Source organism: Nilaparvata lugens, chromosome 5 (assembly GCF_014356525.2).
Source record: "Nilaparvata lugens isolate BPH chromosome 5, ASM1435652v1, whole genome shotgun sequence".
NCBI lineage: Eukaryota > Metazoa > Arthropoda > Insecta > Hemiptera > Delphacidae > Nilaparvata > Nilaparvata lugens.
The window spans coordinates 24988763-25060851 of NC_052508.1; the positions used below are offsets into that span (position 1 = coordinate 24988763).

General features: G+C 33.8%; 1 protein-coding gene and 1 long non-coding RNA gene across 6 annotated transcripts; both read left to right on the plus strand.

Moving 5' to 3' along the window:
• The first annotated feature begins 5923 nt into the window (after positions 1-5923).
• Positions 5924-37154, plus strand: LOC111046681 (excitatory amino acid transporter 2). 5 transcript variants are annotated; one of them, XM_039428019.1, is made up of 10 exons: positions 13912-14278; positions 16221-16348; positions 22924-23094; positions 24575-24700; positions 25972-26179; positions 30214-30256; positions 32305-32438; positions 32873-33019; positions 35872-36105; positions 36935-37154. In XM_039428019.1, exons 3-10 carry the CDS (start codon positions 22938-22940, stop codon positions 37128-37130), a joined length of 1245 nt encoding a protein of 414 aa, XP_039283953.1. In that variant the 5' UTR covers positions 13912-14278; positions 16221-16348; positions 22924-22937; the 3' UTR covers positions 37131-37154. The 5 variants fall into 5 exon arrangements, with proteins under 5 accessions (XP_039283952.1, XP_039283949.1, XP_039283954.1 ...); XM_039428018.1 differs by lacking the exons at positions 13912-14278; positions 16221-16348 and adding an exon at positions 5924-6326; XM_039428015.1 differs by lacking the exons at positions 13912-14278; positions 16221-16348 and adding an exon at positions 12975-13136 and having other exon boundaries at positions 36935-37149.
• Positions 37155-39122: 1968 nt separating this feature from the next.
• LOC120351301 lies at positions 39123-47039 on the plus strand. The gene is made up of 2 exons (XR_005571299.1): positions 39123-39275; positions 43676-47039. It is a non-coding gene; the product is annotated as an uncharacterized LOC120351301 (long non-coding RNA).
• The last annotated feature ends 25050 nt before the right edge of the window (positions 47040-72089 follow it).

A 72089-nucleotide genomic window follows, 5' to 3' on the forward strand; every position in this document is an offset into this window, starting at 1 on the left:
TATATCCACAACAGTCTACAATTTATTGAAGGGTTCCCATACATATGACTCACTCTGTATATTAATATAGATAAAGTAATATCAAGGAAATCAAATGTTTACGATTGGACTTTCACTGTTTCATCCCCATTTCCCCCGTCATGTGTCGTTCTGAGGTCGGTTCTCGATTGGTCTGCTGCTTCCATGATGCCTCTCACTGACACGTCAGCTCGCTCGCCCTCAAGTAGGTATTTTTATTTCAATAATAGTAATAATGACACAGGTATGTTTCTAGCAAATAAGCTCCACTCTTTCAAAAAACTTTTCAAGTTTTCACCTTAACGTACAATCCCTCAGCTGCCACATTGATGAACTCAGAGCAATCTTCCGTTTTCAGGACTTCAATATAATCGGAATTTCCGAATCATTTTTAAAGCCTAGTATTTCATCAAATTTTGTTGCATTGCCTGGATATAATCTTTTCCGGAATGATAGATTAAATAAAGCTTGTGGGGGTGTAGCAATTTATGTGAAAGATGGTATCAAAACAAAAGTTTTAATCACATCTAAGCAAGAGTATTGTTCCAGACCAGAGTTTATGCTACTTGAATTATCCTTATCTAGTAATGATAAATTACTCGTTGGTATCTGTTATCGCCCACCAAAAATAGGTCATTTTACAGATTTCGAAAATGCCTTGCTTTCTCTTATGCCTTGTTATAACCGTATACTAGTTATGGGGGATATGAGCACCGACTTGAACATGACGAATCGTAACTTTGACTACTTTCAACTGACTACAATTTTCCAATGCCTAAACATGACTATTTTACCCCTCGATCCAACTCATCATACTAATGAATCAGACACACTCATTGACCTTCTCATTGTTAGTGATCCCAATGAGGTTGTTCAAGCAGGCCAAATCTCAGTCCCAGCTATTTCTAGACATGATTTGATCTACTGTGTACTTTCCCATAAGATACCCAAGCCAGAACAGAAAATTATCACTTATAGAGACTTCAAAAACTTTGATGAAGCCGCCTTCCTGACTGATGTGGCTCAGACTCCATGGCATCAAATTGAAGCATTACCCTCAGTTGATGACATGGTCAAGACTTTCGAGAATTGGACTTTGACTTTGTATGACAAACATGCACCTTATGTGACAAGGAGGATTAATAGAAAACGACGAGTACCGTGGATGACTGAAGACATACTTAAGATGATGGGACGTAGAGACAAAGCACATAGAAAATTTAAAAAGACATTTGACTTGGACAGTTTGATAGAGTATAGGAGCCTTAGAAATAGGGTTAAACAGGAATTACGGAACTCAAAGATTAGGTACTTGAATTCGTTTATGACAAACAATAGACAAGACTCTAAATCACTTTGGCAGGGAATAAAAGAATTCGGGCTTGGCAAACAGAAATCGAATCCACAAATTGACTTACCATTGAATAATATAAATGACCATTTCGTTTCACACTCTAACCAACGCGACGAAGTTGTCATTGCTAATCATATAGATGATCTTGAAGAGCAGGTTACAAACTTAGATTTACCAATCACTGATCAATTTCATTTCCATCCAATCTCAGAAGAAGACACTTTCAGAGCAATTCAACGTATTCATAGTAATGCTATGGGTGTAGACAAAATTCCTATTAAATTTATCAAGAAGATGTTATTTGCTGTTTTACCAACCATTACATACATTTTCAACAAGTCACTTGAAGAAGGCATTTTCCCTGAAAACTGGAAGTTTGCTCTGGTTCGCCCTCTAAATAAAGTTCCATCACCCAATAAAGTTGAGGATTTTAGACCAATCAGTATTTTACCTGCATTGTCCAAAGTGCTAGAAAGACTCATTCATGCTCAAGTTGTAAAATTTCTAGACAACAATAGTAAGCTTCATAACTTTCAATCAGGCTTTAGAAAATTCCATTCAACTGAGACAGCTCTGCTTCGTGTCACTGATGATATAAGGTTAGCTATGGACCAAAGAAAATGCACCATCCTCACCCTATTTGATTTTTCTAAAGCATTCGATACTGTTGATCATACAGTCCTTCTGAATAAGTTGGCTATTCTTGGTTTCAGTCACAACTCGTTAGTTTGGTTTAAATCCTATCTATTAGGTAGGAAACAATGTGTATCTGTCGGTGACAAAAAGTCAACTTGGAAAAACGTTATGCATGGAGTACCACAAGGTTCAATTTTAGGCCCTCTCCTCTTCACTTTGTATGCTAATGACCTTTCTTCCATTATCAAATTCTCCAGTTTCCATACTTATGCAGACGACCTTCAAATCTATTTAAGCTGTCCCATAACAAAAATTAATGAAACAGTTGGAATAATGAATCAGGATATCAATTCGATAGTGGAATGGACAAAGAAAAATGGCCTTAAGCTTAATCCCATCAAAACACAACCCATTATAATAGGATATTCTCGTCTTATAAACAATATTGACCTTGAATCGATTCACAAAATTAGTGTAGACGGTAATGACATTCCTTACTGTAGCTCAGTTAAAAATTTAGGCATTATTATGAATAATACTCTTGACTGGTCAGAACAAGTGAACAAAACTTGTAAAAAGGTATTCTCAGCCATGCATGCATTGAAGAAAATGCACGATATCCTCCCTAGAAACATTAAATTATTATTGGTTCAATCTCTCATCTTCCCACATTTAATGTATTGTAATTCTGTTCTTAACGATATGCAAGTCACTCTGAATGATAAACTACAGCGTTGCCAAAATTATTGTCTACGTTTCGTCTACTCTCTCCAACGCCATGATCATATCACCCCAGCCCACATTGCTAGTTCAACATTGAAGCTTCCCGATCAGAGGCTTTTTCGAATAGTCAAGCTTGTTAGAGATATCTTGAAATACGGTAATCCGAACTATTTTAAAGATGATTTCAAATTTGTCTCTGAAGGTAGGAGGATAGATGCTTCACATACTAGAACCGGAGAAAGTACTTTAAGGATACCCAATCATCGAACTACTATTTTCACAAAATCCTTCTTAGTCAGTGCCTGTCGTGCATGGAATACACTTCCTGTTTCTATCAGGTCTATCGAGAGCCGAGCGAGCTTCAACCTGACTTTAAAAAAACATATTTTGGAACAAATGACTGAAACTGTCCGGCCCTAGAACGATCACATGACAACCATCCCTCACCCATTCCACCAATATAAACCTTTAAACCATGTTATAGAACGAATTGTATATATATATATATTATATAAACTCATGTTATTTCAATTATCCACTGCATACTGCTGTATATTACTGAAATTTGATAACCCTGATCTACTTTCAGCCTACTTCATTTTATTAATCAATTATTTGATCTTATCTACCTATATAATTATTTTACTTTATCAATTTTTGTTTTTTTCTCTTCAATATTCATATTGATTAAAACTTTTACAATATTTCCATTAATGAATAAATCCTTAGTTTAAATAACGAAATTAACGTTTTGGTAGAGAGTTAGTGGGGAGGATATTTTTAATATTCTTCCCAAAGAATGGACATTGATATGTCCAAAGCTCCGCCAATTTATGTAGATGCATAACAATATGATTATTATCTATAGTTATTATATTACAAATTGCTTGAGACGAATTGGAGCAGGAAGATTGATTGATTTATTATTTGCCTTTAGTAGGGAGTTAGGACTCCAGTTCCTTTCTACAAACATAACCCTGAAGATAGGAGCTTATAAATTGATTCCCAGTTCTGGAGAGTAGATAGTAAGTAACTGTTATTCAACGTAGGCCTCAATTTATTACGACCTTTAGTTTTCAGTATTTTATAGTTAGTGAATCTTCTTGATGTGTATTTTTATTCATTCACAAATTTATTTTGCAATCACAACGTATCATTTCAAAACTGTTCACCTTCAGTATTGACAACAAAAATTTGTGTTTACAAGTAAAAATTTTGACATTATTTCTGGAATTTATTTCTAGCCAGGTGCTGTCTGAGCAATAAAATTAATTTGTAATGCCGCAGCACATAGCTTAGCTCACTTCACGCTGCCCCCATTGCTATTTTTGAAATACTGACTAGGAATTTGCAAACCATTACTGTCTGCGGAATTACGACTTTGTCTTCAAACCCTTGCACGCAATTTCGTTTGCTTATCGTATGTCTACTGAGTATCAGATATATTCCCAAAGATAATGTGGGTTCCGAAAGTTCTGTAAAGGGGATTTAGCAAAATTTGTGAAATTTGAAGACACTGAATAGGCCTACAGGATATGATAAACGATACGGTTCAATAATGGAGTCAATTTTTTTATAATATGGATATTATTAAGTGGATTTTTTCCTAAGATTATTGTCATCAGTTACTCAAATAATGTTCTAGAATTTGGAACGTAGATTGTAAAATCCGATTAGTAAACAGCGTGATTATGGTTATTGTGAAGCTCAAGTCTATCACCAATGTTCATCCTTATTTCAGTCTCACATTGAATGAGTATGATATGCTGTCAATCGCCATTCATTTACTATCAAAATAAACAAGAATATCACAATTGTTTTTGAGACTGAAGAGCTCTAATGTGTAGATGAGACCAAGTTTCTGAGTTCAACAGTTAATCTGTCTTAGGTTCCAGTTATTGATTCAGTTTTATTCGGAATATCTGGAATAGACTTTCTATTATTATATTTTTGTGTTTTATGCGTTCCATGTTTATGAAGTATTATGAATCCAATACTAGGCATGCTTTTGATATTGGAATAGTCTACCATTTTTCGCTTGAAATGGATGCCAGTAATCAATAACAGGGATGAATTTATCTGATATAGGCTATCCTAATTGAGACCTGATAACTATCTTTACCTCAACACATATCGTTTATAGTGAGGTATATATTTATTCATTGAATTATCTTTGCCTATTGAGAAACTATTGAATGCATGAAACTTCATTGTTCTAATTGTATCAATTGTTATAGTATTCTAATTTGTAATGTAATTGTTTTTGATGAATAAATTTTATTTGATTTTTATTTGATTTGGACTACTTGAACCGTTGAGGGAACCTTCAGATCTAAATGTTGATTGAATATGTGTAATATGAACGTTTCAGTGTCTCCTTATACATGAAAATCTATTGATATCAATCAATCCATGAATCTTCGGATTCAATGAAAAGTTTATTCTTGCATCTCATTTTAGTTTAGTGTTGTATACAGTATAGTGTTGGGGAAAACGTGTATCTGAGTTATTGTACTCAGCCTTGGAGACTTGATTCTCACCCATGAGACCCAGTAATATTGAAAATAATACTCTGCACAAGACAGTATTGTGGCTTTTGTGAGCACTGTTGATTCTATTCACTGAACCATTTCATCAAACATCGATCACCAATAAATAATTTCATCCAACTCTTTGTTTTGTACTTTGCAATATGAGCTAGTTGGATAAGAAAAGAAATTATCTTCTATTGTCTCAACTGACAAATTCAACACTCTCAACCTGTTCACAGTCAGTATGGGAGTATCTATTCTTGAAATTTGTTAAGATTAATTATACACGAGAACGAGTTTTAATGCTTTGTAATGAGGAACAGTAATTGAAGCATGTGCCTCACGCGTTTTTACTCTTGCAAATCTCACTTTCTGATTCTTATTTTCGTGCTTTATTTGCACAACTGGCATTGTGCTAAGGGCATGTTAAAAATAAGTTGCCAGCTGCCAGAGGCAACAAGAGGAAGACAGAAATCGCCATCTATACTTGGCATGTGATGACACTGAGAGAGGAGACGACTCTTGGCAGAAATTGAGTTGGTCTCATGCTCTCTCCACTGTTTGCTGCGTTGCACTGGGATCGAAAATTGGCAAACACTAGTTCCTCTTACCACCTTTCCTCTCTCTTCTCCTCTCTCCCTTTAGTCGCTACTCCTCCCTACAGAAGCTAAAAATTTCACTTTTGCTCTGCGACCGCACAGGGATTGAGAGTTCAAACTCTATTACCCACAGTAATGTTTCATGGATGGATCTCTCGTGTTTTTCGATGTTGCCTCTCCTGACCTACTCTGCTTGATCCTTGTGGAGCAATACGTGATACTCTCTCTCCTTTTTCTTTCACTTCCTGATAATGCGCTTCAGGACAATACCTTTACCTGAATCTAAAAGCGGTGGTGCGACGATTAGAAAATTATTCCAGTGCAATTTTAGAGTGTGAGTGGTTTGGTGTTCATAATATTTATTGTTCATCTGGATTATAACTTTGAGCTCGAAACGACAACATCGACAGCCGTCCAATACAAAGGATTAACTTTTTTCATCAGTTTTTCTTCGTTTAGGTTCACGTGAGTATTTTTCTTTATCAATTTCATTCTATTCTATGGCATTCAAATAATATATTATTCAACTACTCGTTAATTGCTGAATGTAACCTTTCAAAATCCAAGTCTTAAGAATGAATGGAATAATATAGATAGAGAAGCGAGGACTAAATCACTTTTGATCCAGTAGTTGATGGACTACATTCATAACCCACATAGACTGCAGTTTCTTTGATAGATAAAAACAGCCAAACATTATTTTTGTAAATTATGTTTTCTCATAAACGGTAAAATGGAATAATAGTCACGAATGATTTTCAGAAAATAATTTCGCAATATTTGGCTTTAAATAATATTCATTCATTCTCCATATCCATAATCATTGTATTTTCCAGCTTATTCTAGGTTATACTTCGAGCAGAGTATTTATCAATGAGGCAGATATGATTCATTACAGCTTCATACTCATTCAGAAATCAGAGATCTTCAATGATCAGAGATTTCAATCGAAGCTGAAACTGTAAACTCTTTCTTAGCAGATTGAATGAAGTCGATAACAACAATCATATCGTATGGTTAACGGTTAACCAGATCATTCTTCTGGTTAAATTTATTTCAATCTATACCTCAATATATGTGCTATTTTATAATTGCCATAGTGTCATTACAAGTATAGCTTATTCATGTGTTGATCGACCACGGAAAGCATAATCATTAACCATTTGACCAGTACAAATTTTAAACTGAGTCCATCCAATCGTGAAAAAATTACATAAATTTTTCAAAACCTTGTGGAAGAGAAGTTGGAACCCACTCCCACATAATATCTAGCTTCTGTAAACAGAATTCTATTTCGGTCAAGCATTAGTAAAAAATGAAAGTCTATTTCCGTTGAATATGGAATAGAATGTGATATCACCGAGCAGTGTGTGGCCCCAATCTATAACTCCTTCCAATCAATAAGATTATGCAAATGTCACATGGAATTTGAAAAATGTATGTTCGATACATTTGGGACAACTCACATTACCGTTCTATATATTCGCTGGTTTATTGTTCTTCTAATGTCAATCGAATTGCTTCAAGTCACGCTAGCCAAAGCTTGCCAAGATCTGTTCGGTCGTGAATTTGTAAAAATAATCAGAATTATGGTGGTTTTATTCGAAGGATTTCATATACAATATGAAAGCAGTTTCCACTCATGTTTAACAGAAAGTTACTGTATCTGGTTTACGAATTAGGATATAACGAATCATCTTGGACAAACATTACTTTTTCTAATCATAACAGTTTTTGAAACAAATAAGTTTTTAAAAGATTATTTGATAAATCTTATAATATTTTTTCTCCATTTTTAGGAATAGATGAATTCAATATTCTTATAGACTTCTCTCAACATAAATGATAGCGTATCATCTTCCACATTTGAAAGCGATTCAAACTCATAGTAAAGTTGTCAAATTGGAGCTTAAATTTGAGATATAAATTCAGTGGAAGTATATAACTACTTCTCAAATGGGGGATGATCATTGACAATATTGAATTACCAACTACCAACTACTGATAATGAAAACGCCAAAATATTTCCAATTGTGTATTTAATAATGCACATTCACCTTGAATACATTCATAATGTTGACATTGTCACATGAACAGTGTTACTAAGTATATTATTTCAAACCCTGATCTCGCAGGTACTCGCTCTCTATAATAGCATTATAGGAAAGGTGATAATAAAACTGAATTACAGAGGTGTTTCACGACTGACGCAACTCAAAGATTGAGGAGATAGTAGTAATACATGAGTAAATTTTAATTTTAGCTCCCTAAACTTCTATGTTGGCGAAATTGAATAATTGAAGTTCAAATGAAAGTGTTAGTTGAAGGGACCTAGTCATTTATTACTGCTGGTTTATCCGTCGTTTTGTTATGTTGTATCAGAAATTATTGTTATCAGGGATGAACGTGTGTTTTTTTAGATACTTTATTTTATTCATTCATGTTCATTCATACATTTATAAATACAATATCATTCTCAACTCATTATGAATGATTGATAAAGGAACAATAGGCTAGAAACCCAAAACTGTTCTTTTCTCATATTTTGATAGAAATGTTCAAAAATAGGTTTTGTTTATCACTCCATGTTGTGTCCAATTTTAAGTCCAAAAAATAATTATTATAAGTGAATCTTACAAGTCTTAAATAGAAATTCCTCATAGTAAAGTTGTCAAATTGGAGCTTAAATTTGAGATATAAATTCAGTGGAAGTATATAACTACTTCTCAAATGGGGGATGATCATTGACAATATTGAATTACCAACTACCAACTACTGATAATGAAAACGCCAAAATATTTCCAATTGTGTATTTAATAATGCACATTCACCTTGAATACATTCATAATGTTGACATTGTCACATGAACAGTGTTACTAAGTATATTATTTCAAACCCTGATCTCGCAGGTACTCGCTCTCTATAATAGCATTATAGGAAAGGTGATAATAAAACTGAATTACAGAGGTGTTTCACGACTGACGCAACTCAAAGATTGAGGAGATAGTAGTAATACATGAGTAAATTTTAATTTTAGCTCCCTAAACTTCTATGTTGGCGAAATTGAATAATTGAAGTTCAAATGAAAGTGTTAGTTGAAGGGATCTAGTCATTTATTACTGCTGGTTTATCCGTCGTTTTGTTATGTTGTATCAGAAATTATTTTTATCAGGGATGAACGTGTGTTTATTTAGATACTTTTATTCTATCCATTCATGTTCATTCATACAATTATAAACACAATATCATTCTCAACTCATTATGAATGATTGATAAAGGAACAATAGGCTAGAAACCCAAAACTGTTCTTCTCTCATATTTTGATAGAAATGTTCAAAAATAGGTTTTGTTTATCACTCCATGTTGTGTCCAATTTTAAGTCCAAAAAATAATTATTATAAGTGAATCTTACAAGTCTTAAATAGAAATTCCTCATACTGCAGTTTATAATGAATCGGCAATAATGCGATTGTTCAATAAATCTCTTATAAAGAGGTACACGTTACAATGGCAGTCATCTAAAAAGACTCGCTACTGTCATAGAAATTCCATGTTTATCCGTAATATAATAAATGAATTGCAATAAATTGCGTCATTCAAATTCGGATTGCGTCCCTCTTGAGACACCTGTACTACATCTACTAGATTTGAGTTGTAGGAAACACCTATGAAATTGAGATGAGATTGATAATGGAATAGTACCAGGATGGTTAAAATAGTCTTGCTTGCAGTCCGGGATAGTTGGTAGAGTCAGGCGCCAGTTCAAATCCCCTGGGCAATCTACCACGAAAAAGAAAATTTCCGTTTGAGAACAAGGGAATGTAATTTTTTCATGATAAATACGCATCTTCCAGGTAAAAATAATTATATATAATCACGAGAAGTATTCTTCCCAATTATTTCCTCCCATTACAACTCGAATGTTATCAACCAGCGAGTTGGATAGTTTCCTAGTTACTACCGTCAATATAGTCGGAGAGAAAAGTCATTAAAATAAGGCTCCACACACAGAGAAAAAGGATAGAATTATCAAAATATATCAATCATCCTGGAATATTGTATCAGTTTATACTAGCTCTTCATCTATTCTTGCAAATAAGTTAGAATTGGAGGAGAATGAAAATCACGCAATTAATAAGAAAGTACTCTTATTTTCAATAAATTTTCCCTTAACTCTGAAATCCTATTAATGAAGGTATCTGCACCAGATAGCTTTCAAGTCTAAAAGTCACTGCTATATTAATCAAATAGGAAAAACGACAGATTTCTTAGAGATGACCTTGTAATCTTTGTTCGTGTGACGTATCCCTTATCAAGGGTGGCGGTTGGTAAACTTGCTCCAGGACATGGAAATTCTCGCTGAGCACTATTTTTATTAGAGCCTTGTTTGTCATCCCATTGAGAGTATTGTTTGACAAGTCCTCACTCAACCCATTAACTATACATCTAATAATCATGTATATTTTATTGATAACTGGAGAATCTCATAACTGATGACTGGAGAATCACTGAAGCCGATAACTACTTCTTATTTATATAGTCCAGTCACTATATACATTGGTGCATGCAATTTATATTGTAGTTCTGATTTTTTAATATATTATTTGGTACATGAGAGAAGTCCAGAACCAATTTCTTCATGCAAAATTTCCTTGTGCTAGATACCGAGTGGCCCAAAAACCTCGTATTTTCGGCCCATTTTCCAGTTTTCAGCTATTTCTGTCAAATCTCATAATCGGACAGAAAAATTTGCTCTCGCCTCTTTTCTAGATTACAACATTCTGGATAAAATGAGATCATTCGGAACTCTCTACCTCCAATGAGTAGTGAGTTATTGATTTTTTCTTCACATTTTACTATTTTTTGAAAAATCAGTTTTGATGAATTTTAGATTCTGATCAACAATATCTTCCGATTGTTACCATTTAGATGTATAATTCAAAATTTCTCTGGGAGTATTTTTGTGTTCTACAATCTGAGATCAGGTAGAGCGCTCTATCCCATATAGATTTCCAGGTACACCTGACAACAATGCTCCTTGTATTGTGAAAAACACCAATTTCCAGCTTCAACCATCATCACCAACTACATTGCCCTCACATTGATATTTCGCACAATGATATAAGTTCATGAGATTACTATGAGAATAACATTTCCTACGAGAATAATCCGTTAGATACACTTCATTTCACTATTTTCTAGTGGAGAGGCGCACTTGAGGACACCTCAAGGATCAAAATTTCAAACCCTTATAACTTTTGAAAAAATGTTCAGATTCCATCGTACTACACTTCATTCTTCTCGGCTCGTCAAGGCGGTTCAAAATCATGCATAAGTCAAATTCGGTCAAGAAATGAAAAATTTATTGTTGAGTGTACTTAAGGCCATATTCCAATACACAAAAAATGGCCAATTTCTATATTCAAAGCTCGGTAACCCCTTATCATAAAAATCATAACTTGATCTTGAAAAGTACAATAGAATCTATTCTTTCATCTGCAATGAATAATACTTTCGATTCCAATACTATTCAAAAATTACATAGGATTTTAAAAATGGCGATTTCACTTTTTAAATTTTTTTCGTGATTTTACTGTTGATCAAGAGTTTCTTAAACGAGTCTGATACATCATAGAAACTCACGATCGATTTCAAATTGTAGATAAATTCATCCTCTACGAGCTCAGTTGCCTAAAATCCATCTTGAATCACTTTTCCCTATCATAGAACTGCCAAAATCGTTAATATGAGAAAAATATCTACAATTTCCGGATTTTTTTCAACAATCAAATCCCACTTTACGAACATATTTTTCCATAAATCATTTACAGCAGATGAAAGAGAAAGTTCTATTGTACATTTCAAGATCAAGTTATGATTTTTATCATTTTATTGATAAGGGGTTACCGTCATACCAGGTTTGAGTATAGAAATTGGCAATTTTTTGTGTATTGGAATACGGGCTTAAGTACACTCAACAATAAATTTCCCATTTTTCGACCGGATTCGACTTATGATGCATGATTTTGAACCGCCTTGACAAGCCAAGAAGAATGAAGTGTAGTACGATGAAATTTGAGCATTGTGTCAAAAGTTATAAGTGTTTGAAATTTTGATCCTTGAGGTGTCCTTAGCACAAGGAAATTTTGCATGAAGAAATTGGTTCTGGACTTCTCTTATGTACCTAAATAATATATTGGAAAATCAGAACTACAATATAAATTGCACACACACCCCTTTTTTATATCTGTATTGACTGGACTAAAAAGTCTTGTAGACTAATTATTGATCGATGATGTCTTTCAACTTGGCTGGAGTTTCAATGGAATGATCATTAAATTTCCATCTCATTTTATACGTTCGTCAATGGAGAGACAAGTTTTCATAGTTGCGATTGGCCCTCTTAATTTTCGCGTTCTATTGCACTTATAGGACCATAGTTTTAAATTAAATAAATCAGCAAGTTGTGGCTTGTACCTGGCAGTGTTAAAGTGCTGCTAAAACCTCGGCTTTGAAACTATCAGAAGATTATTTTAGTCAGCGCTGGCAATAATAGAAATAGCTTCTCAATCAATACGTCAGCTGTCACTTGAGCAGCTATTTCGCGCATTTTGGACAGATACCAACCATCCTGCCCCCTGCCGGCACCGGCATCCAACTGCTGCTTCCAAAGTTCGTTGCTTTTGTTGCATTTCTATTGGCCAAAAGGCATCACGTGACTACCGCTGACAACTTCGACATGAAGTACAGTACTTTACTTCTTGAGTGGATGTAAAAAATTTCAAGACAAATTTAAAACTGCTGTAGGAACGATAAATTTGCTACATGTCAGTTTTCAGTCAACTTATTTTTGTAATAATTATCATTTCATCGTAAATGTCAACTCAGAGATATTGATAGCATGAAAAATGTCAACTGAATTTGTTCATGTACAGTGGAGTTTAGTTCGTCACTTCTGATAACGTTGTAGACTGTTATCTGGTTAGCTAATTAGAACCTAAAATTGACGTGTTATGAAGGGAAAAAAGTTTCGAGGGTCTGGGACAAGCTAAGATGCACTAGATGCATTTCATATTCCGTTGAATGTTCAAGTAGGTTCAAAACGGTTCATTCAAATATTCCAAGAACAAGTATCTTAGTATTATATATGCTTATTCAATATTAATTATTTTGTCACTTGACTCAATATTTTATTCAAATAGCAAGTGTCAAAGAGAATTATGTTATACAACCGATATAACCGGCTCATGGTATACAACCGATATGGAACAACAGGTACGTACCAACTATGGTAAACATAGATTGTCCAAGTTACAAGGAAGTTTGGATTGTGTTTATTGAAAGCTCTCCTTTTTTAGATAGAGAGAGATATGTCAAATAAATTCTGCTTAATAGAGATAGTCCATAGAGTCATTCTAGAGAAAATCGAAAATTATTTTTCCTCAAAAAGGCTTGAATATTAGTAAAAGGAATGTAGGAATCCAAATCAATGATATCAATTCAAGCACACTCAATACAATCCACTTCTCACCCCCTTTCCAAATTGAGAATTTTCGTTTCCCTTTTCGTTTACGTAATAAAAATCCTAATCATCATAATGATATGTTAAGAGGTGTATTATTGATCCATCTTTGGATCTTTGGATATTTCTACTAGATTCTACTTGGGCTGTAATGGAATGGATAGGATACAGTAAATCAATTTATTAACTGATTTTAAGGTGGGTTTTCCGAGACAATCAGCCGTATTGGATGTGAATTTTTTGTCATTTGCAGCTTTAATATAAAAGATTACCGGCGTCGAAAATCAGTAACTTGAAACTTTAATTGAGGGCAATCACCCCATCACTGAGGAAAATGGAGAATTCAGATTCGATTTAGTCTATTATTGCATTATCTCCTGTCATATCTACTTGTTGGTCTGTGGATTACCACCCCCAGAACCCATCAATAATATCAGCGCAGTCAATGATGAGCTGAGTAGCGGTTGAGGAGGTAATTTTGGTCGGTTAGGTTGGTAGTAGCGATCAATACGACCTATTCCACACAGCTGATTAGTGGAGCGGGCACATGGTCGACAAGTTACAAGATTCTCCTACACGAAACACGACCTGCCTTCAGTTCATTCTTCATTCTACTTCCACTGAGATTGAGCAGGTCGCAGGTGTGATGCACATTGCACAGTGAAGAAAGTTGAAAGACCGCAAACGTCAGTGTACAACAATATTCATTATCACTCTGTCTTTCAATTTCTCTTGAGACCACCGGTCGTTGATATCACCAAGGCGTAACGACGTTATTTTGGAATATTAACAGGAGCACCTCTCTTGAATCTAGCAAGTGGTGTATCAACATTCCTTCCTGGGCCTATGCAAGATAAACAACCTGTTATCTCCAATTTCATCGCTCTTCTATCAGGTGACTGTGACGATTTTTATTCCTTTTGCTTACAATATGTTCAATCACTGATTTAGATTCAAGCTACCTTCTACTCATGTGCACAAATTAGTCGCTGAGGAAAGCTGTTATCAATAGTTGATAGATTTTCCCATGAAATAGGGGTGAATATACTATCGTGATCATTATTGAATATTCATCCCCCCTTGTTACTTCAATTACTATGTCGCTCCTGCGTAGGCCTAACGTGAGATACAAATAAAATTGTCACTCCCACGCAGAATCATTGAGACATAAATTGAGATTCTTCGTACATTATCATTTTTGATAAATCAATGTCTATTTTGGAAAATTGACATACTTATTCGTATATTATCAATTTAGTATGTTTAGAATTATGTATATTTTGAGTTTTATTTTCAAAAAGTGAACAAACGCCACTATTATCTATAGGCTAGGCCTACATTATCACGAGTCTTGAATTTAAATATTAGTCATGATTCGCATATTTACATAACAGTATTACAGTCACCGTAATAAATGTCGCATTATCTCTGTGGGTGGTGAAGAGCATGTATGGTATACTGTATTGATGATGAAACCTCAAAATAGGTTCACTCTTAATAATTTGAAATAATGGGTTGTCCTAGAATGATGAGAAGATCATCTGAACTTTTAAGCATTTCCAGTTGAAGAGAAGTTGAAATATTAATAATGAACAAAATGCTGCATTAATATTATTGGAAATATTTCTTATGTATATTGGAGACAATATACTGCGTTTTGTATCACCAATCAATGAAATTGAACAACGAAATTTGATGACTTCTCTATTCGATTAATAATGATAAACTTTACATTATAACTAGTAGTTCTGTGAACAGTAGACCTCACGCAGTATTCTCATCCACAAGTACCTGATTGAAACTATAGACCTTATGGAAATACAGCAATAGACTGGCTTCTCCACACATCCGTATAATCACTTGTCAGCTGATTTATGATGAATAAATCTATTCTATACTCTGATTTTTACGGTAATATTGGCGTATGAAGGAGGCTCCTTTTTCCTTTTATATTATCCTTGAAATGCAAAATTTTCAAAAACCTTGTATATACGTCGATGCGCAATTTAAAAAGGAACATACCACCTGTCAAATTTCATGAAAATCTATATCGCTTTTTGCCGTAAATGCGCAACTTAAAAACATAATTATAAACATTTAAACATTAAGAGAAATGCCAAAACGTCGACTTGAATCTTGGACCTCACTTCGCTCGGTCAATTATATTGCATTAAAACACATCACATTACATTATAACATGTACCTACTGAACATAACTGTCATTGATATTTGAACATGATAACATAACTACTGTACATTATAACATGATTTATTACCCCATTACCCTGGCGAAATTTATTGAGCTCATATTTTGACCAACATTTCGTAAACAAATAAATCCCAAGTCTTTTGAGAATAATTCTGTCCTGTACAGGATTATAAATAATATTATCCACGATAATACAAAATCTTATTCTTGAGCTAATGTTGAAAAAAGCCATGAGCGAGAATACTGAAAACCTTGTGACTAAGGTCATAAACTGTTATCGGTGTGCTATCACGCTTACCTGAGTCAATGAAGTATGACTTCAATAAAAACTGTCAACCTCCAAGATGAGTAGAACGTTCAAAAAACTCCATTCAATGCATCGAATCTAATGAATTTATTTGAAATATTCTGAACTTGACCTTTTCATTCGAGAATCATAATTCAATGCTCGGAATAGAATAATTTTATTCCACACATCCTCTTCTATCATGTTCATAACATCATGCTTTTAATCTTATGATATTCTGAGTTACAGAATTCATAGAAGACGATAGAGCTGTAAATAATTAAGATTTAGTTATAATCATATTCGTATTATAGAATTTTCATTATCTGATCACTTCCCAAGGTAAAAGAATGCCATTGGATGAATTGGATATGCTTATCTCATCAAATTAGAGAAAAACTGCATTCTGGACCGTGGATATTGTAGACATGAAAAATTCTTTACAAAATTAGAAAAATCAATACTAAAAAGTAAGTGGAGTTTTTCTAGAAGAGAGTGTTTCACATTCCCAATAAGTACTGTTGAGTTTTGCTTTACTAGAGTTCTTAACGCGACAAGACATGTTTTTCAAACTACAGTATACCTATAAACGTATTGGGCTTCATTAGTTAGTACAGAACGATTTGTCGTTATCATGCTTTCATGAAAAAATTCCATTCAAGAAAATAGTTTACAAATGTAGATTAGGCTTTTTTGAATAATTAGAATTGCTCTTGCTAAATGACACTCATAATATCAACCACTCAGTAAAGATAATCATGCTTTTAATTCATGTAATAATATTTCTAAGTTTCATAATCATTAATATTCTATCATCCAATTTTCAAAACCCTCTCGCCCGCCAAGCCTGTGGATGCACCCTCATTTATTCAAGAAAAACACTGTTGACCTTTCTTTAGACCCACCTCGAGATTAAATGTTTTGAGTCCTCCAAAAGGATCCCCTCTTTAGGCGCCCCTGATTATTGGAATGCTTTACAACATTTTGATAAAAAACGTTCCTGAAGATGCAGATATGTAGACTTATAGGAATAACAATATCCATTTTAGTTTTCATTAGAATTTTCTTCTTCAACTGGGCCCTTCTAGAGAAGCTTTCAATAACCAGTATAGCTTTCATCATAGAAATGTCAACCCATGAGCTCGATCGCGTGACTAACTCAAGAATGGATCGCTGAAGTTGGTTCACTCATCACTCTATACATTTAACGGTAGCTTCAAGTTGTGGACAAACAATAAACAGCTTACTGAACTGCCTTCTGTCTTATTTTCTTGTCATGCTGGAAAGAAATCAGTTTCTCCTTTTGTTCTCAAGCCAATTGATCAGTAAATTTATACGATTTCGAGTCATCAGGGGAGATTCTGCCGAGCGTTCACATACTGTACTGTCCATCTCAATCATTCAATCATTGCTTCAAGCTTGTCACTAAGACAATAATATAATAACACTATGCACTCATATATAAGTTACACATTTTTCAATTTTCTATCATTTAACACTCATTCTCCCCGATGACGCACCTCGCCTCCCCCCCCCCCCACTAAATATCCAGCCTTCAGATAAGCTTAAGTGCAAGCCTCACACAAAATAGGTCTTCAGTCGTTATTTTAAACACTGCTAACCTCTTCTTGGTACTTCCCAAGATTTTGTGTGCTCCTTACTATGATTCTAGACGTGATGGATTCATTCTAAAAATAATTTTCACATTGTCATTTTCTTTGCATTTGGACCCGCATTACTTCCATATGTGCTAGTGTGTAATTTGATAGTTCACCAACTTATTATCACATTCCGACTTACGTCATAGGAAAATTTGTTTTTGGTGCCTTAACTACAATATGAAGTATGCACATTGTGATGGATGCACTGTAATAATTGTGTAATGCACACTAATTTAGTTATATGAGTGCTTCTCTATTTCTCATCGAATGTCATTCAAGTTACTTTAATTAATGTACAAGGAAAAAAGGTTTTCTTTGCTACACTATGTTATAAGAAAATCATTGCTTGACAATCACATTTATATTTCAATGTACTATGGGAATATTTATCTGTTTTTATCACTTGTGGAATTGGCATATAGCACTACTTTATTCAGGGGTGAATAACATAGAAAAGTATAAATAACAGGGAGGATACCATACATCATAGGCTGAATCAAAGTAGTCTCATTCCTCTATACCTGATTGTATAAGTTTGTTTGGCCAACTTTCTTGGAAATATTCCGGTCATCTTGAGTGAAGCATTTCAATAAGCTCCATATTGATGTCATTGAGCGCTGGTGCTTCCGTTCTATTGGCTGATCCAATTGCAGCTTGCAGCTATCAGAGATGAACCAATATCATAATATAGTATCTTTGTTTTTCCATGCAGCTATTCTCTGCTCTGTTCTTACACCCCGAGTAACACTGTAGATTCACTGTAGGGTACTCTAGTAAAGCAATAAAATATTTACTTGATTAGCAAAATCTTTCATAATTCATTCAACAACCAGAATGGGTTTAGAGTGTATCGCAATATTTATTATGTATTATGGATTTATTTATTTATCATGTATCAATATTGATCATATTGGTAAAGATACCACCCGTTCAATCTCGTCATAGATAGAATCATTTTGAATCCTCTCCTCTGAATAAAAGCTGATATAGCAGAAATAGCTGAATAAAAGTATGGATGCTTGAGAAAAAGTTATAGTATTATCATGATGAGAGTTGCCAAACTCATTTTTAATTGAATATGTAACCTTGAAACCGGTTCTTGATGTAGCAAACTTTGTGTTCACATTTCATTTTCCTCATTTTCAACATTATCAACGTATTTTACAACTATTTGTTTTTGGATTAAATTCACCTGTACAAACGACTGGACATTGTAATCCTGAACAATAGGTACGGCAACGAATTCGTACATGGGAGTTATGAGGTGTTTTCATTGGTATGGAACCAGTCGTTCAAGTAGTAAAACTGCTCATACTTAATCAATAAGAATCGGTAGAGAAGTGTGGGGAATGAATTTCGTATCTGGCTAAATGAATACCACGACAGTTTTTATTGACAATCAAATGCATTATGCAATTCATTGATTGTTTCAACCGAGTAGGCTACGCCAATAGCCAATTGAGTCTTGAAGTATACTGATTTTATTCGAGAAATTGAATATGTAGAGAGTAGCCTATATTCCATCCCTTGGGTATGAAAATCAAAATTTGAAAATACACTTGCTGTACCTACACGTCGTTAGTGTTGCTGTAAGCCTACAACTGAATCTCTAATAGAGGAAATCAAATAAGAAATAGGGAAAGCTGATAAAGAAATTCAAAATTAATAACATTTTATACTTGTATAAGCTATAAATTTTAGATATAATATATTCCTCAAAACATTTAATTTTTTTGTAGAATGCTGTTGTGAGTCGGAACAGGCAAAAGCCTAATACATGAAGGCAAGAAGAAGAAGAAGACTATGCACTCATATATATTATAAGTTACACATTTTTCAATTTCCATCATTTAACACTCATTCTCCCCGATGACGCACCTCGCCCCCACCCCCACTAAATATCCAGCCTTCAGATAAGCTTAAAAGTACAAGCCTCAAACAAAATAGGTCTTCAGTCGTTATTTTAAACACTGCTAACCTCTTCTTGCTACTTCCCAAGATTTTGTGTGCTCCTTACTATGATTCTAGACGTGATGGATTCATTCTAAAAATAATTTTCACATTGTCATTTTCTTTGCATTTGGACCCGCATTACTTCCATATGTGCTAGTGTGTAATTTGATAGTTCACCAACTTATTACCACATTCCGACTTACGTCATAGGAAAATTTGTTCTTGGTGCCTTAACTACAATATGAAGTATGCACATTGTGATGGATGCACTGTAATAATTGTGTAATGCACACTAATTTAGTTATATGAGTGCTTCTCTATTCCTCATCGAATGTCATTCAAGTTACTTTAATTCTCTTCAATGTTCAAAGTGATTACTTTAATTAATGTACAAGGAAAAAAGGTTTTCTTTGCTACACTATGTTATAAGAAAATCATTACTTGACAATCACATTCATATTTCAATGTCCTATGGGAATATTTATCTGTTTCTATCACTTGTGGAATTGGCATATAGCACTACTTTATTCAGGGGTGAATAACATAGAAAAGTATAGGCCTAAATAACAGGGAGGATACCATACATCATAGGCTGAATCAAAGTAGTCTCATTCCTCTATACCTGATTGTATAAGTTTGTTTGGCCAACTTTCTTGGAAATATTCCGGTCATCTTGAGTGAAGCATTTCAAGCTCCATATTGATGTCATTGAGCGCTGGTGCTTCCGATCTATTGGCTGATCCAATTGCAGCTTGCAGCTATCAGAGATGAACCAATATCATAATATAGTATCTTTGTTTTTCCATGCAGCTATTCTCTGCTCTGTTCTTACATCCCGAGTAACTTATTCACTGTAGGGTACTCTAGTAAAGCAATAAAATATTTACTTGATTAGCAAAATCTTTCATAATTCATTCAACAACCAGAATGGGTTTAGAGTGTATCGCAATATGTATTATGGATTTATTTATTTATCATGTATCAATATTGATCATATTGGTAAAGATACCACCCGTTCAATCTCGTCATAGATACAATCATTTTGAATCCTCTGAATAAAAGCTGATATTGCAGAAACTGAATAAAAGTATGGATACTTGAGAATAAGTTATAATATTATCATGATGAGAGTTGCCAAACTCATTTTTAATTGAATATGTAACCTTGAAACCGGTTCTTGATGTAGCAAACTTTGTGTTCACATTTCATTTTCCTCATTTTCAACATTATCAACGTATTTTACAACTGTTTGTTTTTGGATTAAATTCACCTGTACAAACGACTGGACATTGTAATCTTGAACAATAGGTACGGCAAGGAATTCGTACAGGGGAGTTATGAGGTGTTTTCATTGGTATGGAACCAGTCGTTCAAGTAGTAAAACTGCTCATACACAATCAATAAGAATCGGTAGAGAAGTGTGAGGAATGAATTTCGTATCTGGCTAAATGAATACCACGACAGTTTTATTGACAATCAAATGCATTATGCAATTCATTGATTGTTTCAACCGAGTAGGCTACGCCAATAGCCAATTGAGTCTTGAAGTATACTGATTTTATTCGAGAAATTGAATATGTAGAGAGTAGCCTATATTCCCATTCCTTGGGTATGAAAATCAAAATTTGAAAATACACTTCCTGTACCTACACGTCGTTAGTGTTGCTGTAAGCCTACAACTGAATCTCTATTAGACGACATGATAAGATTATATCAAACCATAGTGTTTTGAATCAAAATTGTATCCGAGTTTTCAGCTCATCTTAATGGATGATATATAGCTCACATGCTTACAGTTACGATATCTATTCTATTGCCTTCATTTTGACGAGTTGTGATGGCCCAAATGACGTGGATTATATGGATTCCCACTTGAAAATCTCATACACTCGCCCATATAAATGGACAATGGACTCGCTCCTGGCCAACTCCTGGCTTATTATTATCCTCTGAAAAACACTCAAGGTCACGGAAGGGTCATCTATTTCCCACTCAACTTGCATATGCTATTCAAATCAATTCTAGCAACGATTATATCATTTGATATAACAATAACGATCATAAATTGGCATCCGCCGAACTAGCTGCAGGACCAATTGATCGAATTGCTTGGGAGTTGAAGCTGCTCTTGCTCTGCCGGATAGAAGAAGACAAAATAAAAGTCTAACGTGTTTCGCAAGCTGAAAGCTGCGAGACTTTCTTTGTCTTGTCTCCTTCGTCTTATCTTGTCTCTATTCATCATCTTCTCTGTTCTCCCCTTGTCAGTTATGCAGCTAGGACAAATCGCCAATCTTCTAGCGTAAGTAATTTTATCCGGAGGTCGAACATAATAACTCAATCAGGAATCAGGCCTTGCGCAATCTCTTCTGCTGATAAACTTGTCTTCTATTCTATGGGTGAGAGCTGAGAGCTCTGATATCTGCACAACTGCAGCGAGAGATCGTATATGAATAGAGAGCAATTATCACTGCCAATATTAGAAAGCTCTATAACACCTACCTTATCACTGAATGAATAGCGTTGGTGTACGCTTGCAAGGCCTTTACAAAGAATTCATGTTTCTGGTTCAAAACTACTATGTTAATGAGTATTAGGCCTAGCCTGATGTTGGCAGAAAGAGAGAAATAGTGAAAGTGCGATAGATACTGGTCAGAAAACTATGCAAATTATTAGTGAATGACATTCAGTAAATATTTACTATGATGCTCAACTAAACCATTGAGTTCTAATTATTGTCAATAGTCGAAATTTACTAGTGGTCGAAGGCTGATTGACTAATTTATAGTCAATTCGAAGACACCTTTCCAGTATCATAGACACAATCGAGTATCATATTCATCATCTTTATGCTACGTCACAATTACTATTTCTTTATAATTCTATACATTCAATGATTGATTGAAGAAAATTTCAAACTATTAGTCTAACACAGAGTTCAAATTGTTCAAATATATACTAGCCTACTTTTTACTACGATTTTCAACAAATATATGTAGCCCACATAATTATTCGACTCCATGATATGATAAGATATATTACTCCAATATAAAATTTAAGTTATGTAACGTGTAATTATTTTGATTTAGCTTAAATCTACTGTATTTTCATTTACGTGATTTTTTTCACACAGACGAAGTGTCGATCATTACCGGTATATGAAATGATTCCGTTATCACTATAATAATCACAGGACAGGGCATAGCTTTTTGGGGTTCATTACTTTCCAAGAAAAATTATCATTTTGATAATAAGGAATATTCATTTCTATTCAGCATTTTTCAATTTGTTCAAAATTCATACTACCTGACATGTTAGACTGATATTTTTTAAATAAAGCGCATTCTTTTCATATTATATGAGGGTTCTCAAGTCGTTCGTCGGTGTCGGGGTTTTTTACTCAATTACTCCATAGTGTACATGTATTGTTGCAGATCTAACATTTATAATGTGTGACAGAGTCGGGGGCTTCATCTTCACGAAGATGACATCAAGTGACGAAATTCAATTGGAAAAGCGGGGAGCCAGCGCTTGGAAAGCATGGCTGCAAGACAACTTGTTTCTCATGTACACTCTGTCTGGAGTGTTCATCGGCATTATTTTAGGTGAGTAGAAGCGATAAATCGGGAATCCAATTATCTGCTCAGATCATTTCATTCACTATTATTTTTGTGATAATAATGATCTTTATATTCCATTTCATATCGAATTCTCCATTCAGCAGTTCAAATATAACAGACTGAGTTGAGAACAGATTTTGATGGAGAATTCTGATTAGGCCTATAGGTTATACTCACAATTCTCTCGAATCCCTTGATAAAAAATATGCCTAATCCAGAAATGACTTGATACTTCAGTTATTCAGCTAAAGAAGCCCTGTAAATTAGGTTTTTGGGAAATTTATATAATTATTCATCCGTAATGAAGAACGAAAACTTGAGGCTACATTACAATCAAAGTAAAATTAGTACATTAATTACTGATTGAGTACCTACATTACAATGTAATAAAGGAAAGAACTGGCTTATACACGTACGGGATAGGAAATTCACGAAAGACGCATCATCATGTCTGAACTACTGGACTGTTTAACTTGGAATTTTGCATATAGATTCTCAATTTACCGAGGATCGTTATAGGCCTATTTTAAAATAATCAAGGTTTCAGCGGGTCAAGTTTTTAATGTGATCCTTGCGGAGCACGAGTAACCTGCTAGTTACTAAATAAAGTATTTGACTGCAATGAAGGATAATAACCTACCTAGTATATAGATATTGAGTGATGCAATTGTATTATTGAGCTTTTCTTCAATAGATGTTATGCGCTTTGAAGTGTCAGAAGCTGCTCGGCGAACTGTTTTTATCTCATTAGAAAGGAAGCCATTCAAGAGGTGAAGGCTGTATATCTCTACTCTAACAATTATAATTTACTCATCCTATCTGATAGTGGATACCACTTATCATGAAGGGTTGATAGGTTTTTCTTCCTCAATCACAACCTGTTATTTTTGGAGCCAGAAAAATGAAGCCAGACCATTTTGTCTCTTAGAAGAAAGAATGTTGGTCATGTAATAACTATGTGAGCCTACATGTTTAATTCAAATTTCGGAACAAAAAAGGAATTATTCAATTTGGTATTATCTCATCAGTACCTTCTATTCCTGGATAATTAGAGCAGAAATAATATGAATAAATACGATTCTGGAAAATGACATAAATAAATTTCAAATCCTGAAAAAAGTTTCATTCAAGGTCCAAGAAGGATCATTAGAAATCATTACACAGATTTTAGCATTCGCAATTAAATTAATTTCTGGAAATTCTACAGTCTCTCTTCTACCAATTATCTACTTTCCAAATGCAGAATGCCCACAATAAAACATGCATAATTAAACATATAGAATACTATAAAATTATGCTTCAATACAAATACCTAGGCTTAAAATACTTCTAGAAAGTCGCCTTTGTAGAATAATAAATAAATAATAATATAAAACATGCATTGATATCATAAAATTACAGTGTTTACAGAGAAATCAATACTATTTTAATAGGTTAATTGATGATGTTTTGTTCATGTTTGCAGGTTTTATTCTTCGTCCCATGAATCTAGGACCAGACGCCATACTTCTTATCTCATACCCCGGAGAAATTTTCATGAGAGTTTTGAAACTGATGATTCTTCCCTTCGTTATATCCTGTCTTATTACAGGTGAGCACACACGCACACACTTCAACAATTCCATAACTTAGCAAAATCAAAAAAAAGACTATTAACAGACTATTCCGTCTCTTGATAGAATCCATAGTATGATAATTCTATTGAACTAAATTGAAACGAAAGAGAAACCTTTTGATGTATTAACAAGGCTTTATCAAACACTAGCCGTCAGGCTCGCTTCGCTCGCCATATCCGTCTAGCCAAGGGGCTCCGACCCCTGGACCCCCGACTGGATCGTTCTAGAATGAGATCAGCAGGCTCGCTCCGCTCGCCAGCATTTTTCCGCGATAAATGCATTTAAATCTTCAACTTGGTGCCAACCTAACAAAGTCAACTCAACTTAATGCCAACCTGACAAAATTATTAATTTAGTTGCCAGTTAACAACTGTTTCGAAGAGGTACTCTATCTAGATTATAGTTCTATAGTAACATATGATATGGAAATTTCAATTATAATTAAGAGATAGGGAGAAGAAGAATATACATGCTAAAAGACGAACTTTAAACCCTTAAAAACAACCCTTACAGTTAAAATATTGCCAAAAGATTTCTTAGTGCGCCTCTAAAGGGCCAACTGAACATACCTACCAAATTTGAACGTTTTTGGTCCGGTAGATTTTTAGTTATGCGAGTGAGTGAGTGAGTGAGTGAGTCAGTCAGTCAGTCAGTCAGTCAGTGAGTGAGTGCCATTTCGCTTTTATATATATAGATTAATGACAACTTAAATAGAACATGCAATTGATTTTCCTAGAGCATAACCTAACATTGCCTAACTAGAGCATATGATTATAGATCATATGATCAATATCATCACATCTATTACATGGAATATAATCCTATGGAGAATCTATGGATAGTTCATTTCGATCAAATGAAGTTGTTCTGACTAATCATTCAATTCTCTGTATGATATAAAAATTATTCGATATGGATTTGGTAATCTGGTTCTCTATAAATTTTTGCTTTGGATAATATTGTATAATAAACTATTCAAATTATAGTGGTAGCTAAACCACTGATAGTTTATTGAAATTATTGGATTAAACTGTTATTTTCAAATCATTTAGGGCCTATATGATCACTTGAAAGCTAAATAAATATTTTTATTATTGTAACACAAAACATTGTGTAACATAACTTTGATTTTTTTTTCTTTTTCAATACCGGTACTTCATTTATCAGATATTTCAACACAAGAAAATGTTTCCTGTCCTCTAATAATTTTTTTGGTTCTGATATATTTGTTCCTTTCATTTTTCAGGGACTGCTACTTTGAATATTGGAAAAAATGGGCGAATAGCAGTTAGAACATTTTCCTACTTTGTGTCCACCTCAGCATTAAATGTATGTCTGGGAATGCTCCTTGTGCTGATAATCCATCCTGGAGATCCTGGTGTTAGACAGCAGACCACTCCAGTAATGGATGTGAAGAAGCTGAACATCATCGACGGGTTCCTCGACATGGGCAGGTTGGTTAAAACCCTTTCCTCCTCATTTAAAATAGTCTACTTCATCCATCATTCTATTCCTATTGTACTTTCATGACAGAGTTCAAAATATTTTCCTTATTTGGAGAATTACTTACCGGTATAAAAAGTGTTGGTAGCTATGTGAGTTGTAACATAAATATAAAAGTTCAACATAAATATTCATTACTATCGTATTTAATAAAACTTTTAAGTGAAAAAACACTCACCTTTTTTGATGTGGCGACGTCAACAACAAAAACAATATGCAAAACTCTGATGAATACAATACCGACAATCATACAGCATATGTCACTCTCACATACCACAACAATAAAACTTGCAAAATAGCAGGTTCATTAAAAAAAATGAAATACAAGGTTGCATACAGAACCAAAAACTCACTGAAGAAGCTCTTGTCCCCAAACAACACCCCTCAACATCAATACAATAGACCAGGAATTTATAAACTAAATTGTACAGATTGCAGCAAATTTTACAGCTAGAAATTTTAATATAAGATTTAAAGAACACACAAGAGCCATTACCCATCCTTCCTCTCATTCCACCTTTGCAGAACACATTATCTCCACTGACCACACACACCCTGACATAGACAACAACCTCGAAATACTCCACTATTCCCACAAAAGCAGAAAATTAAATGTACTAGAACAGTTTGAAATATACAAATATACCAAACAACAGCCAAACAATATTCTAAATGACCAAATCGACTTTTCCTCCCACACTCTGTTTGACAAACTCATTTAAATCCTCCTCCATTAACCGACAAAACTCCTCAACACCCCAACTCTGACCAAATTTCACCCTCATAACCTTAAATACTTCAGTCTCTGTTTGGCTTGTGAATGTGCAATACCAGCACGAAACGGACGTCACCACATCAAAAAATGTGAGTGTTTTTTCACTTAAAAGTTTTATTAAATACGATAGTAATAATAATAGTGGAAACAAGATGGATAACCAACAACGAATAAATATTCATATTACATACGGTAGTAGATCATTCAGGGAATTCTGCTGAAAATTATTATAGAAGTATCAACTTCATCAATAGTAGATCATTTAGGAAATTCTGTTGAAATTCATTATAGAAGTTTCAACTTCATCAATAAATTAGTAAAATAGGTTGTGAGAGGTCTGGGAAGGGCCTACAATGTTTTCGCTACAAAAATTCCGAGAAAGCTCACATTAAAAGTTTTGAAACAAAAATTCCTCAATGCTGAATTTTTGAAACCCTATACTGTGATTTTTGTAAATTTCAATTCCCACTGTATTGTCACATGGACATGAGAAATATAAGGTACGATGTATCATGCACCATAGTATTATTGTAACATCATGTAGCCTATGGTTTCCTAGATTGAAAAAAACAGATATTATTTTTACCAATTCTCAAGCATAGTGAAACTACATTCTTGGCTCTTCATTACTCCACAAATTAATAAAATAATAATCTTGCGTACCGAACCCGTTCAGGCTTCGTGTAGGCTTATTGAGCAGTTAATTACAATATTTCTAAACAATAAAAATACGATGAGTTAATAGGTGATTAAGAACATGATTCATTCAAGTTGACATCTGAAATGTTTATCTCTATTTTTTTCTGAAACTTGAAACTCAATTTAAAATATTGAAGCCTACTATTATTTCGTGATAAGCAACTGCATTTTCATTTTGGAGAGCATAGGGAGCCCATTTTTATAAATTCATGTCATGTGAGATTGTAAAGATTATTAGTCCCTATTTTTCATTTGAAGTAGGGTAAACCATCCCACGTTGGGACATTTCAAGTTGTGGGAGATTAGTGAGTGTTAGGCTGGCAACAACTGCGTTGTTTTATCAGCTGTTCATAGCTTTATTTACAGACATAATAATATCAACTGTAGTACCAGTCGTTATCAAGAAAAAATTGAAAACACATTTTTGTGAACTCAAAGTTTTTTTGGAGGAGAGGAATTTTATTTTTCACTCTAAAAATCCACCATTCAAGATAAGTCTCACAGCTAATACGCCTTCTGCATTATTTTATGAATATTTTGACTTAAAGAACATTATTATCCTCTCATTATACTCCCTCTCCAGTTATTCTGTCTAAAACAAAGCCATGACCATCTGCCCACTTTGGGACAACCCACATTGGGACACTTAAATCATAATGATAATAATTATGCTCCTATTATAATGATGCAAAGTTAGTAGACTGTCTACTAAAGTTGATAATGATAAATTATGATAATTATTCAAAGTAAGCCATGGCATTTCATCTGAATCTTATTCCACTCAAAGTTGTCTACATATCAATAAAATGAATTATAAATATGATATTATGATTATAACTTGTAATGTAGCTTCATAGGCATCGATTCAAACACACTTTGAGATTTTCAAATTAAAAAAAATCAAATAATGAAATATTTTCAATAAATATTTATAATGAAATGTAAATTCAAATATGTTTTTAATAAATTGACAAAAATAATGAATTGCTTATTTTTAATTCAATGTTCCAACCTGGGCAAGGGAACATCGTAGGCCGATCTTAAGCCCAGGTTGGGACACTCCCAAAAAAATGTTTTTGAAATAAAAAATCAATTGACGATCAATGCAGTTGCCATCCTCAAGGCTGAAAGTGTAAGCAAATAGAATAAATATAAAATTAAAAAATGAAGATTTTTTCATTTTTGTCCAAGTTATTAATATCTGTTTGAATTTTGGTGTCCCAACGTGGGCTAGTTTACCCTAAACCTTTTCTCGAATCTAATTTACTTAATATCCAGCTTCATTTTGTCCTCATTTGTAGTCATTCACATTTTAGACATAAAGTATTAGGTATTTTAACTGAAATTCAAAAGTAGCTCCTAGTTATAATATAACTTGGCCAATAATTTAGTTGTCACTCAATTCAGGATGAATGCTCCTCTTCTTCAATTAGGCTACGGTACTGTAAGACCGCCTCACACCTCTCGGTTTGAAAAGCATGTGGATTCAGTGTAGAACTATAGTCAATAGTTTAAAAACGAATATTATAGGTATTTAGTTTGAATAGAATGGGAACATTTTAATAAGAATTTGATCAATGATAGAATTAGATACGATTGATAGAAATTATAATAGAATTGAACCAATAATAATTAAAATTAAACAAACTTTAATTCTCATAATTTAAAACTATTTTGATATTTTGTAAAATAATACATGCATAATTACATATTATGCATAGTATAATGCATATTATACAGAAGGTTATCAATAATATGAAATCTGATATAAGCAGTGATTTCTAATAGATAGGCTATATATGATTCTTTAGTAGTATATTATTATAATATTTGCTACGATTCAGGTTTGAAAAGTTATGACAAGTTGTCAGTGGAATGTTATGTAAAATTATGAAAATTGAATTATAGATCGTGGTGGGTGGTGGATTACATCATTCACTCTTGTTTTCTTTCTAAAGACATCAATAACTTCTTAAAATAGTAGCCTATTGCTTCAAATTATCCTTTTGAAAGCAGCATTGTCAACGTTTTTCAAAATTGTGTTACCTGAATAACCCCAATAACATGGATAACTACCGTAATTCAATAAATTTTCCATGGTTCACATTTCCATTATAAAACCCTCTACTGTATTCCATACAGCTAAATTTACTTCAACTGGAACTCTAAGTTCATGTTATTGATAACCTGCTAATTAAAAATAAATATTTATTGTTAAATACTTTCTACTGATCATGACTGGTGGTAGAAAAGGATAGTGGACTCAATCTAATACTTTGACACTTGAACATTGGAAAATAATAATATATTCTTTTTGTTTTCACATTTATGAATTGTGAATTTAGTGAATTAGTTTTATATAATATTTCGAAAATAGTTGAATAAGTTGTACCTACTTCAATTCCAAATAGTCACTTGGTGACCGTTGATGAATTGCTTGAATTGAATGCTTGAAATCATAAAAGAGAGGCCATGCCTTTTTCTGGTGCATGTTAATGATGTCTGTTCCAGAAACCTTGTTCCTGACAATATATTCCAAGCAGCTTTTGAGCAGGTGAGCGGTCATCGGATATCATTCCTAACAAGAAAAGATCGATTCTGTTTAATGCAACCAATTATCAACATAGACTCTTATTCAAATTAAATTCAAGAGTATCATTCGCGAATATACTACATGAGTAGTAAATTACAACATTTTCCATGAAAGATATTAATATTTGTAGCGAATAATTCATTTTTGTACAATACCTATCCATCATTGAGACAAGCGATGAAGTATTTATTCTTAAATGCTCAGGCTCATCCTTAATGATTTAACGTGTATGGAAATTAAGATTAGCCTGCTGTCTTGTTTTGAAGCATGTTGGATTCTATAATAACAAGCATTTTCCTTAATATCTTATTATCTTATACCCCAGCACTGAAATCACGATAGTCCTGATTCCTGAAACTCATTTTGATTTGTAGGCCTATCAATCTAAATAACTATATAGGTCTGGCACTTATTTTTTTGGTTATAAAGATAAATATTTTTGGATTTTAGTAATACTTGAGAGATGATTTGATGTCTAATAATGCATTTTGTCTTATCTCTAGTCTCTAAAATATTGATTGCACTAATATTGATCTGAAATCAAATCATTATATGAATCTAGTATTTTGAAAATGTTGATGATCTTCCAATGACAACGACAAGATCAATATTTTAAAAAAATTGTGACAAATTATAGGAATCATTTTTTTTATTGCGGATGATACCCACATGAGCTTTTTCCTTGTGCGTGAGTGATGAAAAGTGCATTAGTGAATTGATGAAATGATCAAACGTCCTTTTAATGAGATGATCAGTGAAAGAGTTGATTAATAAAGTCTCTAATAAGTTATTTACTGGGCTAGAATATTCTTCCTTATTATATCAGATTGTCATTATAATGTGGAGTACGTGTATTATAATTGTACAATTTTTAAAGTACCTAATCTATGACAATGTCGATAAACAGTTTATTTCAATATCTGGGAATTGAAAGATTCTTTCGAATTGAACTCTTAGATTAATATTATGGGACTTGTTATCAACACGCTTTGCTCTTGCTGATGAAGATAATCTTCTTTAAAAGTCAATTAATATGCAATATTTTATTATTTCTTTTACAAAGGTACCATCCATCTCACTGTGAGAGAAGGCAGAATGTTTGGTTGATATGTAGGCTATATCGAGTGAAATAGTTACCCTCATATAACTTTTAGGTTAATAAGAATTTTTCCCCTTTTCTTGTGTAGTTGAGAAGTTGATATTGTGGTAATTATTCATATTAGATAAAAAGGAGACTAAGAAATTGTCAAAAACCAACGATTTTTTGGGGTTCCGAGATGTTTGTGTCTCTGAGTTTATCAGAGATTGACAATGGTGTAACAACTGAAACCGGTCTTTCTAACTATCAATAAATCTGTGGTTTTTGACAATTTGTCTCTTTTTTTATTTTATTAATTAGAATTAGTGCCTTGGAAATTTTGTATTTGAGAGGAATGATGAGATAAGCTAAGCACTTAATATTATCATTGAAATATATTTACAATAACTTGATTTTATACAAATTTGTTTAAAATTAACAAGATTCTGTTATCTCCCTCAAGATTGTAGTTTTTTCAAATATCTGGATTATAAGGTACTCCAAACATTAACAATATATTTATAACGAACAACGCTGAATTGTATATATTCAAAGCTTTTCCATTATTATTAATATATTTTAGGTACGGTAAGAAATATACAAGTTTATAAGTGTTAACATGAAAATTGAAATTGCTTGATTTAAAATTCTTATGTGAATCAAGTAGCCCTGAAAAAGAAAGTGAAGGCTCCGAATATATTCTCAATCATGTTACTAGATTGTTCTTGTTTGTTATTTGACACCAGTACCGTAATTCAAAAAAATAATAGATGGAATAGGTATCATGTTTAGAAATGGAAGCTACTGAGATATTGCAACTATTCAAATGCTAATGAATTAATAGCTATTATTGAACGAAAATCCAAATTGAATAATGTTTATCTGTTGTGAAAACAGTCTGCATTGGACATGTATTTGTTTACTGTTTCAGACATACACGGAGTATGTTCCTGTTGAACCACAGCCCAGTGAAATGGCTAGCAATGGGATTAGCAGTAAAAACTCCAGCAATCATACAGCTATTGATGATTCGGCTCCCAAGATGAAACGACAACTTCAATTTCGGTAAGAAGATTGTAGCTATCGCATTTTTTTGCATTCATCATGAAATAAAGTTTAAATTCTGATGTAATGTATGTTATGTGCATTAGGACGAATGACGCATATTATCATATCTGAACCTACTGAACTTATTATTAAATTTGAAATTTCGCATGAAGATTATTTATTCACCGGTGATCGGTATAAACTTATTTTCAGTTCCTCAAGATTTCAGTACGTCAAGTTTTCAGCTAGTCAATGTACCCAGTGCGAAGCACGGGTTACCTGCTACTATTAAATTAACGTACTAAGCTACTATTTGCAATTGGTATTTTTTCATATTCCTGTTTCTACTGATCAAGTACGGAAGGTACGGTAACTATTATGTTGACTTTTTTATATTGTCGTTTCATAGATATAATGCAAGAGCTCATAAGTTTTTATATGATCGTTTTCAGATCAGGAACGAATACTCTGGGTATAATATTCTTCTGTATGATATTCGGCTCAGTGTTGGGAACTCTGGGTCCACAGAAGCATATCATTATTGACTTCTTCAGTGTTGTCTATCAAGTTTTATTAAAGATGCTGATGGGTGCAATTTGGTGAGTAAATTAAGTAAGGTACCGTAATTGAATAAGTAATTATTATAGAATCAGAATAGAGACAGTGGCGGCTCCAACTGGGGATCATAGGGGCCACGACCTGACACCTCACCTCCACACCCCCGAGGCTCATATCATTTTTAAATTTTATACTTCATTCTACCAGAATATATTCTGATTTTTAAAAAATATTCTTGATCAAATATCAGATAATCAATTGCATAGAATTATTTGTAGAACCAGAATTTATTTCTTCATGATAATTACCAGTCAAATCATCACTTACATATTCCACTACACGTTATTGACTCAGGACAAAAATCACAACTAATTGAATTTTCGAGCAAGGATTCAGGGATATTGAACGACTTCACAACAAGTGGGTCTTCAGTGCACCTCACTCGTGTTCGTGCTCGAGAACCCCAGAAACTAAGAGATTATGGTAGATAATCCAGTTAACCGAGATTTCAGTAAAATCAAAAAATCCAATCATCAGACAGACACAGAGCGAATGAGTTCTACCTTTTTCCAGTAAACTTTAAAAAAATTCTTCTTCAAGCCCATGTTTGAGAGAACAAACATTATACATTTTCAAGAACATGAATGCCAAAGCCCCTCCCTTGAGAAACAGTTTTTTTTAATGAGAATTCAATGTAACATATTTGTGTTGAAAATTTATTCATGATCAGATAACAGAAAAATCAAAGAATATTAGCAAAGTGAGGTAAAATCTAATCTAAGTCTATTCAGTTGACCCTCTGAACCTTGTGAGAGTCAAGAGGACTCAAAATTTATTCAGTGAATTTATTCATTCAAAAAGCCTCAAGATTGTGATTTTCTAATTACAGGGAAAACAACATATTTCGACTGTAACCACCACTTATTTCCCGGTATTCAATTTGAAATTTATTACTATAGGTTTCCGTTCTCTTGTCGTTACACCAAAATTTTCGTCGTATGCTCTAGCTTATCTTATAGAAGGGTCATGGAATTAGGACACACATGAGTTTCGTGGAAATAAGAACTTTCCCTGTAGCCAACTCTTCCAAGCTTGACGAGACGTTCTAAATGTTAGGTTTTAATGTATAATTTATTTGATTCTCATTTTTTTCTTAAGGCTCTTCAAACGTCATTCTCTCTCTACAAAAGATTCATATCTTCAATACTGCAATGACTAAACTATTTGGGGTGAAAATTCCTTTTTAGAACCATAAATTTTTGCATTTCAACAACAAATTTTAGTTCCAGTAGGGACTGCAATGATTATTGTAGCTGAAGTAAAGTAGGATCGTGTAACGATATAATCTATACCTTCCTGTTGATTTTTTTAATTTGGTTGATATTAGCACTGTTTGAAATTCAATTAATTTTTTAATGGTCAGGATATTTTATTATTTTTTCTTTTTTTTACTACCTAGTTGAAGAAGAATGTTCTGCCTATAATATTATTATTATTTTTGGATTTTCCCCGACTTCCCGGTTGGCGATTGTTCAATCAATAAGCCGTAAATGTGTTTTTATTAATCGACGAATGGAGGTTGTTATTTCAAATGAAGTCATTTTGAAGACTGTATGGAACAAAAATTGACATAGTACTGTTGATTGTTTCAATTCAACAATATTCAGAGAAGGCTACTCTTGTTTTAAGAAAATAAGTCTCTGTTAACGCATCCTATAAAAGGATCTCAGTTTTATACAGCAATCAGTCACCTTCAATCTTTTTTCATTTGAGAATTGAACAGTATGGTAATAAAATGAATAAAATATTTTTCATTCCAATCATAAAAAACCTTTGTATCTGAAAGATCATGAAATAAATAGAGTTCCTTTTATTTCAAGAATAAATAAAACCTTTGTATCTGAAAGAGCATTGATGAAAACGTGTGAATAAGAACTTGGGGGGGGGGAGTGTATGGAGGAAGGTTGAATAAAAATTCCGTAACTTTTTTCCATGGTGGTCCACCATTTTCAGCCTACAACCTTATTAATAGTCAGATATCAGGAAATTCTGAAGCAGTTGAGATGCTCTAAGACTTTCAGACTTTTTCCTCAAATTATTTCCCGTAATGATACTCTGTTCACTCAATGGTGTTGGGACATTGGAAATTTCACTTGAGTGTTTAATCATGAGAAAATATATAATTTACTATTCTAGTCTCTCCAGAGCACAGCAATACTGAAACTGAATTTGAAACCCTATTTAAAATATATCATCAAATGAAATTCGGTTGATTCATAAAACTATTGTTTTTCAAATATCTTGGGAAAAATTTAGAACTCGAGGTAGGGTGAGATTGAAGATCAATTATTGCTTTGAGCTGAGTACTTTGGTGAGAATTATTCACTGCAAGATATCATTTTTTTCATGAATACAAAAGATGTTATTGAGACTTACAAAATTATCAAAAATTAGAATCAGTTCTATATTCTTTATAACTATCACTATTTGTGAAATTTAATTTAACAAATTCCGAATTCAAGTCATTCAATGCAGGATTATCTACATACTAGGTCAAGAATAACACTTGCCCAATTTTTAATAACATTCCACTTTGAAAGTCAAATGAATCTTCCAATTTGTTCGATAGTAAATTATTTATAGCTTTTCTTATTCCAAAGTGAGCGTCGTATTTTCCTGTACAGTACAGTGTAGCGATTTATTTATTTACAAAAACACATAATCAATGTAGATTTTAATGGTTGATTATTTTCAATCATGCCTATTTATATGCTATTCAACATAATTTTATATAAATTCACTATTGTTACTGATATGATTCCCCTCACCTTGAAATGTGCCCAAATGATATTTCTGATTCGGTTTTTCTAATAATGTTTAATTTTATTTACAGGCTAACACCGTTAGGAGTGGGTAGTATTATATGTGCAAAGATAATAACAATTGTCAACCTCTCCCAAACATTACTTCAGTTGAGTTGGTTCATTTTCACTGTGGCATTGGGAGTACTCATATATCAATTCGTGATAATTCAATTGATATACTATTTAATAGTGAGGAAGAATCCTTATCAGTATTACTTGACGTTTGGTCCAAGTATCATCACAGCTTTTGCAACTGCCTCCAAGTGAGTATAATGCCGGTAGGCCTAATACTATTATTTGATCCAATCAATTCTTAATTCATGTATTCGTGCTTTACTCTGAAAATGGAGCTTCGTGATTGAAATAAATGTAACTTTGAGAGGAATGAGTAAGTTATTTGGCTCTTCCATTTTGATTTTGGTTCTCCTGAAGAATCCAAATCAAATTAAAAATTAATTAAATTGGCATTCTTAAATTTTAGCTTGCCACTGTAAAATCAAATTGCAAATTTACATAGGCAACACTCTTCCAAATCATTACCGTAACAAATAGAGTAGGCTATTATATTGCAATTTTGATTCACATGATAAAATATATTATTCATCTAATGTGAAGTTGGCATTGGAGTAGAGTTTATCAGCACTCTTAGCAACGCGCCATCACAGTAGGCCTACCGTAAAGCTAAGAGTGGACTCACTCTGAGTAAATTATTTATTAGAATGTAAGTTATTGAAGTGGATTGTCCAGTCTCAAGTACATCCACCATTATTCGCTCAATTCAAATGATTTTTGTGCTGAATAGATCATTTCATGTTTTAATTATATATCGATGGTAGTTTCCATGAAGAAATCCTTTTGAAATTGAATTACAGTTGAATTACCTAAGACATGTAAATCTCATTCCACATTAATAATAGGCTGCGCTGGTAAAATCTCAGGTGGAATGTATATGCAACTATTTGAAAAAAATAATTATTGATAGATTGAAAATCTGTTTCGAACAGTCATTTTGATTATTTTTTTATGATACCGATTTTTATTGTGATTCTTCCCATCCATGATTTCGATAAATCAAATCGATTCTGTTTGCAGGGCAGCTGCTCTCCCTTTGACCTTCCAGATAATGGATGAAAAAGTGAAAGCGAGTGAGAGGATAACAAGATTCGTTTTGCCAATTGGCACACTGAACATGGATGGGACTGCACTCTTCATAACGGTTGCAACTGCATTCTTAGCTCAAATAAATAACATTCCTCTTGGTGTGAATGAAATTCTAACTCTAGGGTAAGTTCAAGTCCAGTTTCATGGTTGAGTATTGAAAATAATAAAAATGAAAATATTGAAAATATTATATAATGAATTTAGCAACGTTTGACAGAACATGATAGTAGTGTGTAGTGAAGACTGATTTGGGCGTAATGCCTGTAGCAGTAAGTTATTCTTTGTTCTTGGGATGAATAGATGAAAGATGAGGATATTTATTATGGCTATTGGCTACGTTGATTCACTCTACCGTTGATCTACTTTTGGAATGAATAAATCATTGTGAACTACAGTTCTTATATTTGAGGTGTGGCATTTTATACGCATATTGCAGGGATTTAATAATTTGATTTAATTTAGAATGAATAGGCATATGGAGTACGTAACTCTATTCCCTTTATCTATAAATATTGAGAAATTAAATAAATTTCCTCTTAGAAATTTTGTTCATGTTGATTTTGTATAGGATGCAATATATCAATACTCAATGGATATTTGTAGATATGCTGAGAAGAAGAGACACTAGAATGTGCAATCATTCATTCGAGGTCATTTAAATTAATTTAAAATCTTCCAATTTAAAATATAATAATTTAATTTATTGATAATTCAAAATAAAATATTTTCAATCAATTAAAAATCAATTTAGCATATATTCTAATTCAATCATGTGAAGAATTGGTGAGCATTGGCAAATATTTGAATGGTGATGATAATTTAATAGTAATAGAAGGTAATTACTATCTGTTATCATATTCAGTAGCCTACTGGTTCATAGTTTCTTGAAACAATTCTGGATAGGATTTTTTTGAATAATTTATAAATGCTCTTAGAGTCAGTATTTTCTAACTTATCAGTATCAGAGTCTCTCAATATCATGGATGTGACTCTTCTTCATTATTACTATTCTTCAACATTTCCTTCAGTATTAATTTTTATTAATTCTGAAGTTCCCAATAATTCTTTTAATTTCCACTCAATAATGTGAACTTGAACAGTTACTGTCTATCTATAAAGAAAAATGGGTTAAGATTTCAAAAGCTTGTAAAACTATAATCTTTTTATATCCTGCCCAAATCAATCAGACAACAATTATAGTAATTTATGCTCCGTTCAATTCAGCAAGCTAGGATGGTGGGAGAGTCCATTTATGAATGCTTATGAAGTATGGTCATAGTAAAACTTGACCATTGGTCATGCTTAATGCTCTGTGGTAGGGTAGTTCACATTGGAATATTTGCCTTCTCAGAGGTCTAGATGGTAATAATTTATAAGATAAGAGTCTATTTCTCATGCAGCATGACTCTTCCATCATGATAACTTGACTCAAGTCAACTCGCCTACTTAACAGCCAACACCTTACCAAATTTGTGGTGAAAAGGCATTTTGAACTTTGACATGGAATCTACTTTAGTGTTAAAAATGGCAAATCACTATTTTTTATTGAGATTTGATTCGTATTGGTAGATGCAATAAGCAGTTCATTTTACCACATAGATATAAAAATTATTGAATGGATCTGAATTATTATTGGAAAATAAATTGAATTATACCTGGATACAATAATATAGAGATTAGAAATATCATGCAAGCCAAAAAGTGGTTCATGAAATCGGTGTTGCAATAAGTTTTTTTAAAATCCTCTCAGTTTATGAATAAAATGTAAATAATTGTATCAGATGAGATTGTAGCCCAATAATTTATGAATATGAAACCTTCATTACCACATATGTGAAAGCTCGTAGAGAAGTTTCACTTAATCAATACATTTGATGAGACCATAATATGGTATTGTCTATTATAGTAGGCTATATCAATCAAAATCATTTTTCTCCTTCCGCCCTTGAGTTCATAAGAAGCAAGCTGAAAATAAACTTAATTAGTTTGTTTCAGAACTGAATAATGACATTTTAAATAAAAATGAGTAAATAAAACTCATTCGAACTGAAAAATCAATTCATATTTAAATAATACCTATTTATTTGTTTGTTTGAATAATCTTTTTTTTGAAGCTCGTACGGTATTGGTCAGTATTAAATTACTATGCCTGACTCTCTGTTTTTTCCACAGTGATCGATTACGAACAACAAACAATCTTCTTGGGGATGTATATGCGTGTGCTGTGATAGAAAAATTATCCAAACAGGACTTGGAGGCTGTGCAGCGCGATGTAAGTTTACATTGATTTTCATTGGTTTGACATTTTTTAACGAATTTATAATTTATGTTAGTAGTACCATTACTTATTACTGGTACATCTAGACTTCCACATGTTCTTTCTTCCATGAACTAATGAGCTTCAATTATTCACTTAGCCAGTTCATTTTATTTGGTTACTAATTGTATACAGAGGGCGCAGGTGGACGGGGAGAATTTTGGAAGTTACAGTCTGCAGCACTGTAGAGCCGACATATTCAAGGTCTATAAAATACAGGCATGGAAGTAAGAAAACCACTTTTTTAGGTTTTCTTACTTCCATGAATACAGGTCATGAGACAATCCCGTGATGCATTGCAAAATCGCCATTTTGTGGGGTTCTAGTTCACCAATTTTCAAATTTATTTTTAGCTGTTATCATTGTAGATTAAACATAGAATGATGTGTTATTGGTAATTGAAATTGTAAGAATAATACTTCGTAAAGAATCATAGTATTTAGCAAAATACTAGAAACTGAATTGATTTTCAGATTTAATTGATCGGGAACTTTAAACTCTTTTTGCAGTTGGCCTCGCATATTTCTGTGTTGTCCCAATGCCTTATGAATTATAATCCTTAGGTTACAAGAATAAGAACAATTTTTAATAATAAATGAATAATTAAAGCATTTATTTTTGAAATTTCATTATTAAAAAATTGAAAACCTGGATTCACATATTATCTGAACTAGAATATTGTTTTTGAAATGTATAATACATGATTTAGTTACAAGCAAATTGAATTAGATTGTATTTTCAAATGTACCACCATGTGTGCCGTGCTATGAATTTGGAAAGTTAATTTAGAATTTAGAAGCACACACAATATAACTCAATAAAAGGGATGCTTGATAAACATACCTAGTGTTAGAGAACGGGAAACCAGAAATGACGAGAGACAACGAAATAGAGAGAAGATATCAAATATATTGTCACCTCTTACAGTTAAATTCAACAGTTAATAAAACAAAATGAAGTTAAATCATGAGAACCGAAAATAAAATCACTAAATTTAGAAAATTATCTCCGATATAGCTAATTCGATAGTATTATACTCTGTCTGCTTTACATTTAAAACATCTTAGATTGAATCATGAGAAGCTTAAAGGACTCTAATTTCAGGAAGAAGAATTGATAGTAATTGAAAGATATTTCTCAGTAGTTGATCATAAATAACAATAAATATTTTAAAAGAAAGATCAACATAAGATTCATAAAATTCTTAGAACATTTAGAACACATATGGAAACTTTTAAAACATTATCAAATATTAATAATCCCCAATAATATCTATTCTGTATCTTTATATTATGAAAGCTGCAAAGACAAATATTCCTCAAGTATCACATCATGGAATTCTACATAGGAAGACTATTCAAAAATATGTGATATCAAAACAAATTTAGAAAAGCTAGGGTCCTTGAAACTTCTATTCGATCCTTTACAACTTTAAGACCAAAATTATTTTAAAACATTAATTTATCGATAAGGGACCTTTAAAGATTTCATATACTAATTCAACTTTTAGTAGTTTAGTAGATTATAAAATATAAATTTAAAGAAAACTGAAATTCCCAGCTGGATCCTCACAGGGAAAATATTGCCTCACATTTCAATGTAAAGATACAACCGAAAATCTATTACTCAAACCAAATTAATAAAATTTGTAAACTATCCATCCCCAATAATATCTCAAAGCTACGATTTAACAAAAAGTCTAATTCCGCACGTTTCAATTGATTCACGTTTTACACCCTTCCCTTTTGAAAGTCTATAGTCACTAAAACCCATTCTGTCACATCCGGAGTTCCTGGGACGTTTGTTTAATTTGGAAAAAGTTTTTACCTCAAAGCTGTTTCTTCAATTTGAATCTAGGCTCGGTGATCGAGCTCTACACGTCCAGATGGACAGGAGACAGCATACCCCAAGCTTCTAGGACTGCCATCGATTCAGAGGCATCTCATCAGTGGCTTAAAGAAACACATTCATGAACCCGTAAATGATGGACTCGTACATTGATGGACCCATACTTTGATGGACCCGTACTTTGACCACTGTTAGAATAAAAAGTAAACTAGCATAATACAAATTAACTCAACTTCAGTTATATCATAAAGTCAACCTACTTTAGGTTATATAAAACTCAAATCAATACTTATTACTTTGAAACACAAATAGACATTACCTACTTCAATATCTTGATTTAATAGAAAAGAATTTATTTGTAATCAGGGTCATGCTCTTTATACAAAGAGATGGGTACATAGCATTCCATAATACAATACTTTAATTCACTAGTATATGGAATAACTTTTCATTATAAGATCTTTCGAGTATAGTAGTTATTTTGTTCAGTCTGCTCTCTTACATAAATTACATATATAGTGTAATTTTAAAAAATAAATTACATGATAGGTGTTTCCTTAAGAATCAAGAAAGCTTTCCATTAGAAATCAGCAAAACAAATAAAATCCATATCACAAAATACGGTCATTTAAATTTAGGTTAATAGCTTCCTCTTCAAAAATAATTTAAAATAAAAAAAATTTCAATTCCTTCTAAAAGGTACTCTAAATTTCTACAAAACATATAGGTACCGTTCATTTTCTTCCAACATTTATCAGTTTGAATATAAAAATACCACCTTCCATTACACAAGAGAATCAAAAGGACTATTCTCAATTATTATACTTTAATTACATTACAATAAATACTTTGATGGAAGCTTTCATCGATAATAATTTCCTTAACTATATTATAAATCTATGACGTACCTTCAGTAGCGGTTATAGGAGGAAAATCTCCATTGTGAAATGACAAATTTCATATCCTCTCTTCTTAATTAAAGCATTTACTGAGGCGGAAAAACTAGAACATGCTATTGGAACAGATGGTTCCACAGCCAAATACTACCAAGCCTAAAGCTGGCATAAAAGCAAAGATTAACACTAAATACTGATCAGACTACATTTTGTACTGCTTACAACAGAGGACAGACGCTGAGTGAATGCACTTCGCTTGCCTTGTTGAGGACAGCTGTGTACGGCCTCACTAGATAGGAACCTAACCAACGTTGACTGTGATTGGGAGTTACTATTTTCTAGAAAAATTTCCGCCAATAGAAAGGAACAGTACATCTACAATTTAAGATACATTCTCCCACCAAGTGACAGCTATTTTCCAAATTCCTAACCAAATAAGGCATGATTGATAATCAATCGGACACAAATTCCTTGCCTTATAAGGTCATAAACCAGACTGATGCTCCAGGAAAATCGTTGATTTTCTTAGTACCATAACTTCTATGCACACACTAACAAATTCGACACAACACAATGCAGAAAAGCAAGGCAGCGAAATGAAATGTTATACAGGACTGACTTCTCATGATAATTCACATAATCCTCATCATTCGCAATTGGAACAATGAATATTGTTACACATGAAATAGGCACAAAATGGCCGCTCCATAAGGAACACACGGGTGTCTTGACCCGGTTTTTATAGACCTTGGACATATTTGTTCGAAATTATGCACAAAATAATATTTATGTACAAATATTATAATATTAATTAATGTGAGGATATTCCAATTTAGTAATCATGGATCATTATACTGGCAAGGAACATGAAACAGATGTGAGAGCATTTTGTAAATAGTGATCATTATATGCTAAGAGAATATTTTGACAGCTTTGTCAGCTTCTTACCAGTAGGCTACGTCATGAACGTATCCCTGTGCAATTTATATTAGTTCAAAGACATTGCTTATCGTACACGTTGGAAACAATTCAAGAATTAACTGAAGGAGAACATTTAAAATGCATTCACAGTCTTACCATGTCTCACTTTAGATAATAGGCTAGTCTATAGTAGGCTATGGTCTTACCCAAACATTTACTACATCAGAGTTTTCATATTATGGCTGTGAACGGCTGTGAGCAAAAATTTTGTAGCAGAGTTTTGTAAAGTCCTACTTTATAATGAGAATAAGTAATCATGAAAACTTTTCCTATATTGCTCGATTATCCAATATAGTTTTGTTTCCAGAATAACTTGATATTTTATTGTTCTCATTTCATCTCAGTTTATTTATTTATTCCATTTCAAAATCACAGCATCAAATAAATTGATGATTGGAAGAGAAACCACAGGATAAACCCAAAACTTTCTCTCTCCCTATATTATGAATCCTATAGGAGACATACTGTCAACTTGAAGCTTCAAATGATTTGAATATTGATTCAATATCTAGAAAGAATAATGAGGACTTTACTCACGAGAACATTATTGTACAAATATAACATTATTTGAAATGTTCATATTTCTGAGATTTCCAATCACCTTCCTCACACATGTCTATGATTTTATAGGAGGAGAGAGCCAGAGCCAGATATCAACAAACATCGATGGGATCACCTCAAGAAAGCAGAAGTGAGAGTGCCATTATGGTCGAACACAAGAATAATGGGCTCCTTACGTCATCGCCATAATAACTGATTGCATAGATTAACAACATTTTATTCGAACAATTGTTAAGTTTTTAGAGTAATTATGAACAGTATTATCTTCAGTGAAGATGTTAAGTCAATGTGATAGATGGAAACAGTATTGATGGCCTACTCAATTTATATAGTTGAATAGACATATTATTCGTTTCTGTGTTACAGTAATTTAGATAATGTCGATGTACAACAGGGTAACACATAATATAGATGTTGCTTTATTCTATTGACTTCCTCCTCATGGAACGTACCTTATTATCAAAGTAATATTCTAATGATAAAATATAGAATTAATGATATTCTAAAAAGAAAATAAGTATTAAATATTTTTATCGGTGTTAGCCTGTAATTACAATAGTTTCACTCTTAATATTTCTAGAGCCACAGATGTATTCACTGATTAGGGTTGATTCAACCACTACTAAACATGTCAGTTCTGGGATCATTTCAGCAATTACTTCTCTTATTCCTTTATTCGAAGGATATCACGAGTTTTGATATACAGTAAATATCAAGTCTGAGAACGTATTTCCATCATAAACATAGATTAAAAACTTCCTTTCAAGCTCAACTTGAAGATAAGGGAAGTTTGAGAGTATTTTGTTACTCAAACCTTTATTCGATTATCAACATACATGTATATAATCAACTATGTGTATTTTTATATCACTTGAAGCAATCAGAATAGCAATTTTTCATTTGAAATACAACTTCCAAACCATTTTTTAAAAATATTCTTGAGTCTTTCTTAATCAATATAAATCAAACTCTTAAAAATTTGACTTTGAGCAAATCCTTCCTAGAATATTTTTCATAAGAGATAATCACACATTATCTCGAATTTATTATGCATAACATTCATCCTGAAATCATATTATTTCATCAACACTATCCCACAGAACTGCTCTATGTGAACATTTGAATACATGTTAGCAAGTTATAAAGCATGTCCAAAGCTGTAGCCTATATTTTCATTTTTTGTATACATAACCATAGAGAAACAATAGCGTAAGTAATAACATGCTATTGTTTCTGTATGACATAACTCAGATATATTCATTTTATGAAAATAAGAATAATTTCCTTCATTGGTGCTCCACGGTACAGATGTTTCAGTGTATTTAAGTTACCTAGTTGGAACAATAGAAGAATACATTATCCTGATTATAAGCGGTATAAGCTTTTTTGAAAACAGGTTGAAATAGTCACACATTATTTACATCGGTAGATCAATATATGAATATTAGAATAGGAATAATATCTAGAATATCTATGCAGTTGTGTAGAAATTGTAGTGAGCTATTACAAATCACAGACTTTTCCAAAGTTGAAACGTCACCATGTCCCGTATTTATCCAAGATGATAATTTAAAATTTCTAAATTTCATATCGCAAGTCTTGATTTCACGTTTTATTCAAAAAATAATAATAAAAAAACAAATAATTTCTTGAAGTCAAATGAATAATGGATAACGTAATGAATTGTATTGCGAGATAATACATATTGAGACTTATCAATGTATTCCTAAACACCTTTTGTCTGCTAGATACATTCTAGGAAATGAGAGGATGGACATAAGACTGTTCGATGAATAGAAAATATATTTTTCAAGAAGGTTTAATAACGATTCTACAGCATTGTTTCACAAAATATCCAATATTTTATTCAGCTTAGGTATATAAGAAATCTGAATTTCCTCAAAATCATATTTCATTATGAATATTAACAATATTTTTGTCCTGTAAAGAGTGATTAAGTATCAAGACCATTCAATGATAATAACAGAAATTTCAGAACAATAGCTACACAACTTCCGTATAAGAAAATCATTTAAACATTTGACTCATATTGTTAACAATATTTTTCCTTTAATTCCAGTTAGTACTCGCGTCACACACTCAACTTTATATATCGACCATTATGGCCAATAACCGGAATAAAGCACTTGAAAGTTACAGGTATAATTATAGTGTTGGTAGTGTGCTGGAATGTGGTTCAAAATTTAGAAACCTACCTTACATGGAATAGCATTCTGAAATCCAGATAAATGTGTAATGATAAAATAACATAATATTTGTATGTAACTTCATGTACTAGACAGGGGTAGTTGATCTCTTCTTCATTGTTAGTTTTATTTTCAAGAGTAGACGCATATATACATACACAATGTATTGTGCTAAGATATTATAAATCCGCAAATAACTTGATGTTGATGGTATGTTGATATTGAACTAGATATAACAGTAATTATCTGTGATTACAGTGATCTTGGAGATGAGTGTTCTTATGTATGATTTCTTATCTATCAATTATAGTCTTATAGAATACTCTCTCAATTGTATTATTATACGAAATGTACCGTACTGCTTTGCATAGTAGGGCTACCTTTTGTTAACGATGAGATCCAAAAAGTATTTAATTATCCGTAACATCTTCAATCAAATATTACTCCAAAAAGATATTCATGAATCCACAACACTATACTTTAGATAATATCATGTGGATAAATTTAATATTTTCCAGAGAGTAGGTATTGAAGAATTTTCGGTTCAAGTAACTATATATTCTTGTATGCAAACAGGTCATATATTATTAGTTTAGCTAGAAATAAATTTTGACACATTGGTGCTTCGTAATATTATTATTATCAAATGAGAGTACTTGAAACATGATTTTAGTCATCCAAGATGTACGGTACCCGAATTTTGAATTCAATTGTTTTTGCACCTTTAGTTGATTTATCTCAATCCTCAAAGATAAATATTTCAGCTTTCAACCTTCTATTGAACACTGAAAATAAAATTTATCATTCAGGTATGTTTTATTTGAGTTTCTTGTTGATAGGTAGCTTGGACAACATAATATATAGAAAATATCCATACCTACATATTTAAGGAATTATGGTATTCAAGCTGTTGACAGATTCTAAAGTGCAATAACCTCAAGTGAAACTTATGGATCTTTAATCAATCGAGCTTATTCTGAGGTATAGGGAGAAGTCATTGCCGTGTTTATTCTTGGAATGCAGATTACACAAATAAACATGATCATCGATCATGTTTTAAAAGGATTCGAATTATTTGTAAAAATTGTAATGTTAACTTATTCCTGGCTTGAATTTTTTCAATGATTTGCTTTCCAAATTGTTATACTATATTCTTGTTAAGCTGTTCTCAGATTCTTGAAAAGATATCTTTTATATGAATTTGAATAAAACAGAATTTCTGGATATTTTATTGTGTTATAACTGTCCATTTCTCTTATTCATACTTTTTTATTTATTTATCTACAAAAAAAATACATACAGGTATTGGAACAACAGGCATTATAGCCCAAAACTGTTCCCGATTCAACATAACAAAGTTCTTCATAATTATCAAGAAAAAAGTTAATGAAAAATTGAAAATGATTAAAAATAAGAAATAAACCAATAGGAAATATTAAGAATATGAATAAAAATAAGTACTAATTTAACAAATAAGACAGAATATGATTTATGAATATGAGAGTACAATATAACAGAATTTCGTTCCACTCCAAAGAAACACAGTTAAGAGAAGAGAAAAAAATACCAATGAGAAAAAATCATAATATGTTATACTATATATGTTGTAACAATTAAAAACTAGCATCAAGAGACAGGCCAAACAACTGATGCGTCACCGACCACTTAGGCACCAACCCTACTTCGACACGCGCGCACAATCGAATCAACCGACCCACCAAATATTTCCAGACCGACACAGCTTACATTGAATAGGAGCTGCATCCTTTTAATTGGTTCATAATAACTGTAGTCCGTTCTGCAGAAGGCAATTGTGAATGTATTGCAAGATCTAGCTGTCAATCGCGGAACATGAAAATCAATCAATGATAAAAGGCAAGGGTTTTCACGGTTGTTAGTTTATCATTACTCCTATGTCGGTTATACAGAAGTATTTGGAAACATCCATTTCAAATTTTCACTTTTATTTGAAACAAGTTCACTCTAGAACGCTCCTCAAAAAACATATCCCATTTATCAATGAGAATTTCTCTATTTGGAATTTTAGGCCAATTCAATTGAATGATCGTACAATATAAGCTTGATTTCTCTCTTAATAAAGTTGTGGGTGCCTTCTTCAATGTTGTATTCTTGAAAATAATTTATCGCTGAATTCTATTTTCCTGACAGCTTAAATTTTTTTGTTCTTATTGAACAATATTCTAATATTTGTAATCAACCCTTAATAAAACATGAAGAATACACATCGAAAAAAAGGCAGGAAAAATGTCAAGCCATATTTAGATTTTTTCGAAATATAGTACATAAATTATAATATAATGTTTTGATATAGCTTGATATGCTTCCATTATCTACACCACGACATCCTAACATAGATTTTCATGCAAATCTGTGTGAATAAAAAGTCTAATGATTGAAGTCAACTTGGCATATCTTTCAGCGAAATTGTAATAGTTGAAATTCAAATGATATTGTTTGATCACTTTCACTTCCATGAACATAAGTACCTATGTGTATAAGTTTCACTTTTTGTGTAGTTGAGAAGTTGATATTGTGGTAATTATTCATATTGAATGAAAAAGACTAAGAAATTGTCAAAAAACCACTGATTTATTGATAATTAGAAAGACCGGTTTCGGTTATTACACCATTGTCAATCTCTGATAAACTAAAACTAAATACAAGAGCAGCAGAATTTATACTAGTAGGCGAGTACTGCTATTGGTCGAGGGCATGAACGCCTGCCATTGGCCTAGCTAGACAGTCTCCTCCCCCTCAACGGTGTGACAAAATGGCGGCTTAAGCAACAGAATCGCCATGATAATAAAATTTACTTTGAGTACAAAATAAGAACCAAGAAAACAAGTGTGAAAGATAATAAAACAAATATGTAAATGGAAAAACTATTGACTAATGTATGCTTACAATTTTATGATAAAACTAAATTCGTAATGTTGTACTGGTTGAAATGAATCTGGTCATTTAAACTATACTGGGAATTTTCCTTAATTACTCTTGTTATTTCTAAAGCCTCTAGAATATTCAAAGATCTGCCTTTGTTATTAACATGCAGAAACTCAACATTCTCCTTAACTGTGAACTTGTGATTATTTGTTTTCAAATGTTCTGCAAAGTTAGATTCCCCATTTTGTTTATTCCAATCTCTGATGTGTTCTTTAATTCTACTTTTGAAACTTCTACCAGTCTGACCCACGTAACAAGCATTACAATCATCACATTTAAGTTTGTACACCCCGCTTTTATCCCAAATATCAATTTTGTCTTTACTCCAGCTAAATAGACTATTTAAAATCGGTTTGGTCTTGAAAGCAACATGAAATCCATTCCTCTTCAACTCCCTACCTATTTTATCAGATACAAGGCCTAAATATGGAATTGTTATCCAAGTCTTCTCCTCACAGTTTGAGCCTACAAAGCTAGAATTGATTGAAATTTTTCTATTAATTTTACTCAATAATCTGTCCACCATACTTTCTTCATACCCAAACAGCTATCTGTTTAATTTTAGTGATCTCAATATCAAAATCATGATGGCTCATAGGTATTGTTAGTGCTCTATAGACCATACTATTGAAAGCAGCAAGTTTGTGAGAAATAGGATGACAAGAATGAAGAGGAATGATAACATCAGTATGGGTTGGTTTTCTGAAAATAGAAAACTTGTGAAAACCAGTGCTATGATCTATTCTTAAATCTAGAAAATTCAATACACAATCTTGTTCTACCTCTACAGTGAATTTTATACTCTGATGTAATCCATTCAAATAGGAAAGAAAATTGTCTAATTGTCTGTTACTTCCTTTCCATAAGCAAATAATATCATCAACATATCGAAACCAGTAAACAATTTTATCTTTGAAATGACTATTTTCAATGATTCTACTTTCTAACTTATCCATAAATAATTCAGCTAGGATTGGTGAGAGGGGTGACCCCATTGCCAACCCCTCTCTTTGTTCAAAAAATCTATTGTTAAATTTGAAATAATTATGCTGAGTGCATAACTTCATCAATCCTATCAGTTCTTCTCTGAGTGTATGATCATTTATAGATGCTTCCATTATTTCCTCAGCTCTTTCAAGACTTTCTCCCACCGGAATGTTAGTGAATAAATTAGTAACATCAAATGACACAAGTTTATTGGAAGCATAGTTTAAATTCCAAGTAGTTTTAACTTGTGAAACGTTTGACAAATGTCAGTTCTACAGTTCAGTTCGGGTGGTGATTAGTTTAGGATCCAGTTTCTGACTTTCTGTTGGTCATTACACATTATAAAATATTTGTTTCTATATCCATTCTTTTTCACAATTGAATTAACGTTTTTGAATTTAAAAACAACCTTGATGTGCAATATAAGCACTTATGTTGTTCAAATGATGGCCCAAACTGAGCCAAAACAATCATCTCAGCTATTATGATAGTGCTCATTCCACATCAAAAGTGTTTTCAAATTGAACGTTAATTAATAAATTGTGGAGAAGAATGAATATCCTACTCAGAAAGCATGCTGGAAGGAGAACATGGATCCATGCAAGTTCTTCACTTCGGTCTGATGATGATGAAGTTTTTTTTAGCACTAGTTATCATGTGCGAGAATGCCACTTTTACGGAAGGTGGCATTGAAACGTTGCAGGAGACCTAGAGACCATTCACCTATTTTCAATATAAGCAATGTATCCTACAATTGTGTAGATCTACAATGTTTTTCACATTTAAAAAATACATTAATTAACATTAGGTCTATAATTACTATTAAACGAAAATCCAAATTAAATGCTGTAATTCACCCCGAAGGCTTCTGCTACTGCAAATATTGACAACAGGGTGAAAAGCTAAAATTTAAATTTAAATTGTCGAATTTCCATCTGGCTGTTTACTCACAGATTCAAGGAGGAAGGAGGATACGGTAATGTGATTTATTCCTATTTAACATTGATCCATTGTGATTCTTTTGAGCCCGATTTCTGGGACACTCTTTGAATTCAATGGATCATTGAACCTAAAGTTTTTATATAGATATTATGGCCTATTATATTTAATGAGCGCCCTGGGAATCAGGCCATATACTCTTACTCCTTATCTTCTGAATTGCATTTTATAAATTAGCTTTCTCGTTCATCCTAGTCGGTATGGTGACAATTCAATATGTCTTACTATTGCTTCTTATTATGCCTGAATGTTTCTATATAGAGTGTTTCAGAAGTAGTGCCGAACATTTTAGGGTATTGTTCCTGGATGATAGGAGACTACAAATGTCATATTTGAAGTGTCCAAAACCATAGATGAAGGATAAGCGTAAGTATGAAGGATAACCTATATTTCTTGTCTCTGGCAAAACTCAGCGGTTATCCTTATAGCTGTAATTTTCTTTTCTTCACTTAGGAATTTTTATCTCAAGAACGAAATGTTGTATTGATCTGGAATTTGGCATGAATATTTATGCTATAAAGACTCAACTTTGAAAATAAAATGAAAAAATTTCTATGTAAATTTTCAAAATGGCGGCCATTTAAATTTTTTTATGGCGAATTTCACGAGAACCGTTCACTTTACAGAAAATTTACAAGAGACAAAAAAGTTAGCACATTATTTATCAATCTTTGAAGGATACCTCATTTATTAAGATTGGTCGAAGAATAACAAAGAAATTAATTCTTTTCGTACTGCATGAATTACCACTTTTCACCATATTAAACTTCAATATTACATTTTCAATTCCAATTGTATTTGAGATGAAGCTTTGAAACTCTATATGGCTCCATATGGCCATACAGATGATTTTACAATGTTTTTCAGATGATCTTGTTCATCTCTAGTAAAAGTAGTATGATTGCACGAAAATAATTAATGTCTCTGTTATTCTTCCACCAATCTTAGTAGATAAGGTATCCTTTGAATCTAGATAAAATTTTCTAACTTTATTGTCTCTTGTAAATGTTCTGTAAAGTGAACGGTTTTCGTGAAATTTGCAATCAAAAATTTAAAATGCCGCCATTTTGAAAATTTACATCAATAATTTTTTATTTTATTTTTCAAAGTTGAGTCTTTATGAACTCAACTTAATGGAATGTTCATAAACTCTGTGTGAGTTCATATATTTTTGTCTCTTGTAAATTTTCTGTAAAATGAACGGTTTTCGTGAAATTTGTCATTGAACAATTTAAATGGCCGTCATTTTGAAAATTTACATCGAAGATTTTTTATTATATTTTTTAAAGTTGAGTCTTCATAGCACAAATATTCATGCCAAATTTCAGATCAATAATACATTTCGTTCTTGAGATAAAAATTCCTAAGTGAAAAAAACAAAATGGCTGCTATAAGGATAACCGTTGAGCTTTGGACACTTCAAATACGACATTTATAGTCTCCTATCATCCATTCGACACTACTTTTGAAAGACTCTGTATATTGTGAAACTTTCCAAGTGGACTGTAAACATCGTATACTATTAAACGAGCAACTTCTGTTTATATGTTTATGTTTGGATGTTTACATGTTTAGATGTTTATATGTTTGTATTTCATCGGATCTCGAAAACGGCTCTAACGATTCTCACGAAATTCAGAACATAGTAGGTTTATAATAAAAAGATTCGATTGCACTAGGTCTTATCCCTGGGAAAACTCGCTGAAGGACATAGAAAGGATAATTATTATTCATCCTTGGAAAAACAGCTGATAATAATTATTTCGTCGTCTGTTGGTGATGGAATTGAGTGAGCGAGTTCATGAGTGTGGAACTGTGTCAAAATTATGACACAGCTAGTAAACTGTTGTAATCATTCAATCAGGTACTCAGTGCCGGTTGCAAAAAAGCCGGGTTATTTTCAATCCTGATTGATTCCAGTGGATCCATCTTTTTGAAATGGTCTTCTCTGATTTGGTTCACGTGAAGTTAATCAGGATTGAAATTCAACCGGCTTTTGTGCAACTAGGCCTTTGTGAGGGAAATTTTTGCATTTCTCTGGGAATTAATCTCGATTTACTGTGATTAGATAGAACAATATCGGGGCACCGAGCTTCACTCGTTATTTATTTATTGACTTTTGATAAACCAAACACAATTCTTTGAAATGATTGGGGAAGCACTAACAGGCACAGCCCAAAACTGTTTCCTCCCCGAATTTTGATTTATAGGCCTACACCATGAACAGTCCAGAGAGTAGGTTATGTTCCATACACTTGAATTATTCAGGTTCAATTTTCTGTTCAAACATTTGAAAACAAAAAAATTATAATTTAGATTATTCACGAACCAAATTGAATAACAAAATAACACTCATTAATCACTTAAAATTGTCAGATAATGATCAACTTTGAAAATATTATGATATACTCTAGTTTAGGAGGATTATCATGACGTCATGTCAACAAATCAGATTATGTTGCTCAAGTCGATTAAATTTTCTAGCTAGATAAAATTTCTCGCTGATTTATTATAATTACACAGCTGGAAAGTTCTGTCTCTCTCCCACACAGGCACAAGCATCTTCTGTTATCGAGAGACTACGAAATTATCATCTGTTTTCCAAGGATGAATTATCCTTTTAAATCGTTCAGCGAGTTTTCCCAAGGATGAGACCTAGTGCAATCGAATTTTTATATCGTAAACCTACTATCTTCCAAATTTCGTGAAAATCGTTAGAGTCGTTTTCGAAATCCGTTGAACAATAATAACCAGATATAAATACTGTATACAGAAATTGCTCGCTAAATATAATAGGATTTCTTCTCTATGAATGTTATCATAATTTCTTCTTTCGTAATAAATTTTATATGCTTTTGTACTCCAGAGCGAAGCTTGGTCCCCGATATTCAGAGTTTATTCATTCAAGACTTCAAGACAACTTGTTCATGTTTAATTCACATTGAACATATCGTAATCAAAATTCGAATCCAATCCGAATTAAATATACTTTGATTTCATTTGGAAATAATAATTCTCACTGACTGAGTTCACAGAAAATTATCATGAAACTAGATTATTCATTTATTGGATAGAGCAAACAATACAATAGTCGGAAAATAAAAATAAAAACAGGCCATTGCCCAAAACTTCTTCTATTTCTTAATTTTGTTTCAATTCGTCCAAATATTATTATTATTGATCAATTCTGTTGGACCGTATGGATTTGGAATATTGCAGAGAGTAAAACCTCTTGAACGAGGTATGAAAAAATCAAAAGCAGAACAGAGTTAGATGAGGGGGAGAAAGTGTGGGAAATATGGTAGAATAGTGATGAACATTGTGGAGAGGGAGCAACATGAGAGGTTGCAGCAATTTAATGAAGGTGCTGTCGATGGGGGGAAGGGAGTAGATGTTGCGGCACTGTGTCTTAACTGATTCATCATCGAGGGAATGTTTTCATAATTCCAGACTTTCTGCTTCATTTGTCTCGTATTTCTTCGGCTGTTAAACACTGTCCCAACGCACACAAAGTTATCGTTTCTTTCGTCTCAATTATTTTCTGGCACTGGAAAACTGGGGAAAATGGCAAGATATGGCTCTAAAGCAAGGAGACAATTCTCTCTGTTGAGAAAAAATAATTCCAACACCTCCAGCAATAGTCGACTTAATGGATTCCTTTCATTTTCATGAAGAGTTTTGTTTCATATCCAAATATTTGGAAAATGAAGATTCAAAAGATTATATATTTTTCTATTATAATTATAATGTGGGAAAGAAAGAAAATTGAAATTCATCTAAGATTTAGGAGGCGAAATTCGCCAGCCTTCTCTTTGTGCAAGTCTCTCCAATCAAAAGGCTTCTCACAAATTTTATAGTATTCAATATCATTTTTATGAATACAAAATTGAGAAATCAAGCTCTTGAACATCGTATATAGCAAGTAAATTTATCTCTCGAGTTTTATTAACTTGAGGTTGAGTTTCCTCATAATCATTCATAACTCTGGAAATATTCAGACATCCTCGCATTTGAAGAGTATTCATTTTTCACAATGTATGTCTCAGAAGTTTGGACAAAGAACGGTAACCAGTTCATATATAAAATACAGTTTATATAAGTCACTTTTAATTTGAATCAATTCGCATAAACAAATAATGCAAATGATTATTATAAATACACGGCCCATTTCTCACTTCATTTTTCATATTTTCTCTTTTTTTCTCTCTCCACAGCTGATGCTTCTTCAAATCAACAAGTGATAGTCTAGTGTAGGTATAAGTTCATGATAGTTCAATAGCTTACCTTATTTGAACTCAAGTCTTTAGTGAACTATTACCTTGTGTTAAAGTTGTACAAAGCAACAGTCCCACAACATTGCACACTCACCTGTACGCTCAAGTTTACGGAGCTCGCTTATGAGATGACGAAGTGCTCTACACCACACTTGTCCATAAATTATTCAATACTGAATGAACTGTTGAGTGTATGTGAGTGCAACTTACTGACGTCGAGTGAGGAACGCTGAAAATCTAAGCCATTGTTTTAAGAGTTGAGCTTTTGAGAAGGCGAGCTCATTGTTGGTTGATAACAGTAGCTTTCATTTTGGAAGCAGTGACTGCAGATTTTGCGAAGAACAAAGGCCACCTGTGAAGGCTAAAGGATCGGAGCAGGAAAGGCGCCTTCCTTCCTTTGGATGGATTACGATTTCGGAGCGGCGCTGTGCAACGCAACAATGCTCTCGAGAAGACGCGGCGACAGAGTTAACGCGAACGCGACGGACGCCTCCAGACGGCGACGGCGTCGCTTTTGTTTGAGTGAAGCCAGTGCGCCTCGGCTCAGCTCAATCCCTCAACAATGGCTTCCATACAATTTATTCGCAACCAGCTAAGACTCTTATCAAAACGCTAGCATCACGAGGTCCACTTCTTATTCAAATGTCGTCTGTTCACAATTTTGAATTCCCTTTCATTATTGACTCTGTAACATTTCGAAACAAATCAGGTTGTTGGATGGGATTGAGCGGCTAATAAAAGAATCATTTACAATATAATATATTTGATAAAGAACTCATTGAATAAAGCTCAACAGCACTGTAATCATCAAAACTGAATTCCAACCTAAGGTTCTAGATAAGCTAGGTGAAGATGAGGGATTATTCTTTCAATAACTACTGAACCTAACTGAGATTCGGTGACACCTCTCTGTATCTACATCAAATATTGTCACAAAGTCAGGGAAATTCTCAACATATCAACAAGGCTTACGATTCCAGAAGTACAGTTCACAACGATATATTAAAGTGCTGAATTGGATCGCCGTATATATTGGAATTTCATCTGGCGGATCTTTGGAACACTGCCTCTGTCAGTTATCGGCTTGCACTGTGAGAAATAACATTCAGCCAAGAAAATTAACTCTCCTCGCTTATAACTTCTGAAGTAGATCAATTCCTGTTCCAATCTTCAAATCAACTCAGCACAACTTTTCAAAGAATACAATTCTAAAACTTCACAAGCGTTTACATTGAATATATAATCCCAGTAATTAATCAAACAGTGTGTGAGAGTTGAGCAGTGTGAGATTGGAAGAAGGGTGCCGGAGTGCGCTGAGGGTGCAGCATGAAATATGTACTCTCGTAAAGAGCGATAAATCGCGAGACCGCCGCCGGTATTTCCTTCGGAAGTCGTTGGGCTGATTGATAACATGCTCTGCCCCCCCCCCCCTCTCCCACCAGCTACACTATTTCCGAACGCTATGCGTCACATGTTAGTCTACTCCACCACTGACATCAGCGACATCTAGTGAGTGATTAAACCTTTGTCTTTCGGTGGTTGCAGTCCGACCGATTTCCATCCCATCCCGCTTTACCCGCACATTATTCAAATATCGTTTTCCACCACGTCTGCTAGGCGCTCGCAATCAACAAGCCATTCATTATTTATTACTCTTCGGATATTATGTGGTGTACATCTATATATTATGAACCCAGTATCGCCAGTATGTGATCGAACACATAGACTAATAATGATTATTTGAACTTCATCCCTTGCTAAATTCCAGGGAAAATCAAAGAGCTCAGTTTCTTTTACAAGATGCATCACAGTCATTGTAAGATTTTAGCTGAAGCTCTGATAGCTATTCTATCTGAGTTTCTCATCTTCCCCTAAAAACTCTTTCCTGATTAGTTTCTACTTTTCATACAAGCGTACATTATATTCAAATAGAATCATAGTATCTAGTGATAATCTCGAGCAACACTGGTGTAGGCGGATTGAAGAGTACTCCAAAAGCGATTCCCAGAATCGTAAGAAGCATCCGGTTGCTCCAATTAGTATTGCATCTCAGCTCTCTTCTAACTATCAGACAAGCTAGATTATCTTGAGTTATATCTTGAGATTTCTTGCACGGTGTGTGTGTGTGTGTGTGTGTGTGTGGGTGGGTGGAGACAAATTGAGGTTGGAAGAGTGAGACAGAATGCTGATGGGAGGGGGAGGGCTGCAGCTCTATCCAAGTAGTTGCAGTTGGTCTGCCGCATCAGAGATCTCTCACTTAAGACGGATCAGATGGAATTTGCTATCAGCATCAAATTGCTTCAAGATTACCGAACGGTAATTTCCCAATTAGGAGCAGTTGGGTCTTCAGTCTTGATCATTGGAGAGAGAGTGAGAGAGTGTGGTCAGACGCTTGTGCTGCATGGACAGGGGCGATTAGATTGAGATTTCGGAATGCCGAGAACGGGTGGTGGGGGAAGGAGTGCGGTCGAGTCGCTTCGCAGCAAAACCAACCCTCCAGTTAACTTCTCTCAATTGAGCATCATACTGGAATGCATTCTGCAGATTCCCTCTCGGCCGGCTGCTTGGAACTCGCATCTCAGAACGGACGGCGATCAATCAATAGTTGGCGTTCCGGGCATTCGGCGAAACTAATCAAGATGTGGGAGAAAGCAATCTAAGCCAGCACTAATGAAATGTAGATTGCATCATAGAAGTTTTGAACTGGTTCAAACTCATCTCAATCAATTAGAGTCGACTATTTGTTTTGATTCTATAATATTCACTTGTTTGAAGAAAATGAATAAGCATTGTTCGTATTTGGCTTGCCGTGAGTTTGTCACCGGTTTCATACAGATACAATTTGAGGTAGTGATCGAATACTTGAATTGTAAAGGTACTAGTAGCTCAGATTGGAAGCTCAGTATAAGCGCTGATTAGAATCAAAACTATAATTGGAAGGATGGCTGCTTGATACCAGCTTCCCTAATAAACAGTTTGGAGTTGTACAGTGATTAATGAGGGAACATCTGCACAAAGAAATCCTGCGCCGGTATTTAAGGTTTTAAAATTTATTCACCAAAACATAAGATCATTGTACAACAAATTAGATAGGTTAGAAATATTCATTGACTCAGAGAAGCCAGATTTTCTTATTTTAACTGAGCATGGTCTAAGAGATAGCGAGATAGATTGTACCAACGTGAATAGTATGCGACTTATTGACAGTTATTGTAGAGTAAATAAGAATATGGGAGGTGTTTGTATATATTATAGTGGAATACATTGTGTTGATCAGCAACCATTAGAAATTTTTAAAGTTAATGTTAATCAATATTGTATAGAGGGTTGCATTGAACTAGCCTGTTGTAGATTCAATTTAAACAAGCAAACACACATTCTTCTGGGTGTCTACCGGCCACCAAATGGTGATTTAAACTTGTTCTTTAAAAATTTTACCAATGTCATGGAGATATTATTGGAAAACATTGGTATCAGATTTATTTGCGTGGGTGATTTCAATGTTGATTTTTTGTCAGACTCCCCTCAACGTAAGGCTTTCTTCAGCATAATGAGTCAATTTAGTTTAAATTATAACATTAAGGTTCCAACCAGGATAACAACTCATAGTAGAACGGCAATAGATAACATAATTACCAGTGATACATTAACAAACATAAAAGTAGATGTAATACATTCATGGCTTTCCGACCACACCGCTCAATCCATAGAAGTGTCATTGGGTAAACGTTCTCACAAACAAAAAATCTCTCACAATGACACTATTACTTTTCGGAATTGCAGTACGGATAATATGAACAGTTTGGAGGCATCTCTGGCAGGTGTAGACTGGAATTTCAGCTATGTCAATGTAAAAGATACTAATTTGAAGTATAAGATTTTTTATAATATTTTCCTTCATTTCTATAATATGCATTGTCCCTTAGTAACCAAAACATTGTCAAAAACTAAAAACTTGAAACAAAACTGGATTACAAAAGAAATTGAACAAACAAGAATTCTACTTAAAATCGCAACATGTAGGGCACAATCAGTTGCTAATTTTGACACTTCACTTATAAACAAAGTCAAAAAACACTATGACCGATTAGTAGTAGATGCAAAGAAAGAATTCTATGGCAACAAAATAAATGCAACAAACAAATCTAAATCAAGTTGGAAGCTAATAAATCAATTTAGAGGGAAAGATTGCAATAGAAATAATGTACACATAGCACTCAATATTGAAAATAAACACATCACTGACCATCTAGAGATTGCTTCTACATTCAATACATTTTTCGCATCCGTGGCTGAAAGAGCTGGTGCTGTCTTAAAGGGATCTCATGAGTTATCAGGTGAAGAACTCGAAGATAATAACTCAGAAACATCACCAAATAGATTTGTTTTACATCCCACCCATGAAGGTGAAATATTAGAAATAATAAAAAATCTGAAGTCAAAATCTAGTGTAGGTTATGATGATGTTTCTATTAAGATTTTAAAGCATTGCAGGAGAGCAATAGTTTATCCACTGGTTTGCATAATTAATTCTATGTTTGAATATGGAATTTTCCCGGATCTTTTAAAAATAGCAAAAGTTCTTCCACTTTTCAAGAATGGTGACAAATTTGACATAAACAATTATAGACCCATATCAATATTGACAGCTCTCTCGAAAGTATTTGAAACAATTATTCTCATAAGACTTGTAGCATACTTGAAGGAACATGATCTTATATCTCCACATCAACATGGCTTTGTAAAGGATAGGTCGACTAGTACCGCTCTTATAGAATTTTTTGAAGGTGTGATACACGATCTAGAAGGCGGTAACTACACAACAGGTGTCATGATTGATCTTTCCAAAGCTTTCGACTGCATGAATCACAAGCTACTTCTGAAGAAGTTAGTAAGTCTAGGGATATGCGGTAAAGAAAATAAATTGGTGGAGTCGTATCTAACTGATCGTTACCAGTTTGTTTCCATCCATAGTGATCGTCATGGTATTGCATCATCAGATCTAGTTAAAATGACATCAGGAGTGCCTCAAGGATCTATTTTGGGACCTCTTCTCTTTATTCTGTACATAAATGATATTTCTCTTGCAGTTCCACAAAATAAACTTACATTATATGCAGATGACACCTCCTTAATTTTTTCCGATTGCAATTTAGAAGAACTTGAGAAAAAATGTAACCTACTATCTAACAGTTTAGCTCAATATTTTAATTCTATTTCCCTCTCAGTAAATTCAAAGAAAAGTCGACTCATAGATTTCAGCCTCAGACAAAATCATATAGAACCTAAATTATACATTGGCTGTGATCCTGTAGAAAATACAGACTCTGTTAATTTACTTGGTCTAGAGATAGATTCAAAATTTTTATGGGATTTGCACATTGAAAAACTAATTAATTCTGTGAGTAAGGGGCTGTTTGTTTTGAGAAATATGGTGAGATTAGTGCCCGTATCAGTCTCAAAAATGGTTTATTTTGCCTTATTTTATTCACATGTGTCATATGGTATAGAGTTGTGGGGTGGTTGTGCTAATATACACTTCCAAAAAATATTCAGGCTTCAAAAAAGAGCAATACGTTACCTGGCTGGCCTCAGTTTCAATGATTCGTGTAGAGATGCTTTTGTAGACTTGAAAATTCTAACACTCCCATCAGTTTACATATATAAACTCTTGATTTTCACACATAGAAACATTTCCACATTCAAAACACAGGCTGATTCACATAACTACAACACAAGGGGGAAAAATAGACTAGCCATACAACAACACAGATTGAAAATCTATGAGAAACTACCAACCTATCTAGGAGCAAAGTTACATAATAAATTACCCCCTGAATTGCAAACCTTGTCTGACATTAAAAAATTCAAGAGAGATTTGTACACTCTTCTCATTTCCAAGGCGGTGTATAGCTTGGAAGAATTTAACAGTTTTATGTCTTGACTAGTTTATAATTAAAAGTAGGCTAAATACTGTGTAGTCTAGAGTTTTAAGAATTGTTGACATTTTGTAATATGTATTTTGTATTGCTGCTTGTGACGATATTCAACTGTATAATGTTCACATTTGCTGTGTTGAATAAAGAAATATTATTATTATTATTATTATTCTATCATATTCACTTGTTTGAAGGAAATGAATAAGCATTGTTCGTATTAGGCTTGCCGTGAGTTTGTCTCCGTTTCATACAGATACAATTTGAGGTAGTGATCGAATACTTGAATTGTAAAGGTACTAGTAGCTCAGATTGGAAGCGCAGTATAAGCGCTGATTAGAATCAAAACTATAATTGGAAGGATGGCTGCTTGATACCAGCTTCCCTAATAAACAGTTTGGAGTTGTACAGTGATTTATGATTCACCCATCAACTGTTGGTCCATCCATCTATCATCATCATCTTCTCACCCACGTACAAACCTAGAATTCATATGCATGATATTGATTGAACTCGATGCATTAAAAAAATGTATTGCTGGATCTTATGAAAAACAGTGCATTATGTGAACTAAATATTTACATCTATTCAACTGAACAAGTGTATAACATTAGCAATGAAACTATAGAAATAGCTCAATTATTGTTAAAGGAAATAAATGTTAATGGAAATGAAACTTCTGTCATTTTAAGATAAAATTTATTAGATTGTAATACCGATGGCATCATCCTTGAATATGAAGCTGTAAGAGAGTCAAGATGTGAATCTCTTTCAACTGGAAAACCAACTTATTGGCCTACAGATACAAGTAAGATACCTGATCTCATAGACTTTTTCATAATCAAAAACATTTCAGTAAACTATTTGCAAGTAGAGGAAAGTTTTGATCTCAATTCAGACCACTCTCCAATTATTCTGAAGTTGAGTGACACTATTTTACAAAAACAAAATAATTATCCCACACTAGTTAATAAGTATACAGATTGGGATGGCTTTCAGCAAGTGTTGGAGGAAAGAATTAACCTGAATTCACCATTAACAACTGCAGATCAAATAGATGATGAGCTGGAAAAATTTGTTACTGATATACAACAGGCAGCCTGGTGTAATACTCCGCAGACTAGGAAACGAAGAACAGTAGGAAATAATTATCCATTGGAAATAAGAGAAATGATTGAAGAGAAAAGAAGAGCTAGAAGGAGGTGGCAGCATTCACGTTCTCCTCAAGATAAAAGATTACTGAATACTCTCACACAGGAACTGAAAAGAGAGATACAGTTTATTAAAAATGAATCAATAAACAGTTACTTGAGTAATTTGACAGGACAAGGCAACACTGATTACTCACTATGGAAGGCTTCTAAGAAAATAAAAACACCCATCCAACAAGTTCCCCCTATTAGGAAACTGAATAGACAATGGGCCAAAGAATAATGAAGAAAAGGCACAGGCATTTGCTGATCATCTTGTGAATGTCTTCCAGCCAAACGTTGCAGCTCAAGAAGATCTAGAAATTGAAGGTAACATCATGCAGGAAAATCAAGAACTAATGAATGTCTCAGTAGAAGAAGTGAGAAAGGAAATAAAACTTATGAATGCTAAGAAAACTCCAGGATTTGACCTGATAACTGGCTTAGTCCTGAAGCATATACCAAGGCAAGCACTCATCAAGCTAACAAACATCCTGAATGCTTCATTCAGACTCAGATTTGTACCAGGAGTCTGGAAAGTAGCTGAAGTTATAATGTTACTCAAGCCAGGAAAAGAACCACATGAAGTAGCTTCATACAGACCAATTTCATTGTTACCTGTGTTATCAAAGTTGTTTGAGAGGATATTATTGAGTAGACTCAAGCCAATAATTGAGAGAAAGCAATTAATTCCTAATCATCAATTTGGTTTCAGAAAAAAACACTCCACAATTGATCAAGTACATAGGATAGTTAATATAATAGAGAAGAGCTTGGAAGAAAAAAAGGTTTGTTCAGCAGTTTTTCTCGACATAGGGCAAGCTTTTGACAAAGTATGGCATGAGGGACTTCTTTATAAACTGAAGAAAATGCTTCCTAAGCAATTTACAGAAATATTGCAATCATATTTGACAGGAAGGTACTTTAGAGTCAAATATGAAGATTCATATTCTGATCTAAGAGAGATAAAAGCAGGAGTTCCGCAAGGAAGTGTTTTAGGACCAGTCCTTTATCTTCTCTTCACTAGTGATATCCCTAATTTGGAGGAGAATACCACAGCCACGTTCGCAGATGACACCGCCCTACTAGCAGTAGACAGTGATGTTGGTATTGCAACAGCGAAGCTTCAGAGATCTGTCAACAAGATACAAGACTGGACCAAAAAGTGGAGAATGAAGCTCAATGAGGAAAAGTCGATTCATGTTAACTTCACCAACAAGAGAGCTGTGTACCTTCCAATCAACATCAATGGAATTAATATACCACATGAAAATCAAGCTAAATACCTAGGTATGACTCTTGATGCTAAGCTTCGCTGGAAAGAGTATGTCAAAAAGAAAAAAGAAGAACTGAACATAAAATACAAGAAATTCTACTGGCTTATTGGAAGAAACTCATCACTTTCAATACCAAACAAATTGCTCCTCTACAAGCAGATCTTCAAACCTGTTTGGACCTATGGAATACAACTATGGGGCTGCACCAAACAGAGCAACGTCACCATCATACAAAGATTCCAGAACAAGGTGCTCCGAAACATCGTTGATGCTCCCTGGTATGTGCGGAACAGCGACATCCATAGGGACCTGGGAGTCAACATGGTATCCTGTGAGATTCAAAGGTATGCAGAAAGTCATGAAGAACGGCTCCACCAACACACGAACGTCGAAGCAATCCAGCTGCTAGACAACGGAGGGTTGGTGCGGAGACTCCAAAAGCGATTCCCAGAATCGTAAGAAGCATCCGGTTGCTCCAATTAGTATTGCATCTCAGCTCTCTTCTAACTATCAGACAAGCTAGATTATCTTGAGTTATATCTTGAGATTTCTTGCACGGTGTGTGTGTGTGTGTGTGTGTGTGTGTGTGTGTGTGTGTGTGGGTGGAGACAAATTGAGGGTGGAAGAGTGAGACAGAATGCTGATGGGAGGGGGAGGACTGCAGCTCTATCCAAGTAGTTGCAGTTGGTCTGCCGCATCAGAGATCTCTCACTTAAGACGGATCAGATGGAATTTGCTATCAGCATCAAATTGCTTCAAGATTACCGAACGGTAATTTCCCAATTAGGAGCAGTTGGGTCTTCAGTCTTGATCATTGGAGAGAGAGTGAGAGAGTTTGGTCAGACGCTTGTGCTGCATGGACAGGGGCGATTAGATTGAGATTTCGGAATGCCGAGAACGGGTGGTGGGGGAAGGAGTGCGGTCGAGTCGCTTCGCAGCAAAACCAACCCTCCAGTTAACTTCTCTCAATTGAGCATCATACTGGAATGCATTCTGCAGATTCCCTCTCGGCCGGCTGCTTGGAACTCGCATCTCAGAACGGACGGCGATCAATCAATAGTTGGCGTTCCGGGCATTCGGCGAAACTAATCAAGATGTGGGAGAAAGCAATCTAAGCCAGCACTAATGAAATGTAGATTGCATCATAGAAGTTTTGAACTGGTTCAAACTCATCTCAATCAATTAGAGTCGACTATTTGTTTTGATTCTATAATATTCACTTGTTTGAAGAAAATGAATAAGCATTGTTCGTATTAGGCTTGCCGTGAGTTTGTCTCCGGTTTCATACAGATACAATTTGAGGTAGTGATCGAATACTTGAATTGTAAAGGTACTAGTAGCTCAGATTGGAAGCGCAGTATAAGCGCTGATTAGAATCAAAACTATAATTGGAAGGATGGCTGCTTGATACCAGCTTCCCTAATAAACAGTTTGGAGTTGTACAGTGATTTATGATTCACCCATCAACTGTTGGTCCATCCATCTATCATCATCATCTTCTCACCCACGTACAAACCTAGAATTCATATGCATGATATTGATTGAACTCGATGCATTAAAAAAATGTATTGCTGGATCTTATGAAACACAGTGCATTATGTGAACTTTAATATTTACATCTATTCAACTGAACAAGTGTATAACATTAGCAATGAAACTATAGAAATAGCTCAATTATTGTTAAAGGAAATAAATGTTAATGGAAATGAAACTTCTGTTATTTTAAGATAAAATTTATTAGATTGTAATACCGGTGGCATCATCCTTGAATAAAGTTTACAAATTTCACAAGTTTATAAATTTACTTGGAATAAGTGAAAGTAGGGCCACTTTTGAATATAAATAAAAATAGAAATCCAAGTACCCTTTCTAAAATTGTTTACTCACGATATGTTTCGGCTATATGATGCCATTATCTTGATTTATATTTTTATCTGTATGAGTAATAGACTTATATGAAAAAATTCACATCAGATAATATGAAAAGTGCAAGATGGTGCGAAGGAAACGGACATTCCTAGTATAAATCAGAACTTCGTAAATATTGTACGTAAAATTGATCTTGAACAAAAAACTTGAGGATTAAACATTGTCTAAGACAATGAATCAGCATTATTACAATATAATTCGTATCCAACACTTTTCTGTGTGCTTCAACGTGGATTTTTGAATGGCTCTATAGTGACATGTTCAAGGCGAGCTCTTGAGGAAGATTGAATAATTTTATTTATTCTTCCTTCTTGTGGAACTTGTTCCAAACTTCAATTTGATACTTCTCAAATGAACTTCACCACTAGAATTCATTTTTTTTCTAAAATTTGAAGAATCAGATGATATCAATGGAAACATTAAAACAATGAACCAACTTGTTTTTTTATTGGCAAGTAAACCATGTGCAAAGTCAGTCGGTCAAATTTACTATTTCAATCAATATCCTCTGATTGCATTGTTTATTCACAGCAAATATTGATGCAATTCGTCAAACAGTTTGCATAGTTCCATTAATATTAATTATCATACATGAAGGTGTAGTCTGTTATGTTGCGACAAGGTCTACTGATCGAGGTAATTAACAAAAAGCTATTAATGGTGAGGATCTCATCAATCCTTCAATACTGGTGAGGTATTCTCGTGAAATCAATAATCTATTTTTCCCTAATTATTACTGAACTGATTCTCTCATTATTCATTAACCACTTTTTAAACTCAATGATGCGCTAGAGGCTAGCAGTAAACAACAATATCAGCTTACACAGAACTTGCAGGTTGAATCCATTTTCATTTATTTCAAAGTGATTAACAATTCAATAGGCTGAATAGAATACCTGAAAAACTCTAATCAAATACCAAAAATCACCATACTTGATCAACATTGTTAGATCTTAAAAATGAAAGCATACAGCAGCAGACAGACGGAGAAAAATCCCTCAACAGGTGTTCGAATATTGCAACACACACGACGTTTGTCTTCATGTACCATATAATTGCTCAAGTCAATATGCATAATCGATTTTTTCTCCGTTTGCTGTTGTGTGCGTCCACCTTGAAATCGACAGATTCTAAGTCAGTTACGAGCTCTCCAGTAACAATAATATTAAATGTTCATTGACTATTCTAGTTCTAATTATTCCATCCTTTATTCAGTGACAATAAAGGAAAAATGTTGTGGCAACATCAAGTCTAATTTTCATCAAAATATAAAAATTGAGGTGAAGATTTCAAGATTCTTGCCTAGTAGATTGGAAAATCGCAGATTCAAGTAGAAAGATACTTTTATCAAGTTTTTCAGCAGCAGCTAATTAAGAAGATTGCTGAATTCAAAGATTCCAATTCCAAGCATTCGGATTTTTTCCTTTATTCTGTCTCTACCGCTACTTTACTTTCATATTGTTTGTTCATGGCGTGAAGCATAATGCAGTATTCCATTAGAGAGATGAAAGTTGTGAAAAGTAACCAGGAACCTTGCAGGATGTTGGCGGCCGCGCGATTGTGAAGTGTGTCAACACTCTCTTGCATCTCTCCCCTTCACTCATTCGCTCTCTCACTTTCTCTCCCTCTAACAACCCTTCGCCTACCCCGCACTCTATTATGCTTTTTGCTGGAATTGAAGTGCTTTTCTCATCTTGAAGCACTCTGCTTGCTGAATGCGGCCGTGTGCCAAATGTTGAATGTATTTCCGTCTTACGTTCATGTTGCTGTTAATTTTGGTGATTTTATTGACATTAAATATGAGATTCATCTTATCTTTATCGTTAGGGATAAAAAATGAAAGTCCAAAAGAAAGGTAAAAATTAAAAAATTGAACATTGGTTTTTATTTTTCAAGATTCATCTGCTTTTTGAAGGGAGCATTAACATGTATCTTATTCATCTTTGTATTTCGACAGGTGGGATGAAAAAAATTATGTCCAATTCATGAGAAGATGATGTGATTCCCTTCAAGTGGAGGTTGTGGAGGATGGAAATTTATGTCAGCTCTTCTGGCTTCAGAAGGATTATTATCGACTTTATTGCCAGAATATAACCAATTTGACAATGGATTATTTTGTTGTGGCAGTCAATATGAAAAGAATATTAACGGTTTCAAGTCACATTCGATATCAACTGTGGCTACAAAGATTTCTGACTACAAAGAAAAAATACTACAAAGACTCTAAAGCCTTTGAAGGTTAAGACTACAAAGATTTCTGCAGAATCCATGACTAGAATTAATAGTGGACTGCAGAGCTACATACATACTCTATATTTTCTCCAATACCATCATAGTAGATGATACACTGCCAAGTTGTATGAATGGCTCAGGGCACTTATCTGTTATCATTCAAAGTTATAAACTTATGACCTGATGACCTAATCCATTCAGTATGATACTAATAAGAAGCGGAAATTGCAAAAAGGCAGGTGGCAGTGAACTTTGAAGAGCACATCAGCAGAAAGCAGGAGCAGTGACTGGAACTGAACAAGAGGACTGCGTTGCCAACAGTTTGTCTGTTGGATTGAACTATTCCGCGTGACCGATGCTGCGACAATGGAACCTGAACCCGGCACAAAGGAAGCAATCCGACTTGATCAGTGATCACTTTGCCAAGAGATCAGTCGATTCACTGTTGGCCTCGTTCTGCCTCGCCTCTTCTAACCTCGCCCCATGCTGCAACAACAGAAACTATTTGCTGGCTCTGTGTCCCAAGTTCCCTCAATCGGTCAACTTTCAATCGCTTAGCTATCAGTGCTGGCCAACTTGTACTTGTACACACTTGCACAAAGCGGATCAGCTTCAACTTCAACCGAGTTCAACTCTTTCCAACTTGAGCGCCAAGTCTGATTTACACTATCAGAGAACATTCCTGGAACTTGATGAAATTGAACTTCGAGATTGAACATTGATTGGTCAGTTATAGAGGTTCAAGGGAAATAAGATTTGGATTTCCTGCTGCGATTTTGACGTTATAATCAAATGAGACTGTCATTACAGTACTAATCTCAAATTGAAAAAAATACAGAACACTCTATTACTATTTTATTCTTTAACAGTTTAACTGGACGTATCTAATCGCAAAACAATAAAACAATGAACCTCGTCACATTCTGTGGCATTCATGATGGATCTAGTGATTAATAAACTGGGTCCGATCATACTCTTCAATTTGACTGAAGCTGTTGACTTTAACCTGATACTCATCGTGACAGCTGACCCTCTTGAGTGAAGATTTTGGTTCATCAGATAAAGCCGGCTCCTGACATGCGGCAATTGGCGAACATCGAGCAGCTACTCGCCGAATCACGAATAGTGTGGATGGATGTTTGTCTATTCGGCAAGTAGCGAACGTTCGTGCTCGTTGATTCCCGTTCAGTGTTGGTCTTTTGTACACATCAAAGTTGACGAATGCTCGGCAAAAGGCGAACTTTCCCTCATCCCCACATTCGGCTTAGTGCTTGTATCATTTTGTAGTTTGTTTTTGGATTTGGATCTACATTGAGGTTAAGTTAATTTGTAGATAATATTTTTATTTTATTACTGTCTGTACGTGATCGTTAAATCATTGATATCAATCACTTTTAATATAATGAGGAAGCTTTAATAATTTCAAATCTTGATGAAAACTAGATAATAACCAGTGCCGGCCAGGTTACTGAATTATAAACTGAACTCTTAAAATGTTTTAAAAATCTCTACAAGTATTTATTATCAATCAATTGAAGTTGATACAATCAAACTCCTAGGAATTCTGGGGCTTTTCATGTCCTATTCAGTTATTGACCGGGTAGTTTGGTTTATTTATAAAATCAGGATAAGCAAGAAGAGCATCATCACCTCGACATCCATGTTGACGGTAGATGACATTCACATGACGAATATTTGCTATTCCCAAAACGAGTAAGTGCTCGGCGAACCATGCATGTGTGTTAGTAGATGTCTGCTCGTTAATCGGCAATTAGCAAGACGAATAGTTCGCCCAATGCCGAACATTCGGTGCTTGCCGAATGACGCATGTCTGGAGCCGGCTTTAGCAGTTGAATTATGAATCATCCATAATCTATAATATAATAAAGGAAAGAGTCGTCTTGCAAATGAACAGGATAGGAAATTACGTCTCATTATGTCTGAACAACTGAACTGATTAACTTGCAATTTTACATAAAGATTCTGAATTTACCGAGTATGGGTTTTCATTGTTATCAATCAATTGATTCCAATCTAAAAATAATTATTACAAATTTATGCAATTTTTGTGATTCAAAGTTTATGCAACTATAAAGGCCAACCAAACAGGGTATACTCAAAAAGACTCCGTAGCTTGGTTGATAGCGCGCGCGGTTAATCAATCAAAGGTTGCGGGCTATAGACTCAAACTTATTTTTCCGCTGGAAATTTTCAACTCTTATGGAGTTTATTCACGTAACTTCCAACAAATTAATAGATAATTATTCATAGATATTTTTCATGTTTCCTGGACATAAGGAGATTGCACTATTTTACAACACCAAACTTTTCCCGGTGCAAAGCTCGGGTTACCTTCTAGTTTTCTCATGTAATTAATTTTTTATCATCGGAGTGTTATTATTTTGTTCATTATTACATGTATTTTGTTCATTATTACCAGTGTTTGCCATAGGTCTTGTCAGACCTGGGAATGTAAGATGTATTAAATAAATATCAAATATCTCATGAAGTTATTAGAGATGTATTCACAAAGTTTTCCCTATGAAACATTGTCAAGCAATAAATTATGATGATTATAATTATTAATCGTAAACAGTTGAATCATTTTAAATCATGTTAGAGGCTGTGTTTAAAGCTGAGAGTTGATTATTTTCGAATCTGGCCTTCAGCTCGTGCATGAAGTCAATTGGGAGACAAGAGGCTCGATTCAAGTGACTTGGTCAACTCAAAGGAGATTTTTCGTTCTTCAACTGAACATTTTTCATTCTTACAACTGAACATTTTTCTCATTATCGTTATAGATTTTTTTGACAATTTTACTGTTAATGGAATGTGTGACTACCAATAATAATTAATGATGAGTCTATGACTCATACAACTAATGAGAGAAAATGAAGATTTTTTAAATATGGAGTCATAGTGAGTTGATTAATGAATCAATCTCCACAGAAAAATAATAGGGATCAGTAGCCTATATGAAATTGAGACCCTCGACTGCTGGCGGAGAGCAGTTTGACTCCAAGGGTGTGAATTACACATGGCATTGCACTGTGTCCCGCGCTGCTTTGAAGTGGTCACATACAACAAAGGGGTTGGTGGATTAAGGGATGATTTGAGCCGACACTTGTTTGACCCATATGATGAAGAGGGTGACTGTGCAAGTGAGATGAGTGATGGCACCGGACGAGTGGCACAGCGGACAACCAACTATAGTGCTCTTTGGCCCACAATTCGACACGTACGCGTAGCACAGGATGAGTCATTATTGAATTAATGTCCTCTCTTCCTATCATCAAAGCTGCAGCTTGATTGCGAAATGGTATACTTCCTTGCTATGCTCATCTGATTAATTGGAATTTCCACATTGTTTCCATCGTCTGTTTTCCCACCAAACTCGATTTATTTATAGATTGCTTTTCGGACCTAATTTCCCCGTTCTATGATGATTCTCCAATTTTTAGAGCTCAAATATAAATCTAATAATGTTGAAATCAGGCTAGATTTACTAGCAGAAACAACAAAGTTTGTAAAAATGGTGAAATATATTATAGAGAAGGCAAAGAAGAATTAATAGATTTCATATGCTATGCCTATGTAACAAGAGCTTGGAACTGATTCAGGAGTAGCAGTAAACAAATTGGTCAGTAGTGTAGTATGATGTATTTGAAATAATGTTAATTCAAAAGATCTGCAGCAGCATCATTATACTTTTTTATAGGTTACCTGACATTGATTTGATTTGACAATTATTGATCATAAATTATCCTGGGTTCCACACATTCAGGGAGTTAAAAACAGGCTTAGAAAACTCATTTACGCCTTTTCGCAGCTTGGAGGGGTGCTGACTGTGAGTCAGTGTAGGACGGTTTACTTTGCCTACGTGCAGTCGTTGCTCCAGTATGGTGTCCTGGAGTGGGGGGGGAGTCTCGGCCGCCGCGCTGCATCCACTAGTTGTCACACAGATATCACTCATCAAAATAATTCTAAATAAAAATATCCGATTTCCTACTGAACAACTCTACACTGAATTTCCTGTTCTTGACATAAGACAAATCTACATTAAAACTCTTCTTATTTTTATCAAATCGTACAGAACAGAAATTTTTACACAGCTAAACCATAATCACCCCACTAGACATATTATGCTGAATTTTGGATTAAATACACCTAGAGCTACCTTTACATCGGTCGATAACAACCCATTTCGTATTGCTCACCTACTTCATCGCAATCTTCCAATCACAATAAAAGAGGCTGAAGGATGCAGTGTTGCTAACTACAAAAAGAAGATAGTCACATGGTTGCTTGGTATTGGTCGGGAGGCATCAGAAGCCCTCATGAACTCGCCTTATATGTAGATTCTGATTCAAACTCTGATAACACTGGTACTGTGATGCAGCACTCTGAACATTATAATATGTAATTCAAAAACTTTAGGAGATAGGTACTCCAACATAATACTAAGTCTGCAATACAAGAAACCCACGA

Coding starts and splice junctions, on each gene's coding strand:
- LOC111046681 (XM_039428015.1), top strand. CDS start 13,082: ATGTTATACAACCGATATAACCGGCTCATGGTATACAACCGATATGGA. Junction 23,095..24,574: donor GTTCATCGGCATTATTTTAG/GTGAGTAGAAGC, acceptor TCATGTTTGCAG/GTTTTATTCTTCGTCCCATG. Junction 32,439..32,872: donor AAACGACAACTTCAATTTCG/GTAAGAAGATTG, acceptor GATCGTTTTCAG/ATCAGGAACGAATACTCTGG.